Source organism: Vigna unguiculata, chromosome 5 (assembly GCF_037176805.1).
Source record: "Vigna unguiculata cultivar grain cowpea cultivar isolate G323 ecotype 2 chromosome 5, ASM3717680v1, whole genome shotgun sequence".
Classification (NCBI taxonomy): domain Eukaryota; kingdom Viridiplantae; phylum Streptophyta; class Magnoliopsida; order Fabales; family Fabaceae; genus Vigna; species Vigna unguiculata.
This window is the reverse complement of record NC_140796.1, coordinates 7,712,365-7,782,962: the sequence shown is the minus strand read 5'-3', so window position 1 is coordinate 7,782,962 and position 70,598 is coordinate 7,712,365. Positions and strand designations below refer to the sequence as shown.

Genomic DNA, 70,598 nt, shown 5'->3' with positions numbered 1-70,598 from the left:
ACCATATATATGACACTCAAATGAATAGTTTTTAAGTAAAAGTAAAATAAATAAGTTATATATTAAACATGTTTTTAACCAAGATATATCTTTAATGGACCATGAAAATTAATCAAGCAATGTAGGTAGGAGACATATATTTATTAAGGAATTACTCCTCCCCCAATTTTTTCCCAGAAATGTCAACCAAGCAAAAATAATACTAAATTAAATTATATAAAAGACCGAATTGTTTAATAAACTAAACTAAATATTTGGATTGATTTATTTTTAAAAAATAAAATGATCTCTAAATAAAATTGAATTATTATATATTGTAAGATTGAAAGTTACTACCCGGTGAACGGAAATTGAGATTGTGATCAATATAGCAATGATTAGGTGTATTTACTAACCCCGTTCGAACGGGGACTAAAATCACAATATTACAAAAAAAATACGCAATACTGTCCCACTGCATTCGATTCCCCAACAGCCCCTAATTTTTTTTGCGGCCAGAATGAGAGCAGCAGGAACTAACAACTAACACCTACAGTAGACTAGGCTGAGTGAACAGCATGGAGTCGGAACTGGAGTGGAACGATGAAGTGCGCGAAGGGGTTCTGAAGAGGCTAAAGCTGTGGCAGCAATGCAGCAACAAAGCCGCAGGGGCACGAGTAACGGAGCTGGTGGAACACTTGAACACACTGGGCATTGCGCTTCCCAGTCCCGAGCTAGGGGAACTATTAGTCTCACAGATATGCTTCGACAACAACCACCCTTGGATGTGGAAGTTCACGCACCACGCCCTCTCCTCGCGCCTCCTCTTCCCCCTTCAAATACTCTCTCTTCTCGCTTCCAACGCCATACCTCACCGCCACTCTCACCCTCACTCTTTCGCTCTCTTCCTCCCTCTCCTCTCGCAACACGCGTTCTCCTTTCACCCTACGCCGTCTCTCTCCTGCAACCGCAAGTAACAAACCCTAATCGCTCTCTCGCTCTCTCGCTCTCTCGCTCTCTCGCTCTCTCGCTCTCTCGCTCTCGTTACTTAATCTATTGGTTTCACTTAGTTGCGTAATCGCGTTTCTGTTTGTGCAGGATCGTGAGTTCTGTGGACTCCGCGCTTCGGATTTCGGAAACCTACAAGGTGCGCGATCTGGAGATAGGGCACGTGTTCGTGCTGTTCTTTTTCGAGATTGTGATTTCGCTGCTCGATTGTATGCTGATCGATTGGGGATTTCAAGTGACGTTTAGTGAGAAGTCGAGTTTGGTTGCTGCAGGTAAGGGTGAGGATTGTATGGACATTGATCGTAATGTGACGCAGAGTTTTGAGAAGAGTGAGTACCGTGAACAGATAAGGAAGCGGAATTCATTCACCGCCTTAGAGGTATTGGATCGACTAACCGAAAGCAGAAAGGCTACTATTCTGCTGCAGTCTGTTCTCTTGAACATGTATTGTCTCCTACTTTGTATATGATTTCTGTCTTGACTGTTTTGTCCGTAATTGTTGTGGTGATTTGTATGAAACATGTTTGCCGTTGAACCAATTCACATGCTCAAATGATATGCTATATTAGTGAGCTTCAAGCAACTTATGACTTCGAGTTTTGTCACTGCCTGATAAAACAACGTGGACAGTAAAAATTGTTCTCTCTTCATCATATTGCTAGTGTAAGATATCTCTGGTTTGATGTGTATATTATATGTCATAATATGGTTTGGTTGTGCTATTTTCACTTTAGTGGCAATAAATAAATAAAGATGAGAAATCATTTATGGAAGTGGTTTCCTAGTCTTGTGAGTTGTGAATGCTTGAAGTTACTCAAATGAGTGCAAATTCCATCTGCAAGAAAAGATGGAAAGAAACACTAGTTTATATGGTAGATTATGCCAAAATGAGAATTCATTCTATATTCCTTGTACCTTTTCCTACTTTTTTCTTCCACCAATTGCTATTGCTATTGCTATTAGATACAAATGCAATCCCATTGACAATGGCAAGACAAGGTAGACTTGGATGACTTGGACTATACCTAAATGTTTTCTCATGTACAATCATGCTTTAAAGCCGCAACATCATGTGGGAGCTTTCTTCTTCCATGGAGAATCAAGATGACAATAGCGGTCTAGTAGGCAGTTTTATTGTATTAATATATTTACATGCTGTGTAGGATTTGTGCTGGGAAATTGACTAATATTTTTCCTCATTTTGTTGTTGATTATGTATAATAGGCCCGAAAAATTCAATTGCCTCCAGCAGAGGCTGCAATTTCTTGAATCCCTTGAGTTGGCCTCATCGGAGCTAAAATTAGTAAACCAAGTCCTAACAAAAGTGTCTGCAAACATGCGTGGAGTTTCACATTTTGATTACTGCCCAAGTAAGCATCAGCTGGTTGGGACGCTCATCAATATGGCATCATGTAAGATACCGTTGAGATGCAACTACCGGTTTTGTCAGTCTCCTTGTTGGGTTCCTTTTGACATTTATATGGAGAATGCTATGGATTCTAGACAAATTCCTACAAAATCAGCTATTGATGTGCTTACAGGTAAATTCTCTTGAGTGAGTTTTCATTGGATTTATTATTGCTTAATCTTAACAGGCTTATTTTCAGAAAGTTATGTGGATTCAGTTTCCTAATGTTCATCAACTACTTGCAGAAGGAATCAAGACACTTCAAATACTAAACCAGGCTAGCTGGCAAGAAACTTTTCTAGCACTTTGGCTCTCAGCCCTTCGGCTTGTGCAGCGAGTTGAGACTGGTCCACAGTAATGTTTGTTTTTATTGAAATATTAACCAAATATTTAACTTATCACCCCACCCTCATGGTTGATTGCAGGAACGTGATCCTCCTGAAGGTCCTATTCCCCATCTTGTGGCTCGTCTATGTGTACTTTTATGCATTGTCCCCTTGGCAATTGCAAATGTTCTAAGGGATGCCTCTGAACATAATTTGTCTTCTGTTCAAGTGTCTATGGAATCAGAATATACACATGAAATGAAAAGTGATGATTCCATGAAACTTGAACTGATGTCATCTGTTCAGGTCCTTGGGCACTTTTCTGGCCTCCTATGCCCTCCTACATTAGTTATTGATGCAGCCAATCAGGCAGCTAGAAAAGCTGCAAGCTTCATTTATAATTCTATGAATGGAAAGGGTGAATCTGGCAGTGGAATTCATGCTAATGCCAATACAAAAGCAGGTTAATTATTTGGAACTAGATCTTTTACTTCCATGGTTCCATCTTGCATTATATGCATTCAATTTTCTTCATGTCTATTTTTCTGCTAATATCTATGATACTTCTGAATTATCTTTCAGGTGGGAACTTGAGGCATCTCATAGTGGAGGCTTTGATAGCTAGGAATTTAATGGATACATCAGTATACTTCTGGCCTGGTTATGTCTCTACATCTGTTTTGTCTTTGTCAGATTCATCACCTCTAGAAAAATCTCCGTGGTCAATGTTTATGGAAGGAACACCGTTAAACAATACTCTTATAAATTCTCTATCGGTGACCCCTGCCTCAAGGTTTATTTCTTTTGTCAAATTTGATCTAGTTTTGGTGTTATCTTAACTGCTAATTATTGACCTTCATAATTTTCTTCTGTCCTAGCCTGGCAGAGATAGAGAAGTTATACTATATTGCATTAAATGGATCAGATGTGGAAAGGCCAGCAGCTGCAAAGATTCTATGTGGTGCATCCCTTGGTCACGGATGGTATATTCAGGTGAAAAATCCTATTCCTACTAGAGGTATTGTAAATTGCTAGTCCTCCTGTAACAAAGTTGCTGAAAAGTGCTTCAGGCTATTCCTCGGATGTATATTTCTTAAATCATGTAGTCTCACTCCCTCTTTGCCCCTAAAGTTTATCAATCTTGTTATGGATAATGTTAAAATTGTATACTTAGGTTTGTAGATTTATTTTAATATGATTATTAGAATTGAGAATGAACCGTGCATACCTCTACCCTAAAGATTAGCTCAAGGTAGGAGGACTAGACTAGTAATTTTAAAGGGTGTTTTAGCTATATACTTGGTCAATGTAGGAAATACTAATCTTGTCTTAGTCTAGCTTTTATGCATACTAGAATGATGGACTAGTTTGGAATCTGCTGGATCTATTGGCGTGGAGTTGAGGCAAACAATTATTGTTTTAATGTAAATACGTAGTTCATTGGTTTTCAACCATATTTTGAATTATCAGACCTCATTTGTTTTTCACTCATTATTCTGTACCTTACTGCATGGTTATCAAAATCACGAGTCAGCTCATTAACTCTCATGAGCGTACACTCTTGTATTCACAAAAGAGGCTAACTCGTTTGCCAACTCATTTTTGAGTAAAGGTGTGAAACTTTTGTCAAATTGCAAGTTCCATTTATGTTGAAAATGTTCCAATCCCACATGAGAGGAGCAGACCATCACCCCTTGCTCTTGAAGAACCTATCGAACCACGCTGCGATCAGTAGTGGAGATCCTGTGAAATTGCACTCCAAAAGTGGATTTTGTGACCACTCCAGCCTTTTCATGTTGAAACCAAAAGATGCTTAAAACAATTGTGTTCTGGTAGGGAATGTTTCACCTGCCGCCCCAGTCAACACGGAGGTGATGTGTCAGGTCATGGGTAGGGTCATGGGTGATTTTCCTCTCTTTTTTATTAGTTGGGCCTCAAGTTATATCTTATTTGAGTCCAGAATTTCTAATTGGCTTTTGTTAATTAAGAACTGTTATTTATTATAAAATTATATAATGATGAAATTGAAGAAGAATAAAAAAATACAAGTGTTAAACGTGTAAAAAAATAAAGAATAGCATATACTAATAATAATTTTAAACTAAATAATGCATAGTTTATGATATAAAAAATAAAATATAATAAACTGGACAATACACTGGTTTTGTTCCTTCAATTTTTGAATGTAATGTATTTATTGTACCAGGATATTATAGTTTACTATTTTTCTTTATTGAAATTAAAATGTTTAAATATTATATTGTTTATTAATACTCTAATATGTTTTTATTAAGTAAACTCTAACGAGTTTATGGAGCCTGCATAAGTTTATGTATACTCGATTTTGACAACCATATCTTATTGCATGCTTGGTTTATTCAAATTTTGTAGATCCCATTTGATGGCATGGCACATTGACTAGCTGGGACCATTAATTGAAAATTTCATTTTATTCATTAGTTTAACTCACTATTTTGGTTTGACTTTTAACAGTTAATGGACCTGGATTTGAGTTTGACCGATTTGAACCTGCTTTTGTTTCTCCTGTTCTCTAAACTGGAAAAAAATGTTATGCTTTTGTTCTTTGCTGTGTCGACTGACGACAAAACCTCGCATTAACACTGCCCTTTTCAGATATTAGTTTTTTCCTTTGGTTGTAGCCTATGATTAATTTATGGTATTGCATTCTTGAATGTTGTATCCCTCATTATTTATTGTTTCTGATATCAACCATTGTCTCCTCGGCAGGAACATGTGATCCACTATGTGGTTAAGCTTCTTGCTTCTCCGTTACCTACAAGTCATGCTGGATCTCGAAGCCTTTTGGTCGATAGTATGCCCATGCTATGTGCTGTTCTCCGTGGTGCTTCCTCTGTTGATACTGTTCATATACTTTCTTTACATGGTGTAGTAAGTGATTCAGCTCTATAATTTATTTGATGGCTATAAGAATATGATAACTCTTAGATTCTTTCTAAAAAAGTTATAAGGATGGAAAAGTATTTTTGCGTTAACTTGTCAGTTGACAGATTTTATCAGTCCCTGCTTTGTTCTTGGAATTGACCTCCAATTCAACCTTGGAATCAGAATTGGACTATCAAATTCTAAATTTCATGTTTCATATTCCTTTTAGAATGGAAAATTTTATTATTTATAAAAATTCCAATTTCCATGGTTGCAAAAACAGTTTACTAAATCCATTCCAATTCTTTATTTGGGTGGTAAAATGTGCAATTCACAGCTACTGTTGAAGTGACATGTGCCTATGCCCCCCTTCTCCAATTCTTTTTATGATAATGAAGTGAACATTAATTTTGTGTTCTTCCACAACTGAAATTAGGTAGAAAAGATAGTTATCGAGAGATCAGACAGCATTGAAAACATGTAGGATGAATGCTGTGTTATTGGTGTCCTGCACCTCAATTTATGTGGCAATTAGTCAGTCGTTCCACTTTAGAATTGCATCCTTTCAATATTCCTTGTGTTAGGATGGCCCTGTGTTTTTGTTAGAATAGGTTAAGGTAGCTATATTCAAAAGTTGTTACCTAAAACTCTCAAAAGTAGGCTAAGTAAAAGACATTGTATCACACAGATCTGTTGTATATAAATATGACCACCTAAAGGAGACCTTTATAAGCTCTGAAAATATATTTTCTCTATTTTTTTTTATTTACTCAGTGCTTTAATAACTTCTTTTTTTCCGTTAAAAAAAGTAACAGAAAAGTTTATATAAGTGCATTTAAACGAGCTGAAGCACCCTTAGATAGTTAGTCTATTTCAAGAACTATTTCTTATAGCAATTTGTATGCAAACTTTTTATATTTTCTTTACCATTCATACTCTAATGTCAAGTATTTTTATCGTATATTCTTTGTGCAGGTCCCAACAGTTGCCGCTGCTTTATTGCCTCTCTGTGAGGCGTTTGGCTCAATCAAACCGACTTCAAATAGCACCGGCGATGAGTCTTCAACAACATACATGGCCTTTTCGTTAGCGTTTCTTTTCCTTATTCGATTATGGAAATTCTGTAGACCCCCTCTTGACCTGTGCATCACTGAATTAGGAGTTGCAGTTGGAGGTTTGGAGTATATCTTATCATTGCACAATCATCGTGTTATGTATTCCCAAGATAAGCGGAAAAGCAATCCAAATCTCCCCGAGTCTGCATCTGTTAAACCTGTGTACATTGATTCGTTTCCAAAATTGCGGGCCTTGTATTGTCAATACAAATCATGTGTTGCTTCAGCCCTTTCTGGTATTTCCACTGGAAATTCCATTCATCAAACTGCTAATATGATTTTAAGCATGATATATCAGAAAATAAGCAAGGTTGGAATTTCATCAAGCAATTCTTCGTCACCTACTAGTAGTAATGCATGTAGCTCTCTCATAAATTCTGGTGATGATGCTTTTCAAAGACCTATGCTTCCTGCATGGGAAGTGCTGGAAGCTCTTCCTTTTGTCCTTGAATCAATTTTAACTGCTTGCGCTCATGGGAGGATTTCATCACGAGAATTGACAACAGGTTGGCTAGATGCTATCTTTATTTCTCTATCAATCAAGTTTATTGTATCCATCAATTTGGTCCCACCTTTCTTGTGTCTTTTCTAATAGTTGATTAATTAAATCATGAAAATTTTGCTTTAATGACATAGAGTTGTTTACTAATTCCTGATTATTTTCATCAAGAAATAATTGTTTTGATTTTAATATTGCAATACTTACGGGGAAGAGATCACATCAAACTAGGGCAATTGGGGAGCACTGATTCTTAATCAACTACATATGCAATTAACAAGTATTTAATTAGAAAATCTTTGTTGTTGAGTCTTAAGAAAATTCTTTTTGGACAGAAGTACATGTATTTCTGGTGTTACATTCATGTAATCACACTTGTGTCATTCACTTGCAGGTCTGAGAGACCTTGTTGATTTTCTTCCAGCATCGCTTGCTGCCATTATTGATTACTTTTCTTCAGAAGTTACTCGTGGTGTATGGAAACAAGTTCCCATGAATGGAACAGACTGGCCAAGTCCAGCAGCACTTCTTCCATCAATTGAATTGGAAATAAAAGATATATTAACTCATGTTGGCGTTGAGGTTCCTATCTGTTCTTCTGGTATTTCTTTGGTCCATTAATCTTATTTACATGTTTGATACATTATATGGTCCAACGAAAAATAAAGTATGATACATTATAGATGGAAGTCACTCAAGATACGTGAACTGCTCCAGCATTTTATATGTTAAGTAGTTGCAGTGACTCATTGACCAGAATAATTCATGTGTTTTTGATCTTCACAACTTAAAGAGCGGCTTGATATTATTCTCAGCAGATTACGAGAAATATGAATCCACTGTCTTGCTTATCAGCAACAAATTGAATTCTCTTTCTATCAATAAGCTATTTCTATTTATACGAGTGATATATTTTACATTTGTTATTCACCCAATGTAAATCTAGATAATGTTGAAATGATGTAGCATCATTTTCCACTATAGCAAGAAGCGCCTATCCCCTATGTCAAGGACTGTACACATCCATGTTGGCCTGTTTCATTTGTCACCACCCAATTCAACATGATACAAGTTATGATCACTTCCCTGAGCTGTTCAAATCAATGCTGAAATTTGCTATTTTTAATTATTGAACATAATCGAGTTGAGTTCCTAAATGCCTAACTAAAGATGTTTTTTTTAAAAAAGAAGCACATTCATCACATTGTAGGACAATGCTGTTAAGGTCATTGAATGCTTTCAAGTCCTTGTACATCACGGTAGTTTTGTTATACAGTGTCATTTATTAATGAATACAGCCATTTTTCAGTGGTAAACCTCTCAATTTTATCGAATAGGCCATAAATACATGGAAAGGGTTAATGTTTTTTTATATTTATTTATTGACTTTGCTTAGACTGGTGAATATTTTAATTAGCTGCTTCTTCTCTTGACTGGAGAGCTCTTTAGATTTGAATTGTTTGACAAGACTGGAGTGCATCTTTAAATGTTGTCGTAACTTTTGTTTATTACATGAAGGATTTAGGGTAATTCTCTTGAGAAACACTTGACATGATGCAAACTGCTAAGTGAGAACACATTTCATCCATATATGTGGCAAGAGACGGTGGTGTAATTTGGGGGATGAATTTATCCTTAACATTACTGACATAAATCTGCAAACTTAATTGTTTTCTAATATTTTCTTTTAATTAATAGGGATTCATAAGCTTAAACAATATGATGATATTATTTTATTTGTATTGCTTATGAGTTACGCCTTTGTTGTGTGGCAGGAGGTTCACCGGTAACGCTGCCTCTACCAATGGCAGCTTTGGTCAGTTTATCCATTACTTTTAAACTTGACAAGAGCCTGGAGTACATGCATGCTATTACTGGAGCAGCTTTGGAAAATTGTGCATCTGGTTGCCCTTGGCCTAGCATGCCTATAATTGGCTCTCTGTGGGCCCAAAAAGTTCGCCGCTGGCACCACTTCATTGTTGTATCAGGTTCCCGATCTGTGTTTAGACAGAACAATGAGTCCGTTGCTCAGCTGTTGAGAAGTTGTTTCACCTCATTCCTTGGAACATTGTCTGTTTCAACCTCAAAGCTGAGTGATGAATGTGGTGTGAATGGCCTGTTGGGTAACACTATTACTACCCCTGGTGCTTATCCGTATGTTGCTCCTGGATTCCTTTTTCTTCGATCTTGTCGAAATATACACAATGTACAGTATGTAAACGATATAATTGTAGGTCTTGTGACAGAGTACTCTAATGAACTAGCTGGCAGACGGTCGGATGCTGGTTCGCGTCACATAAAATCCAACCAATCATCACTATCCCTGGCCGCCCAAAGTGCAAAAGAGGTGGCAACACTTGGTGCAAGTCTTCTATGTGCCGCAGGTGGTATGCTACTGGTCCAGGAATTGTACAAGGAAACGATTCCTACCTGGCTGCTCTCATCAAGAGATGTGAAGAAAAACAACGATAGTGTTGCGTCGTATATACTAGAGGGTTATGCTATGGCATATCTGTTGATATTGTCAGGGTCAATTATATGGGGTGTTGGGTCCAAACTACCACCAGGGACTTTCTCCAGAAGGAGTCGTACCATTGAGGTCCATTTGGACTTCTTAGCCGAAGTCATGGATAAGAAAATTTCACTCAGTTGCAATCCTATTACATGGAAAACGTACGTCTGTTGTTTCGTAGGATTAATGGTTAGTCTTGCACCTGTATGGATTCAAGAAGTGAGAGTGGATACTTTGAGGAAATTGGCGTGTGGATTAAGTAGATGGGACGAACGTGAACTTGCACTCTCTCTACTACATAGAGGGGGCATGGCAGCTATGGGAGCTCTTGCTGAACTTGCCACTGTGATTGAGTGTGAACGTATGTTGAACTCCTCATAATTTGTATTAAGACGTAACAATATAATATCGAAATTGCTGGAGAGAAAATAGCAAGTCTAGTCGTGTATTCTTGAAGCGAGATAGGACTTGCTACTTTATCCCAATACCGCTAGTGTGGACTGTGAAGTCCCAATCTTAGTGCTCCACAACTCTAGTATCTCATGATATTTTTTGTAGAAAAAGTAATTATTGCTGAAAAATTTATACTTCTGTTCTCGTCTGATATTTATATTTAGATGTTATGTATCTCATCAGCATAATATTCGTGTTCAAAGTTAAATATTCACATTATAATACAATGATACAGTAATGATTAGCTAGTTTTCTTTTATTTTCTGCAAAACAAATTTTCAGAAAATGAAGTATTATCATTATTAAATACTATTGAATTTACTGAGGAAGATATAAAACTATAATAAGAAATTTTTGCATTAATTACAATGAGAGTTAAATCTTATTAAATAAGAATAAATTAAAGAGAAAGTTGTGAAAATTTGTTCAAATTGACAAGATCTTTATGTCTATTAAGTTGATTTGTATAATAATTTACTTTTGTTTTTTGTTTTTTTATGAAGAAAACTATTTACTTTGATTTGTAGGATTTACTAAACTAACGTAGATGCATTTTACAGGATGGGGGCTGGATATAAGAAAAAGAAAAATCTCACTCAAAAAATTAGGGTTTTTGTTGAGTTTCTTTAAACTTTTTAACTAGCCTGATTAAAATTGTTTAAATTGAGTTAAAGTTGAACTTTTGTCATTTTTCGACTAAATTTAAATTGAACTAACCCGATCAACAATGATATATATATATATTTAAAATATTTATATTGTATACATATGTGTGTTAAATAATACATTTAAACAAATTAAATCAAAAACTTAAATTATAAAAAGAAAAGAAATTGGTGCAAAGGTGGGAAGAGTTAAGGTATGCTTAGACAAGAAGGTTAAGACAAGGAAAAAAAGTATTTATCTAATATATGTTTTTTTTTCTCAATCCTTCTTTTTTATAGAACATATAAAAATAATATATTAAATCTAAAAGTATATTATACCAATAAATAGGTTGAGTTGGATTCAACAAATCGAACATCAAGATTTAATACTCAACCTAATAAATAATGAGTTTTATTACACTGATCTAATTTTGATCTACATACTCAAAGTACTTCACCAAAAACATGTAAACTGAGTTGTATCAATTTGGGTTCATAAACTATATTCATATCAACAACAATTTAACAATAATAAAACAATAACAAAAACATGAAGTTATACTAGATATTTTATATTTAGATTTTTGTAAAAGTCTGTTTAGTTAAAAAAATTATACTTTGTACCATACAAATCTTTAAAATTTTAGTTGGTGGGTCTAAAGTAAATATCAATAGAATTTTTTATAATGTTTTTTGTTATAATATTTTCATAAGATTATCATTATATTACTTTTATGATATCATTTATTATATTATTTTTATAATATGCTAATGTCATATATTTATGTATCTATCTTAATTATGAAGTATCCTTGACCAACAAAAAAGGTCACGATTTTAAGATTATTGAAATAAATTTGTATTTCATTTAAAGGTGTCATCACAAAAATTATTTTAAATAAATAGTTTATTATGTTATATTATATATGCATAATCATATTTATATATATAAACAATGAATGCATTACATTATAGTATAAAAATTGTAATTATTGATTGGAATATTTAAATCAGTAGTATATTACAAATCTAATAGTCTTTTGAAAATATTATAATAAGAAACACTTTACTTTTGTGCTTGTGATGTGAAACTTAAAAATAAAATAAGAGACAAAGAAATTAAACTCAAACTTTTTTTTCAATCAAAAGTGAAAAACAAAAGCTGACCAAATCAAACTTAGTTGCACCATATTAGTCATGCAATGTTTGTTACCCTAACAACCAACGCAACTTGGCAATTAAATTGTAGTAATCATTTTAAGGGTGTTTTCACTTACATCACTCTATCAACCATTTTGTATAACTTTGAATCAAATCTAATGATTACTTTTTTAGATTTAATCTCACTATTTGTAGGTTGGAGTTACCATCATAGCTTTATACCTCTATTATGGTTTCAATCACTCAATAGTTACAATAATTTTAGAGTTCTTCTTTTTTGTTTTGAATAGTTTTTTTTTTTTTTATAAAAATCTAATATATGAAACTATATTTTGCTTACTATTTCTCTTATGTTTTTTTATAAGTTTTTTATTTTTGAATATAAATATTGAATAATTTTATTCTTAATGTATTTGAGAGAATTTTATATATATATATATATATATATATATATATATATATATATATATATATATATATATATATAAAGGTTTTTCTTTATAGTTTGAAAAATAATATTTCTTTCACCAAAATAAATATATTTTTAATTTTACAAAAGATAGTATGATTAGCTATAGTTTAACACACTGTAAATTTGACCAATGAATATATATTTTTATAGAATATGAAAGTTTAAATATGTGTTAGTTTAAATTAGATAGATAAAATATTAATCACCTTTCCCAAAGTTAAATTTAAATAAGTTTTTTTATCTGTAAAAGCTAATAAAATAGAATATAATTAAGTCTAACTGTAAAAACATATAAAGTTTAATACATTTCATAAAAAAAAGTAATTTTTAGGTAAAAAGTATGGTTTACATATCATAAGAAAATTTTGTGCTTATTGAAAATTTTCAATGAAAATAGTTTTGGTTTGCTTTCAAAATGATTAAAATGTTAAATAACTTATAAAAGTTATTTTGAATGACATAAACTCAAAACTAGTGTGATATTAATTTATAGAATGTAACATTACTAAAATATGCTTTTGAATCAACACTGACACATATGGCACATTACAAAAATAAATTTACTCCAATGATTTTAGCTAGATCACATTGAGCTTTCCTAATTTATTTTTCTGTTAATATGAGTGAAAACTTGGAGCAAAAGTTTTATTTAAAAGAGATTCACCACACAGAAGAAAATCAACAAAGTTTACACTTTAGTTAATGTGGTAATGATACATTAATATTAATTTATATATTTAAAAATAATAACTAATAATTTAAATTATCTGAACAGGTTCTATAAATAATAATAATCATTATAATTAACAATAAAAGATAATAAATGAATGCTCTTGTACATAGATAAGTAAGTATCTTTAACTAGTAGAAGGGAAAAATATATAAAAGAAAAAAAAATGAAAAATAAAATATCACTAATAATCCTCCAAACAAATCTTGGAAGTGTTAAGTTGAAACATTACTAATGAAACTAAATTAAAAAGAAATATTGGAAATCTTAAGGAGAGAGGAAAAAGAAAAAGAAAATAAATAAAGCTTCGACATGAAAACGGTCAACAAATCCTGTACTCTGACAGTGAAGAAAAGAAAACTAATTTTGAATGTAAGAAAGAAAAATTAGGTTAAAAATTTTGAAATTAGATGGACATGATAATGAAAAAGTAGTGTACCACATTATATTCCACCTAATTAATAATAAATATACAAAATTATGAATATTATATGAATGATTATTATCACTTGTGAGTATTTCATATCATTAGACACACTATATGTCGTCCACTATCATGTGTGTCACTTGTATAATAATAATAATAATAATAATAATAATAATAATAATAATAATAATAATAATAATAATAATAATAATAATAAGATTTAAAATCATTACAAGTTATCATTATTTTGGCTTATAAGTTTGAACATATATTAGATGTGTAAATAATATGGGAGTGAGTTGTATGTGCTGTTAAAATAAAATTATTTCTTGATTTTAGAATCATTAGTTTACATTTTCCATTAATCTCTTGTTTTTTTATGTGAATTTATTGGTTATTTTTTAGATATGGATAAACACATAAACTAAAACATATTCAAATATTGGCTTTAGAAGAATTAAATATGGTACATATGATTAAAATACAAGACAATGATAAAATATCATCTATGTTGTCCCACAAATAGCCTTTTCTTAATCTTGGTAGACCAAAGTTTATAACAAATAAATCATTCTTCACATCCACTATAATAATGCATATCAATTGCTGTCTCTAAAAAGTTCCTAGGCAATCTCTCTCAATAACAAATCCTAAACTTCACTAGAAGTTTCTCAATAACAACATTTTTTCATCAAGTTTCATTTCTATGATAGAAGGTTCTCATCAACATAGCCACTAGAACCTTATATCTATATTTTCAAGTCAATTTAGAAAAGTTATTTTTGTAATATAAAGTTAACATACTCTTAAGAATAATAAGAATGTTAACTTATAATTATCATAAAAGGACAATTCCATTTGATGATTTAGATGTCCTAATAAAGTTAATTAATAATAAAGAGATAAATAAAATTAGATGGTTGTACTTGTAAAGAAGTTATACAAGACTTGCACTTGTTTTAAAAAAATCTGAAAAATGTTTGCTTTTTATTATACAGAGATCTATGATAAAAAGATTACCATTTATAAATATATACACTTATATATATATAATTCTTTACAAATTAATTTTGATAAATAATTTTCAATCGGGATGAACATATCACTAAAAAACATTCATTAGTTTCCTTTTTTTTTTCATGATTTTACTACTAACTCTTTAAATCTCTTATTTTTTATATTGAAGAAAAGAAAGCATCATAACCTTGTTTTTTTTTTTGTCTGTTTTCCTCTCGCATACGCTACCTTGAAATTTTTTTAATAATTTGAGTAGATTTATTCAATGGTTTTAGAGATTGAATTAAATGTATTGAAGGCTTTCTGAATGTATTGGGCTATTGGTATTGATGTGTATTAACTGGTGCAATAACTTTTTTATTGCTATGAAACCTATGATATGATGAAGAAGAGCATAGTTGTTTGGTTGCAATGGTGAGAATGGAAGGGAGAAGGCGTGGAGGTTGCAGTGGTCGACGCATAGTGGCAAGCAAAAGAGGGAATGGCAACGGCAATGGCAGCGGCAATGGCATCAACAGCAACACCATCACCAACAGCATCAGTGTCATCAAGAAGCTTCAAACCCGCGAGATTTGTTCCAAACCTCATCGTGCTTTTGCCTCAGCCACTTCCCCTCACAGATTCCGCACTATGCGTTTGACGCACTACTATGACTCTCATGATCCCTCCAAGTCTCGCTCTTCCCTTTTGCCCTTCTTGTTGAAAAGAACTAAAGTTGTCGAAATTGTTGCTGCCAAAAACCTGATTTTCGCTCTCTACCATTCGGGTCTCTGTGCAGCTTTCAGTAGAGGTCAGCCTTCCCTTACGGCTCTTGATTCTTGATTTCTGGGTTTGAATTCCCATTATCCACTGCCCCGTTTGTTAATCGCTGTCTGGTTTGTGTAAAAATCAGAACTTTTTACAGTTTCATGCATGAATGTAATTGCTCATCGCCCATTTGATAATCAAGGCATATTTGTGTAAAAACCTTATTGTTTGATTCTCTCATGTATGTTAGCTATTACCCATTTACTAGGCATTGTCATGTTTGTGTAAAAACCACAACTTTTGATTCTTCGATGTGTGAATTGGTATTGTCCATTACTCATTTGTTGATCATGAGCAATTTGGTGTGAAAACCTAAACTTTTTATTCTTTGCTGTATGAATTGCCATTGCCCATTATCAAGTTGTTATTCATGGGCACATTTCTGTAGAAATGAAAACCTTTTGATTGGTTGATGCATAAATTTCCATTCGTGAACCATGAGCGCTTTTATGTAAAAACCTGAACTTTTGATTCTTTCATGTATGAATTGCCATTGTCTATTATCCATTGTTAATCAGGGGCGTATTTGTGTTAAGATAAAAAACTTTTTGTGCTTTCATGTACGAAATGCCATTGCCCTTTACCCAGTGTTAATCATGGGAATGTTTGTGTAAAAGCCCCATGTTTTGATTCTTTCATGTATTACTGCCCATTAGGCATTTACTAGTCATTGTCATGGTTGTGTTTTGATCTAAACTTTTGATGGACTCTTTCATATATTAATCCCGTTGCCTATTACTCTTTTGTGAATTGTGAACACTTTTGTGTATAAACCCAAACTTTTAAGTTTTTCATGTATAAATTGCCATTGCCCATTATCTGTTGTTAATCTTTTCATGTATGAGTTTCCATTGCCAATTTGTATGAAAACCATCTTATTGTTTTATATATGAATTGCCATTGCCTATTGCCCACTTGTCAACCATATGTATGCAAACCGTGTTCCTATTTGGGTATGAATTTTCATTACAACTACAACTCCCCCTTATCAGTTATTGTACATGTCTTTTGTGTATGAATTATCATTACAGAGTTACCGCTTCCCATTTATTAGTTATTGCCCTTTGCACATGGACCACTATTTTTTGTGTTAATTGAGACTACCACTTCTCATTAGTTGGTTATTGTCAGATTTTATCGAATCCATAAAACTGGAGTTTTGTGTGTGAATTCCTTGCAGAAACTGATGAGAGGATTTGCTTTTTGAATGTCTGTCCTGATGAAGTCATCCGCAGCCTCTTCTTTAATAAGAACAATGACTCGCTTATTACTGTATCCGTTTATGCTTCTGAGAACTTCAGCTCTTTGAAATGCAGATCCACAAAGATTGAGTGCGTGCATTTTATGATTGTTCTTTCAAATCCTCCTCTTCAACATGTGAAACCAATTTTGCTTATGTGATCTTTTGTTTATGTTCTTAGATACATACGTAGGGGCACCCCGGATGCTGGGTTTCCTCTTTTTCAGTCTGAATCATTGAAATGGCCTGGATTTGTAGAGTTTGATGATGTCAATGGAAAGGTCCTAACATACTCTGCACAGGATAGGTACCTTCCTCATCCTCTTGTCTTTCTGTTCCAGCTCTACTGTTTTGCAAGTGTTTACTCTGCTCATTGGTCATTCTATCTAACACTTTGTTTGAATGGTGTCAGTATTTACAAGGTTTTTGATCTCAAGAACTATACCATGCTATACTCAATTGCAGACAAGCATGTTCAAGAAATCAAGATCAGGTACTTTCTCTTTCTCACGCTAACTTTCTGTTTCATAATTACAGTTTTTGCAAAAGCACTATTTATTTAATAAATCATGTCAAGTCATGAGCATGATCATGTCACAGCCATCGTGATTTTATCCTATTTGTTTGTACTCCTTGCTACATATTTAACATTTTATTGTTCACTGGTAAAAATTATTCAGGTTCTTATTTTGCTGAGGGTTGGGATGGTTATATAGTTGAGAAACCTAGTGATCGAGTCAGTTCAGGTCTTATTAACAAGGTTCGAGAGAAAATTGGGTTTTGCATCAGATGAATAAGTTGAATATCTGCATGTCTCGCATCTACTACATTCGGTCAATAGAGAGCTAGAAGCTTTGTTTCACAATCAAAGAGGTGTGAGGCAAGGAGATATGTAATCTCTTTCTTTGTCTACTTTGGTTTTGGATGTTTCCCTGTCTTATTTCTTGGTCAATTGTGAGCAGCAAGGACTAAAGGAACCATAGTGGTAGAAGGGGTGGTAGTACTGTTTTACTCTGTCATTTGCAGTTTGCTAATGAAATCAAAATGATTTTGATAGTAACATGATTGCTCTCTCTCTATTCCATTGAAGTTCTGGCATGTTGTCGGATTTGTACTGTTAGTGACCTCTTGTTTACTTGTGAGTTCCTTTGAGTGGTACTGTTTTTGTTGGGGACCTAGTTGTTGTGAAGATTTCTAATCACCTAGCCAGTTGGAAAGGAGCCTAAAGTCAAATTTCTGACATTCAGATTAGTCTTTCTGGAGCATTAGTCTCTGCTAATTCTCTTTATTCCATATCATTCTATGTATGAAGTAGTATTCATTGTTTCACCTCTCTTTTCATCGTGACATTTAAGGAAGCCCAGTTCTGGAAAGAATAGGGTCTCCACTGATTGTGGTTCTAAATTCCCAACACCCCAATTGTTTACCACCTATATTCATGCCCAACCTCTAACTTAGTATATACCCTTTGGTTGTCTCTGGTTGAATTCTTGACGTCTCACCTGATAAGAGGATAAAACTATTTGAAGCACCTGAATCTGCTAGCACCATCACCTTTTCTTTGATCACTCATTCCTTGATCATGGATGTCTTTGATGTCATACCAGTAATACTGCTCATGTTCCATTGCATGGAAGCTCCACTGACGAAATTCTTTCCTTTGCTCTCCTAAATTATGCTCTCTTTGTCCTTTCGAAAGATCAACGTGTGTGTAATCCTTTGGTATTTTTTGTAAAAAATAATTTTCATCACAACAGAGACATTATCTCCTCCACACCTTCTCTAAATTTCATCCTTGGTTAACTTCTTGAACCCAGCATTTCTTATATTTCCATCACCAGAGAGATGCTAAGTACTAGCATGCTCTGCTTGCGGACATTGACCATTGTTGCCCAGTGCTTAGATTTGTGTCTTGTGTCTTTTCTCCCAAACCATTGCTCTTGGGTCATGACCTAGTTGCTATTATGTGCTTATCAACTAGAAGCTTACCCAACCCACCTAGTTGATTTCCAATCGAATGGATCCAAGCCAGTCCTGATGACATGACATCACTCCTGAGTTTCCAGAACTGCTTGATTAAGAGACAAAACTCCCTTCAGAACTGCCTGCTGCATTCTCAACATACTTCCATTCTTGTCCCTTTTTCTTCTCTCACACATCAACCCTTACTGATATGACCATCTTTTGGCTTCTTTTCTCTCCTCGGTGCATGGATTGGCTCATCATCAGGAGTTGCTAATGATATTGAAGATTTTGAAAACTTTATTCCACATGATTATACACGTATACTACATTTTAGTCATTGCATTCTTGGAGGACAATTTGATATTCATCTTTTACTTTGGCTTTCACAACTTATCAGCTACCACCTTTACACAATTTTCCTATCCACTTTTTAGTATTCAAGACTCCAGTAGTCCTTTATAATATTTCTATTTCTGTTCTGAACTTCTGAATCGGAGACAATCTTGGGGTCTCCTTGAAAGGGATTTGTTCTCTTAATCATCTTAGGTTGCTTATGTGCAAATCTTTTTTTCAATTACAAGCTCCTTGAATATACATACACATTGATAAACCTGTTTGTAAGTCCATTGCCCCCTCTAAGGTCAACTCTTTTATTCGGACTATGGTGCTACCTTAGAATCCTTTTATACATATTTCATTTTTGAATTCTTTATTTTGTCCTTGAACCTTTTTCTCATACACTAGCTTTACTGATTTTTGTAGAAACACAGTTTACTGACACTTTGGTGTATTTGATTGGAGAGTAATTCTCTCATCTTTAAGTAGATCTACTTGGTGTAAAGTACATGGTCTTTTTGAAAGGAATCTCTTACTCCTTTCCTTTTTTTTTTTTTTTCTTTTTTTATTTATGTATGATCTTTTCCTAATCTTTTAATTTCGATGGATTTCTTCTTCTGTTACTTTTCCTATATACTTACTAGTTATTTTGTTACAGTCCTGGCATCATGTTATTGATTTTCAATAGAACCAGTGGTCATATTCCCCTCAAGATTATATCCATTGAGGATGGCACAGTTCTGAAAGTATTCAACCATCTGCTACATCGAAACAAGAAGGTGGACTTCATAGAGCAATTTAACGAAAAGCTTCTAGTCAAGCAAGAAAATGAGAACCTTCAGATTCTTGATGTGAGCTTCATTTTCCCCCTATCTTTTAATATTTGCGTCTAAAAAGGGATCCACTTACTCCTTGAATAAATATTCTCTAACTGTAATAGCTTTCTATGTGCTTTGAACTTCAATAATCTAACAATTAATGTTGGGAGTTCTCATTTAGTAGATCAAATCTACAAAATTTATATAATTTAAAACTAATTTAAATTAAGCAGATCCCTTTCTTCATGTGTATGTTATTTTCACGTCTGGTTGTGTGATTTTCCTAGGTTCGAAATGCTGAGCTGATGGAGGTAAGCAGAACAGAGTTCATGACTCCATCAGCATTTATCTTTCTGTATGAGAATCAGTTGTTCCTTACTTTCAGAAACCGAACAGTTTCTGTTTGGAATTTCCGAGGGGAGCTTGTCACTTCATTTGAGGATCACCAATTGTGGCATCCAGATTGCAATACCAACAACATATACATAACAAGTGATCAGGATCTCATTATCTCTTACTGCAAGGCAGATTCTGATGATCAATGGATGGAAGGCAATGGTAATTATATTTGAGTTTACTTTTCATAAGCAGCTTTCAATTTGTTTCACTGGTCTTGCATCTTTATAATTTGCTCTTTTGGCACAGCTGGTTCAATTCATGTCAGCAACATCTTGACTGGGAAATGTGTTGCTAAAATCAATACAACAATTAGTTGTGCCAGGGCCGACGAGTGCAGCCGCAGCGGTTGTAGCTGCCGGGAAAGTCTTTATCCATGCCTAATGAGGAATTCAGTTACAGAGGCTTTGGAGGATATCACTGCCCTCTTCTATGATGAAGATAGAAATGAGATTTATACTGGTAACAGACACGGTCTTCTCCATGTATGGTCTAACTGATGAGTTTTCATGTTTCTTCTGGCTTCATGGGCCAAAAAACTCCATCTTTGGGTTTTCCCTTTTGATGATGGAACCATTTCAGCTTTGGATTTCAGAAATACAAGCTACCTCAGCATTGTAACATTAGTTTATGTGAAACTATAATCTAGGACTCTGCATTGTGGATTTCATAGTTTATGCAGAGGTAACCAGTTAAAGTGTTTCAGGTAAACTTGATATGTATGCTTTTCTTAGGCCCTTATATTTTCTGTATAGTACAATCACTACTGAAAATTGAGGCAGATGAGACGTATTACTTGTATTAAGTTTGTTCTGGAATTCATAGGAGAACAATGTGGGATGGAAACAAAAAGGGCATATTTTTATGGAGTTTTCTTTTTTTTACCTCATCCATTGGTGTAAATCTCTGTACAAATCTGTTTTTATTTTTATTTTTGGTTTATTTTGCTTTCTTAGAACGAGTAGAAAATAAGTTCTAGGTATGATCTCATCACTGTCTTGAGCAAATTCAACCACGCTTGTTACTTGATAGGATGGCGTAGGTTTGTTTCATCACATCCTGCTTCTGTTTGTATAACTATTGAATCAAATAGGATCATTATAGCTTAGGTTAATGTCACATGACAACTATACAAGGTTTTTTTCTTATTTACTAATGTAGCATAAATCAAAATATATAATTTGAAAACTGAGGTTTTTACTTTGGTAGTATGTTTTACCTTAATTCTATTTGACTTTAATCCTGACTTCTTTTTTGTTGATGTTAGATTTCCTCTCAATCATTAACTATCAGCTTTGGCATTAAATAGAAAATATTAATTAAGAAAATTGAAGTAAAAAATAAACAAATAAAGATAATTTGCTTATCTTTAGATGCATAATTCAATTAAGTGGTGAATATATATTTCAAATAAATCATTAAATAATTATATTTAATATTTAATGTACTATTAACAGTGATTTTTATTGTTTTATAGTCTATATTTACTTTTTAGCATTATAATTTAAAAAAAAAAAATCTATTTTTTTAGCAGCTAAAAAGATGATAATAATAATAATAATAATAATAATAATAATAATAATAATAATTTTTTCTTTTGGAAGTCATGTAATATTGTTCATAATATACTAAATATATTTGGGTGCTAATATTTATTTGTTTAAAATGATAAATACGTCTATTATGTAATATAAAATAGAAGTAATCTATTTAATTAATTTCTTTAAATATTTTTATTAATAAAAGTGATGATTAGTTAATGCTCAATGTAGTGGTGGAGGGTTTAAGATAGTTAACACGAGATCATTGTTAGAGTCTTATTCCGGTCATTAAATAAAAAATATTTGAATAGACTTAATGGGTGAACGAAAAGATAATTGTTTAACTTCAAAGTTTTAATTGAAGCTTCTGGAAGAAGACTATATACTATATCAACAGTGGCTGGAATCAATCCCTTTTCTATTCTAACTAAAACACAAGTGCCAAGTTAGAACATAAAGTACGAATCTTGTAGAACTTTTCAATCTTTATGAACATTAAATATCATAATTATGTGGTTCAACGCATTACAATAGTCTAAATAAAATTAATGGTATTGGATTCCCTTCATCACCACCATAGGTGTTTAATCAAAGAATAATTTTCTTGTGTGTATAAAAATTCTCTCAAACTCAAAGTATACTCTTTATGATGACGGTTGTAACCAATAAATTCTAAATCGTTGTTAACTAACCTATTTGTAATGGTCAATCTATTATAAGATCCTATTTCAAAATTTTACTAAATCGCAGTAATACTTCTGTAAGTGGTTAATGTTATATATAAAAATGATCCTTAACTAATGGTAATTTTTTGTAAATGTTTCTCAGCGTGTAAATGGCTACCATTACTTGATCAAATCAAATGTTTAATATGGATAAACACAACTATATTGGTATTTATCATATTGCTAATTAAAAGCATTATATAGAGATACGACCAAGCAAAATTCCTGATTCAAATGTAATTCAGCACAATAAGTGTCAAAATGGCAATAATTAGTTGGTACTGTGCTGTCATCTGCAGACTGAAAATGGAAACTCTTGAAAAGAACAAAACCAGCTCACATATGATGTATGTGGAGGGAAGAAAACTTTCAATTATTTGAGCTGTATAATCAACAGCATTCCCTGTATTTTTGCAAAATATACTAACTCTTCCATTGGTTGTTCCTATTTATCTGCTACTTCTATGAGAGTTGTCTCATAGTCGCTGGGAGCCTCAAATCCATGAAGATTCATCACAGTTGCAGCAACGTTGGCCAATCCACCTGATGGAACATCATTGCGGAATCTGGCACCAGGGATCAATCCAGGACCTCCAATAGCAATTGGCACCTTAACCAGCACCAAGAAAAAGTATGAGATTTTGAACCAAAATTATGATTCATTCAAAGAGTTTCATTTCACTTTGTAATTGTATTTGTGGAGATTCCACAAGTTATCCAAAGCTCTTTGAAAGTAGAGAATATTGCAATTCATGTGAACTTGTTATTATCAGTGACTGATATAATTTGTAAAACTTACAGGCTCAAGAGTATGAGAAGTAAGAATCTGGATTTTTCCCTCCTTGCTTAGAAGTGGCTTTCCAGATTTATCCCTCTTCACCATATCCTCTGCATTTCCATGGTCAGCTGTGACAACATAGATTCCACCCACTTGCTCTATTGCATCAAGAATAATCTGTGCATTTACATAAGTAAACAAAAAGCTTAATAAATGACAAAAAAAAAGACAAATTGTGAAAATATGATAGAATAGCAATTGTGAATGCTTGACACAAGAAATGGGTAAAGAAATTATATTTCATATCAAAGGAGATAGGTAGAGGTGATGATCTGAATCCCTTAGTTGACCAAACAATCTTCCAAAATAATTTAATAAAGGAACTTGGATCCTCTAATTTTAGTTCTTAACATAACCTAGTTCTTAATTGCTCATTTAAATCACACAAGATTCATTCCTATATAAGATTAGATTTGCACCAAATCCTTGTAAGAAACACATAAAATCATACCTTCACAGCCTCATCAGCAGCCTTGCAAGCCACAACTGTTGCTTCGATGTCACCGGTATGCCCCACCATGTCACCGTTTGGCAGGTTGACACGTACCTACACAGCAGATAAAATAAAAGAGTAAATAACAGACCATGATTCCCGAAAATCACCTGATAAACCATTTAATTACCTGATCAAATTTCTTGCTAAGAATAGCATCCCTAGCCTTTTCAGCAATTTGCAATGCCTTCATTTTTGGTTGTTCATTGAATGTAATACCAGAGTCACTAGGAATTTCCACATATTCCTCCAAGTCTGCATTAAAATACCCAGACCGGTTTCCATTCCAGAAGAATGTGACGTGACCAAATTTAACAGTCTCACTGTTGACAAAAAAATTGACACTTGTGACTGTGATGGCTATCATGTAACAGGTAAGTACTAGACAATGAAGATCACATAAGGTAAACATTGTAAAGGACTCTCAAATGAGAAACATTTGTTCCCTAGATTGGGTAAACAATATAGTGACTTCTCATGTATGACAGTTCCATCATTCACCATCAAGAACAAAATAAGCAGGTAGAACTATTATGGATTTCCATAAATTACTATATTACGAAAAACCCTATTAATGATTTGAACAGAGAAAATTTACCTGCAAGCAAAAGTCCGAATACCATTTTTCACCAAATATTCACCAGAAGTCCTATCAATCTCGGGCGGAGAAACAAGGTAATGTCTTGGAAGTTTCAGTTCACCATCATATTCAAGCATTCCAGCATACCGGATTTTAGGAACACGAACTCTATCAAATTTGTCAAAATTTTCATATTCAAGAGACTTTGCAATCATGACCATACGATCCGCCCGGAAATTGAATGTAACAACAGCATCACCATCGACTATTGGACCAACAGGTTTCCCATTGTCATCAACAATAACAAAAGGAGGCAGATACTGGTCATTGGCCTTTGGTTCTGCCCTCAGCGTCTTAACAGCTTCAAGAGCACTTTTAAACTTATGAGGGGCTTCACCAAGAACTTGAGCATCCCATCCTCGTTTCACAACATTCCAATCATTCTGCAGTTTTTTTGAAAACAGTGAATCATAAGTAATAGAAATACACAAACAAGAAAAGAAGAAAAAGATCAAGTCATCCATATCTATTTACTGTATAGAACAGTATGAAATTGAAATGCAAGTTAACCATAAAAAGGCACTTTTGTTACTATGAATTTGCAACTAAAAGAAATTAAATAATAAAAGATTTAAAAGCAATTTATTTTGTTTTTCCTTGTCAAATTACAGAGGTAATATGGCACTGCAACAATAAATCTCAATAGACAGAAAAAAATTGGTTGGAGTACAACCCAGTAAAATCAGTGACAGACTTGTTATGAGCAGCATAAGATGATAAAATACAAAGCAAAATTTGAAGTGACCCCATCATGGTCAGAGTACATCTAATGAATAATATAATTGACCAAAACATTATCAAATTTAGCGAGAAGTTAAATGAAGAAACAATCAACATATGCAATCAGGCACCCCAAATTGAAGGCCATTTCTAAGTAATTATACCTCATAGCGGTCCATTGTGACATTCATACGACCTCCACCTGATGCTATCTTAGCATCAATTCCCTTCTCCCGCAATTTTGCAAGATCATTTTCAAGGGTTTCGACAAACCCTATACTTGAGCCATCCAAAACATCACGGCCATCTGTAAGAATATGGACACGGACTCTTTTAACACCTCGCTCACCAACTCCTTTAAGCAACAACTGTATAAAAATAGCGAATTAGAAAGATTGAGTTGTATACACAAAAAACAAAAACAGCTCCAACCCCAAGTACCTGCAACTGATCAAGTCTGGAGTGAACTCCACCGTCACTCAGTAACCCAATGAGATGCAATGTGCCATTTGCAAAACTTTCCTTTATGTAATTGAAACCTTCTCCTTCAAAAATTTTTCCAGAGGCCAGAGCAAGGTCGACAAGCTTGGCACTAAAATGAACAATCACAGATCAAGATGTCTCAATCATCAAACATGCTAGAAATAATTTTGAAGCAAGAAAAAGTGACTCAATAGTATAGCTCGTAGTAAGCAACAAATATAAATTCCAACTCCACTGAAGAAATCATCTGAATTACTAACTAAACATTGTGAACCAAAACTTGATACAAATTCCTTGGGAAAAGCGATACACAACAAGAAAAAACCGCAACCATGTTGTTGATTGTTGTATTACATCCTAAAACAAGAGTATAGAAGTGTCTGGAGCATATTTAACCCTATTGATCACATACATCTATGATCATCTAAGAAACAATGCAGACCAAAGCAATATGTTGTTCAGTCCATGACATAAAAAATGCAGGCACAACTAAACAAATACAAATGTTCACAAGCAGAACAAAGTAAACGTAAATTAGTTTAAAAGAACCCACATGCAGTTCATGATCACATCAATTAGTAGATCTGTCGTAATTTATGACAATAATAATAAAAAAAAAAACTACAGCACGCAACCTCAGTTCAAAACCTTGGTAGTAACAAATACATGGCGCTAAATAGATGAAAAAGAGAGGCTAGTTTCAGTTTACCCCTGAGCAAATATGCGACCAGCTCCAAGGGCATTGTGACCAACTTCACTATTGCCCATGTCATCTTCTGTTGGAAGGCCTACAGCGGTACCGTGAGCCCTAACCAATCTCCATTTTTCAGGGGCACCCTGTAACACGAAAAAACTCCTGATTAATGTCCTCCAACCCAAAAAGAAAGATCTTTTTTCGCCTCCTGACAGGTATCTTTCTTTGGAGGCAACCCTTAAAACTATCATATACTACACAAGAACACCTCATCCAACGTAGATTCGAACCTTGGTTCGTCACTTTGTAAAGGACCAGTCACTATTGCTACACCCAACCCCATCGGTTAAATAATAACAGATCTTTGAAATGTATAATCAAAGATTAGATCCAAAAACGTGCAAAAATTGAACCTTTTTAAGAGAATCCATGCAGGGTGTCTCAGCGGTAGCGATGCAGTTGTACTCGTTGGGGTTGGCCTCTCCCCAACCATCCAACACCACCACAGCCACAGTCTTCCCCTTAGGGAGCTTTGGATGATCCGCCAATTTCCATGAGAAACCTGAGCTACCCATCTGCGCTTCCTCCCTTCTTTTTTCCTATCAGATTCAGATTCAATGGCAAAACCAAATACAAAAATCATTCACATACACAAAGAATCATTCATTACCCATCTGGGTCATGGTTCTTTTTCCTTTTTCGTTTTTCCTATCATATTCAATGGCAAATCTAGATGCACAAAATTCAAATACACTGATAACCATTCATACTATGAAATAAACGTCACAGTACTACGACGTTACACAAACAACGAGTTCATACCTTTTCGTTTCTCGGTGTCAGCCGCAACTAACAACACAAATGTCACAGAGGTAACCTAAAAAGACCGAACTGTGTGCCTGTTTAGTCTGTCATGTGTGGTTTGGTTCGTATTTATAAATAGAAGTTGGTTGGCCAACTGTTAGCATTAGTCTAGTAGAGTCTCTCTTTTTTTTTTTTTCACTTTAATGGAAAAAAAAAAAAGGTAGCACGTGAATCCTGAGAGAAGTTTACGAGTAACCACGAGAAGATGAGAAGAAAAAGGAAATACATAAATAATTTAATTTAAATAGATTAATGAAAAAAGTTATTGTTTTTACAATATTTCGTTCAAAAGTCTTAGTTGGACTTATTTATAATATATTGAAAATAAAAAATATTTATAAGAATATATTAATATTCGATTAGATTCAGATTTTTAAATGATTATTAGGATTTAACGTTACAAATGATTTGCATTTAATTCACTCTTAATATAAAAAAAAAAACTTGGATTTTGTAATCTTTTATTAAATTGAAATAATCTAGTGTGAATTGAGTAAGATATTTAGTGATAAAAAAAAACAATATTTAACTTAACTCGTATAAAATATTCGTATTTTATATTTTATTTATTACGTAATAACGTCATTAACACATTATGTAGATAAGGCTTAATATTAACATCAAAAAGATTTTAATGTCGTATTAAAAAGGAATTAGACTTAATTCGTTCTCAAAAATTCGTTTTAAGAAAAAATAAATGATCTACTTTTATTCTTTTTCAACTTTTATAAAAAAAGAAAAAAAAAGAGGTATTCTGATCAATGTTCTCTTTGACAATATAAAGAAATGTCTTGATAGAATGTTCCGAAAACAGTTAAAGTTATATTTAATTAAATAATATATTGTTTTGCTTTCTTTATTTTTAAATTAGTTTGTAAAATAAATATATAAATATCTAAACAAAAAAAATATATATATATATATAATTGTATTTTTTCAAAAAAAAAATTAATTATATATTGATTGAATTTAAAATATTTATTTTACGTATATGGAATATTCGTGAAGATGTTTGGTATATTCGCGAAACATGAAAATAGCGACGGTATTTTCAATTGCGGATCAGCGTGCCCTATTACTTGATGCTGCCGTGGGTTGGTAAACAGCGTCATTCTCCACGCCTTTTTTTTTCTTTTTGACAACCGCTTATTAACATTAATTTTAAAAAAGTGCTTTTCACCTAATTATATAAAAAATAATAAATAAAATTAATTAATTGTGTACAGTACGATTATTAATGTTTAAATAATGAGATTTCTTTAAAAGCATTCAGTCAAAAAAGAATAGGGTCACTTTGTTTATAAAAATAAAAATATGAGTATAAAGCAAAATATAAATTAATTATATACAGTAATATATACTTCATATTTAAATAATGGGAATATTTACAGAACAGCTTTAACGATTTTGATGGTTTTGTTTGGACTTGTGGTCGCTAACTTGAAAGAACAACTTTTAAGTAACTCAATTTTCTTTCTCCTTTATGGAAAACGTGCCTAGAAATTATTGTCTTATAAACTCGAATTTATTATGTCACATACCACTCTTTTTCACTCCTTTACACAAAAGTTGAACAGGTTTGGAATGCTTAATAAACTGTGATGTTTTTTGTTTTAAGAAATGGACGAAAATTTTGAAGTAGAAATCTATAATATAAAACTTTATGAATAATTTAACTGATGTGATGGGTAAAAGAAATGTTTTAGTAGATAAAACGTATTGATTACTATATTGTCGTTATGTTTAAAATGAATAAAAAATAAAAAATATTAATGATGTTATTAATATAATTATTATTATGGTTATTATTATTATTGTTATTACTAATAAAAGTAATTAATAATATAATTAAATATGTTTTTGTTCTTAATTTCTCGTGAATCTTGAAATTAGTCTATTTTAAAACTTTGGACATATTTAGTCCTCTATCTTTTAAAATACGTGGATTTAGTCCTTTTAATCCAATTTTGTTAGGTTTATTTAATCTTTCGTACACATTTTAGGATTGTATTTGAGTTGTTTATACTGTTTGATACATTTTTGCTTTAATGTTAAATCAAATAATATTACGAAACACGCTTGAAATGTCAAATAAACTTAATAAAATTTGATTAAAATGACTAAATTTACGTATTTCGAAAGATAAAGGACTAAATTGGTCCAAAGTTTCGAAACGAACTAATTCTAAAATTTACTAAAAAGTTAAGAGACAAAAACATATTTAACCCTTAATAATATTACCATTCATATCATTGTTACTATTATTAATAATAATAATATTATTATTATTATCAATCTTACTACTATTCTTTCACAATTATTAAACTTGGTAATTAATATTATAAAATTTTAACATTATAATTAATATTAGTATTATTAAGCATGATTAACTCTTGTTTGTTGTTATGGAAAAGGTAGTTTAGGAGATGGTGCAGTTTTAATTTTAAATGAGGATAGGGTTATTTTGGGGTTTATGTAAATATGAAAGTTATTCTATTTTTTTTATTCATGTTGCACAATAAATTCGCGGTCATCCTTTCGATTTGTAAGTATGATTCATGCATCACATCCATTGCAATTCGTCTATAATAGACATTTCGAAATGATATTATGTCAAAATTGTTAAATAATAATAAATTTTAATAAAAAAAATAATTAATCATAATGACCAATTTAAAATTAATTTATAAATTAAAAAATTATTGGTAACTAAAATAGTTTATAAATTGGTGATCAAAACCTTGATAACTAATATTAATAATTAATTTAGAGACTAATTTACTGTGGTGACCAATTTAGTAATTATTTTAGCTATCAATACTTTTTCGTTTATAAATTGTAATCAAAATTAGTCACTATAGTGATTAATTATTTTTTATCACTAAAATTAGTCATTATTTAAGAGTTTCTTGTAGTATGCCAAGTCCATATCATCCGTTACAATAAAGAAAATAAAAAAAATAAAACAAAAAAGTTGTTTATAGTTGTGAGGTTTTCCAATAGACAAAAGTATGTTCTCCATGAATCGGTCATTACATCAAGCATTATTCCAGATTTTCGAATCATATTAATTGTATTAGAAGAGATGAAATGATCGTAATGGAATTTCTCAAAGCTACTTGGTTCCTTAAAAGCCTTTTTCAAATGCAGGAGTAATTCTAAATAATCGGAGTTCCACCCATTTTCTTGATTCCACTAAGATTCACATTGTTTTGTTGCATTATTTTGTTTTTGAGAGGGATAATGTGATTTAAAAGAGAGGAAGCAGTGGCAACTACAAGGAGAAGTTGTGAGGAGTTTGGGGAGGAGGAGAGAAGAGCACACATGGACACATAATGTTCTTTAAACTCAACATTTGGTAAACTATCAAAGAGTTCATCTTTAAGCGTGTGTTATTTTCCATGAATTTACTATTCAAAAAGAAAAAGAATGGCAAGCGTTGATTTGCAAGATTATTCGTGTTCTTTTCCAAAGATACGGAAGCGATGCAGAGCGATGATTTGAGGGATCAATGGATTGCTCGCATCCCTCTGAGATGAAGATATTAGAGTGATCCAGGGCCATTTTACATAATTACCCTCAATATTTTATTTCAAATAAATTAACCATGGCTTTCCAGGAGTTGTGTAATTCAAACGAAGAGAAGTACAATGCAGATTCAGATTCCTGATGCATGAACAAGATAGATTCCTTACCTGTTTTGACCATTGAGCGTCTTGAATGAAGCATTCGATTATCATTAATAAGTTTGAACACAATTGGTGTATTATATTTGTATGAATTGGGAAGAACTTTGGGACTCTCGCGGACAGTGTGCACTTCAGCTGTAGGAGGTGAGCTTTTTCCCTACCACTCCCATGCATTTTTCCTTTCTTTCTCTTCGTTTGAATACCATTGTCTTGCATCTTTCGTTTCTTTATATTCATTTGAATACTATGATGCACTTGGTACCTTTCCATCACCATTGGTTGTTGAGAAGACGGACGGTGGCCAACACGAGGAGGTTGACGGCTCGTCGGACAGTTCACAGTGCAGTAGTCCAGTGTTGACGTAGTGGTGAATCCATATTTGTTTCTGGAATCAGATCTATTTTTGTGGTTGTTTTCGCAGCTAGAATGGAACCTGTTAACATTTTTCTGGATCTGATTCCAACCCATTGTACCATCCTATTTAACCGGTTCTTTTTTTTTTTGGAATCTATTCCATTTCCCTGATCTGCATTTGTGTGGTAGGAACTCATACGCGTTTTGGTTGGTGAACGACTTCACGACAGCGGGAGGAGGAGCCATCGTTGTTGGAGCAGCAACGAGTTGAAGTGGGTTCCGAAGTTTGGACGTGGTGCAGCGGTGAGTTAAAGTGGGTTTGAAAGTGGTGAATTGCTGCAGCGATGAGTTGAATATTTATGCGTATTGGATTTTTTTTGGTGTCTTGGTGTCCATTCTTGAACGGGTTCGTTGTGGTTAGCTATAAGAAACACATGCTTTTAATATAGATATAAGAATTGGTTTGTGGTTGGTGGTTAGCTATAAGAAACGCATGCTTAATATAGATATAATAAATGGTTCGTTGTGGTTGGTGGTAAGCTATACAAAACTCATGCTTTTAATATATATATATATATATATATATATATATATATATATATATATATATATATATATATATATATATATATATATATATATATATATATATATATATATATAAGAAATGGCTCGCTGTGGTTGGTGGTTAGGTATAAGAAAACATGCTTTTATGCTTTTAATATAGATATAAGAAATTTGTAATAATTATTTAAAGAAAGTTCATAAATATGAATAATTATGCCCCTGTAAAGTAAAAATGAATATTTAAAGAACAATCCTAGAACATAAAAACAAGGAATTAAAAAGTTGAGTATTGAGTTAGCTGATACTTTACAGAAATTATTCATATAATTGAATGAATTGAAATTATATTCATCTTGTATTATGTGTTTATCATTTTTATTTTAATTGACTCTTATGTGTATTTAAATCAGATGGATTCCAAAATACTGGAGTTACTTGAGAAAACAAATGTTCTTGATCGACGAATGCTTGTAGCTATTAACCGCCAACTTGTAGCTATTGAACGACGCAATGCACTACTTAATGACCAATACAACCTAGTTCTTAGAACACCTTCAGCTCAATATAGAGGAGACCAAATTTCTGAGTTACTAAGAACCATGAACATTTCAGATGACAACTTATTAAGAGAGTGCTACGACTTTCTTTGTTCACATCCACTTCATACCAGACGTCTTATGGAGATACCGGTAGAAAATCGTTGGAATAGGTTGCAAACTTATATGAGTAGAGAGGCTTGACTTTGATTGTATCATTCATCATATTGTATGTTGTCATGTGTGTACTTCTTATATATTATGTCATGCTTGGAGTTGACTTTTTATTAATGGTGTTGTTGGAAATGTTTTTCTTTTAAATTAAAATATTAAATTTTCTAAATCAACTATATTTTAATATAATTTTTTTTCAATTAAAAAATATTTAAAATATTTTTATTGATAATAATATATGAGAAACTAATTACAACTAATCTAAATATCATTTTATTATACTTTTTTAACACCAAGGACAATTAGGTCATTCTACATTTTCATCTATTAAATTTATTTATTTTTAGTCACATCGGTCAAATCCTTCATAAACTTTCATAAAAATTATTTTCAAATTCACTCCAATATCACCCTCAAATCCATAAAAAAGAACAACATAAATATCACCTTCTAATTAATCCAAATCAATCATCTCCCTCTCCCTCAAATCATCACCCACAAAAGAACACACCCTAAGAGATGATGAATTATATATGTTTATTGTATGAAATAAAGAATTCCAATTTTCAAGAATTTGTAGTGAATAATCTTTAGAATTTTTTTTTATAAGGTATTCATGTACTATGATATGAGTTAAGATATTCTTGGAATGTCACAAAAAGTGTATATATTAATGTGATTGTAAGCAAATTCAACTTTAAAAATGATAAACTAAAAGTTATACTCATTATAAAATTAACTTAAGCATAACATACCATTTGTCACTATAAAAATATATAATAGATAATGGAAAAGTGAAGTTAAAACCAAAAGTTTAATACAATACGAGAACACACTTAGTTATAATTTGATAGGTATGATATTTAAGTGCCAAATAATATAATATGATTCAACAAAATAGATATAGATAACATTCAACATAAAATTATCGAGGATAAAATTTACTTATAGACATCTCATTGATTGAGCCTGATATGAAATTGTTAGCAAATTGTCTCAAGCTTGGGTTCTGTGAATTAGTTGGATTCGTTCTTCGATCCAAAGAAAATGTTGGTTCTAGGGGAGAAGGCAATTCAACTAAGTGACCATTAAGATATGAGACAATTGTCAACATTGTAGGTCTAGCATCTGGATTTTCTTGAACACATAATAAACCAATCTTAACACATCTAATGACTTCAATATTAGAATGATTTCCTTTTAACTTTGGATCTAATGTACTCAATGGTGTTTCATCCCTCCAGTGCTCCCAAACCTGTAACAACCAGTAAGCTTAGCCAAATCATTACACCTTTTAAATTGTTAACTAATCACATTTATTCAACAAGCATAAATGATAATAAAATAAAAATATGGAAAAAAGGATATTATACTCACAAAATTTAAAAGATAATTAACAATACGATGTGGTTCATATGAACCCATGTTCTTTTTCCCACTAATAATTTCGAGAATCATAACTCCAAAACTGTAAACATCTGATTTCTCAGAAAATTGTCCAAACATAGCATACTCTGGAGACATATAACCACTGCAAAATTAGAAAAAATGACAAATAATCATAAACATGTTGTTAAGGGATGATAAATGTAAGAATGGATATTCAAAACTTACTATGTTCCAATAATTCTCTTTGTACTTCCTTCTTGTTGGTCTTTTTCAACAATTCTAGCAAGTCCAAAATCTGAAATTTTTGGATCCATATTTTCATCTAATAATACATTACTAGGTTTAAGATCACGATGTATTACTTTAAGTCGAGAATGGTCGTGTAAATATAGAATTCCTTTAGCAATCCCTTCTATGATTTTGTAACGCTCAGACCAAGTCAAACAATCTTCTTGTTTAGTATCTACAAGAATATTCGTTATCTGAGAAAATTAAGTGATATATCTTGAGGGTTTAAAACATAATCAAATCCTTGAATGTTTAAAACACAATATATTAAATATCTTAAATATGTAATACATACATGTTAAACTTAAAAGAAACCAAGGATGGATGAAAAGAATCAAACCAAATAAGAAGTAGTCCAAACTCTTGTTTGGTACGTATTCATAGATAAGTATTTTCTCTTCCTCATCAAGACAAAATCCCTTGAAAGCTACTAAATTTCTATGTTGGAGTTTGGCTATCAACATAACTTCATTTTTGAACTCCTCTAAACCTTGTTTAGAGTTTCTTGAAAGTCTTTTTACGGCTATAGATGTTCCATCAATAAGAATACCCTAAAAAAATAGATAATTATTAAAGTTAAAAGTAAGAGCATATAATAAACAAGAATAACAATTTTTGTTACCTTGTAAACTTCTCCAAATCCTCCTTTGCCTATCTTATTGTCATCTGCAAAGTTGTTTGTTGCTACTTCAATTATTGCCAAACTGAATTGCAATGACTCTATAGTAGAACTTCCAAGTCCAACTAAAAAGAACTTCAATCATTAATCCAAGTTTGGAACTTCATTAAGTCTTCTAAATGAAAAGTAGGTATTAGAGTTTATTTTTCTTTACCATACTTACGATTTTCTATAAGTATAATGTTATTACTCTTTCTTGTTTTTCTTCGCATCAAAATATAACAACAAATGCCAAAAAGTAGTCCCACCAAAGCAATAGCGAAAATAAGAATCAAGATAATAGTTCGTGATAGACCTTTTCCTGTATTAAAAAAATATTAACATGATATTAGGTCATGATATATTGATAGCAAGCAAAAAAATGAATTGTTAAAAACCCTATCCATTTTTTAAACAAATTGTTCATAATTTTTGTTATTCCAAAAACCCTAATAATTCAAAAAAAAAATCCTATAATACACATTATTCACAAAACAACACCTCATTGACTCGTCTTGCATAACGTTTGGCACGCGGATCTAGATCTACAGACTAGATCGTGATCCACATAAGAATTTTAATAACTTTATTCTTATTTAATTAAATTAGTAGAAATAATAATTTCTATAAGTCTATTTCTTAAAATAAGTAATATTCATAATTTTATAATTTATAAAATTTTTATGTACAAGCCTACTAAAAATAGAAATGGTTTTGAACTGCACTAAAATAAGAAAGAAATACGAACGAGAAAACTATTTTTGGATGAAATGAACACGAATATGACTGAGGTCATTTTGGATGGACTGGAGAAAAAAATGTGAATGAGCAAGTTGCTTAAAAAAAAATACACACGACCGTGTTGTGGTGGTGCGGCTAAATTTTAGAAATTTAAATCAATGCGGAGTGTGGTGGCCAATGCGGACCAACCCGTCCTTGACCCACGCAAATGTGAGTTATGCGAAACGGGCTTAAGCTCGTTAAATACTTAATCCGTCCTACATTTTTTTCTTGTGAACTGATCCACATGACTCGTCCACAGTTTTGTCTCTACATCCAAGGACCCTTATTTATATATATATATATATATATATATATATATATATATATATATATATATAATATTTTTGCTGATAAAAAAATGCGAGGAAACAAAGACAAAAAAGGCTTCGGGTTAACCCTTCATAATTTCAAAGATATGGGACCTTCCTATGTAAGTCAATAAAAAGGGAAATGTTTTGAAGATTTTATTCCTCAATTAATTTATTCTTTTATGAAAAATGTGTTTTTACCCAAAGTTTATTGGTTGTTTGAAATTTACTGTATTAGTAGGGTTTTTATTTTTTGATCGTTTTTGTATATATGTGTCAGGATAATTCAATTATCTCATTTTGTTTTTACTAATTAAAATACAATTAAGTCTAAAGAAAATTATAATACTTTTATATCAAAATGAAAAAAAAAACAACGAAAATGATTGGAATTATTTTACCAATTTCTTTGAACAATTATTTGCACATTCAATTGTTTTTTTAGACATCTATAGAACAAAATAAAATAGCACAAAATTTATTTCAAATGTTGGACTTCACCACCTTTGCTCAGGGATCTTTTCCAAGTCTTATTTTTTCGACCAGCTGCAGCAGATCAAAACTTAAAAACAATACCTTTGCAGTCCATGTAATGAATATTCACCCGATTCACAAATGATACCTTGATTTTTTATTTTTTTTTCTTATAAATTTTGACAAAATTTTCTTTTCAAACTATATCAAATTTTTCTCTTTTTTTTTTTTCACGTCAAACTTTTTTTCATTTAATAAGAAGTTGGCACGTTTACATTATTAAAAGTTTATGAAAAATAATTTTCCAATTCATAACATGCTTTCTTGAAAAGTGATTTAAACTAATTAGGGAAATATGAGGTGCAAATTGATGAGAGGTGATGAGTTTTGTTTTTTCTCTTTTGCATGGAGCATGGCGAATGATATGTAAAAACCTATGAAGCTAAGTGCGATTTTTCACGTATCTGAAGAAGTCTTTGTTCAAAAGTAAAGAAAAGAAATTACCTCTATCCTCTTTCTAGTGCTATATTTCAACACCACGACCACAAGAAGATGAAGATGAAGAAGAAAAACCTGATGATGGAGCGAGTCTTTGTGGTGGATTATCAGTGATGAGGCCATAGAAAAGGTACATCTCGTACCAAATGTTACAACTCGGAAACACAACTCTCCCTCCTTGTTTTCCATCACAGCACGTTGGAAGATCTTTTATTGCTTCTGCAAGACAAGTTCTGCAGTTCTGCGGAGACAAATCTTGCGTGCACTGAGCGAGAGTATAAACAGTCTGAGAATGAGACAAGTTTGTTTCCTTTGTCGAGAACCTCGCATCCGAAACCGCTGCTGCTTCTGCAGTTCGGTTCATTGCGTCGCGCAAGAAGATCATGAAGCTGATTGTGGAGTTGGTGGTGACATCGCTAGGGCTGACAAGAAAAATTCCTGGAGACGTGGCCACGACGGAGAAGAAAGGCACATTGGAATACCGAAGCTTGCATTCAGCGTACCACATCACAGCCTCTACGGAGTTCTTACATTCTGGGTCTGTAGATAACTTCTCGGTTGCGTTGGCCACGCATTCTTTGCACAGGCGTAAGGGTATGTCACCCCTACACATGAACAAACCATACACCGTGTTGTTTCTGCTGAGGATGGTGGTGTTGTAGAATAACGTTGCAGATGCGTTGGAAGTGAAGGAAGAGAGAAGGGTTATCAAGTTGTTTTGATATGCGCTGGTAGAAGATGTTCTGTTTGGACTACAGTTTTGGTACTCAAAGTAAACCCTGTCCTCGTTCTGTGCTTTCGTGGTTGGGAAGTTCAACAAGGTAATAACAAAGGTACAACTAAAGATAAGAAAGACGAGGTTGTTGGAAGCCATGGTTCTGTTCGTGTTCAGGGATGGGTGGTTTCTGATATTAAGTGCTCAGGTTTTCTTCTCTTTTGTAATGGAAAATAGGTGAAGTTGAAACTTCGGAAATAGTGCAAGGGATTCGTTAGAAGTAGATTATAAGAACCCCATAAATTAGTTTCTAAAATAAGTATTTCACCCATTTATATATATATATATATATATATATATATATATATATATATATATATATATATTGTGAATTAATATTATCTCTAATTGATGTAGGACTTCCAATACACTCCTCACACCGAGGTATATTCATTTCGTGCGTGGTACTAAAAATTAGTGAGTGATCCGTTAATGGTCCGATAACGGGTGAAATATAATGTTCAAAAAAGTTCGCTAGGATATGTTCTAATTTGACTTTGATACCATATTAAAAGTGGAATTTAATTTTAACTCATTAGACTTATTTTTAGTTGATGTATAACTTCCGGGATTGGTATCTGTATGCATTAGCAAGTCAATGAACTGGTATAGTCAAAGTCAACCACTCATCCCGTTTGTGATCATCTGAAATTGTTACAATTTTTTGAACATCATGCGTTGAAAATGTCTCCATGGAAAATGTCAAAGCATGTATGAAAAATATAAGTGTTCATTTCACGTTGTACGTGGGATGAAAAGTAATGTGTTGGGACGATGATGTTTTGTATTTTAGAACGATGAGGATATATAACAATTATTTAACTAATTAACTATCAAATCGATCTCTAACTAACGAAACTTATGTGTCTCTACCGGTTTCCCACAAACAGGAACATATCTACTTAGAACTTTCAGTTTAGATAACAGTACAAACAATGTCTTTCACACCAATATTTGGTAGCAGTCTTCAAATAATAACATGTTACATTTAAACAATATAACATAAAAACAAATAAACTATACAAAGAAATATATATTAGAAATTATTAAATTTAAATTAATATACACACCAGTATTTAATTGTAATAAAATAATTATAAAAATACCAGCAATGTCTTTCTTTTCATTTTTATATATAAAAGTGAAAAGATATATATATATATATATATATATATATATATATATATATATATATATATATATATATATATATATAAAAGAATAAAAACAGGTAGACTTAGGTTGTCACAATGTAAAAATCAATATTTAAGTTTGAATAGTTAATAAAATTTAAAAAAAAAACACAGACACGTAGTATTCTTTTGATGGAAAGTGATAACTATGTCAAAGTATATGTGACATAATAATATGACAAAAGAAAAGCGCATCGTCATCTATAAGTTTACATAATATTAGTATGAAAAAATATATTTCGACAATGGGAAGAACTTGACAATTAATGAAAGATAATTATTTTTAATAGTAAAAATTTATGACAATGGAGTATAACATAGGGAAAGTATTACAATAAATTGTGTAATTAAAAAATTAAAAATGCAAAATAGTTTTTTACATCAATATATTACTATTATAGATTTTGATATATTATGATTTTCAATTTGAAAAGAATAGCGTATTGAATACAATTAAAATGTTTGTCTAAATTTCACATTTGATAAAAATAACAAATGTAAACATCATATAAAAAAACTCATAAATTTAATATTTTAAAATGTTGGACTAAAAATGATATTAATAATTTATATGTAGATTAACTCATGTCATTTATATATAATATCTTCCTAATAAGCTTCATCGAAAAAAAAATAATAAAATACCCATCAATAATTTCATATTTAGAATATAAAAATTTCAATTGGAATTAGTCATCAGTTATAAATGTAGGGTTTTAGTCTTGATCTTTGCATTAAGAATTGATTGTTTGAAATGATTGATATTTATGATGTATTGAAGTTTTAAAATTTAACAACTAAAATGAAAAGTGTGTTGTTGAGAAGTGACGCATTTTGGATCCTAGTTGAAGTCATTTACCAACAGAATTTAAAATCCAATAGTTTTATTGGAGAATTCATCAATCTGCTGGAAAAATTGTAGTGGAGTCAAATATATTGACATCATTCGAAGGTGCAATGAACCAAATAATGTAATGTCTTGTGTTGGAAATATTGAAGATGAGTAGAATGTCAACGGAGGGCTCATTATCTCATCTTTATTTTTAATTTTTTTTTCATTCATCTTTGTTTTTTTGTTTTTTAAATATAATCTTTTGTTTCGTTTTCATTTGATAATAGATGGTACTTACTTACACCCATATCCATTCATTTTGTATTTCAAATAGTAATTACAATTTTTTAAGAAATAAAAATTATAATAAATAAAATAACATTATCAAATATTTAATATTAAATTAGTATACATTTTTTTCAATATCAAATATAAAAATATATAATTATATAAACATCTGAAATAATATTTAGAAAAATCAAATAATAATGTTAAAAAAAATTAAATAAATGTCTAAAAAATAAATTATAAAATTAAGGATTTAAAAACTTAATATAAAATGTTTAAATTAAATTTTTTGATAATTTAAAACAAGAATTATATTTCTATGTCAATTTAAAAAGTAAATTATTGTCTATACTCTGTCTATAAATTTTTATCAAAATCGAATTCAAACAATGTTAAAAAAACAAATGATTTGATTTTTTAAATTAGTAATTTATATATATATATATATATATATATATACTTTTTTATTTTAATGTAATTGTTAATAAAAATTATTTTTAAATTACAATGAAAATTTAGATTAAATCATCGACGTGACATTACTTTTTTCTAGAAGTGAATAAGTAAATTGTAATAGTTTTATCAGTTTTTTTAAAGTACGAATTTCAGAATATGATACTAATTAAACATGAAAAAGTTAACGCTAGTTTAAAATAATGATAATCTTAATTTATTAATCTTATAACGTTTTTTTATTATGTTTTGTAACAAAATTTATAGAAAAAAAATTATATTTAACAATTCAGTTAATGAATTTTCCTCAATTCCAAATTCACTTGAACTTGGATGGAACTAAAATTTCACCTGGATTAACAATTATGAAATATGGATGTTTAATATGTCTAGAATTGAAGGATGGCAAAACAGGGTTAAAATTGTAACCTGTCCCGCTAAAATAAATTAATATTTTTTATGCTAAACAGTTGACAAAGTAATGTTTTAAATTTCAGTGATTAAACTTTTAATTAAGTTATTTAAAATGTAATTTATATGCGGAATTGTCTTCTAAATTTATATTATGATTCAACAATCCGAGATGTAACCTTCCAAAAGAACAAAAGCACTACATCTGATGATCTAATTCAAGGAATATAGACAAATGAACTCTTAATGTATGTATTAGATGATTTAATCACATGTTAACGAAGATAGACAAATAAACTATTAGTACATATTAGACTCTCAATGTATTTAATGATCTAAACATATCTCAAATTTGTATGTAAAAAATCTTAGTTTGAGCATTATACCATTACTTGCAACTTAATTATCTCACTTTATATATTATATTCTTTCCTTTGATTTTATTATCTCTGTATACTTACCTCTAACTTTCCATATGATTAAATCGTTCCTACTCTTATTAACATGTCCATTACTATCTTCTAACTCAATATCCACCAAATAAGGGTTAATATATAATACCTTAATCAATGAGAAAACTCTAAACGAAAAAGTCTGAGTGGAACTTGAAAACCATTTTATAATAGAAAAGTAAGAATCATGAATCAGCATATTATTAAAGTGTAGCAATAAATTCGTAAATATTTGTTAAAGGCTTCTCAAGGTTTCACGAGCGGAACTCATCTATCAAGAAGAACACAGACATTCCTAATACGAAAATTCAAAGTATCTTTTTTATTAAAATAAGAATTCTCTATCCTAAAAGAATCATCATCACAGAAATATAAAAAAGATGTTTGGGGCATAAACAGACAAAAGTGTCGAACGTGTTCATACATAAGATAGTAACAATTGTTGTCTACACAGAACCAGACTCTCAACATCGCAACTTGCAACCACCAACGCACATCGCATTCATCTATATTTACAAACTACATAACAAACCAAAGCAAAACACTGACTATGGATTTCAAATATTCTAAAACCACTGCAGAAGTTCAGGGTAGCACAGCAAGTTCCACCTTGTCAAAGGAAAAGAAACTGACCCTTCCCTCAGTGACCAGGCAGATTTTCAAAGGAATGCCACCACATTGTTTCTGAAGGGCTTCAATCTCTGTTCTAGATGGTGGATGACCCCTAGCAGAAGATACATGTTGTACGTGATTAAATAGACTTCCATCAACAGGTAATAAACAGAGATGTCTTTACTAGTAAGTACTAATTTACAATGTTAAGATGTTTGACCTGAACTGCAACTTGGGTATAGAACCAGATGAGAAGCCAAGCTCCTCTTCATCACTTGGATTTTGCAAATAGACCTCATCATCACTATCTTCACTTGAAGAACATCCCCATGTCTTGTTTTCCATAGATCAAAAGCTGTAATTTAAAACACCAACCAATTGATCAGTTGTTAGGATTGTTGGCTGCAATGTTGTTAAACTTCAGATTCTATCTAGGATCGGGAGGGCTGAAAATTAATAACTCAGGATTATAACTTGAATCATAAGATCCTACTACTAAGATGCAAATACATCACAGGCGTATAAAAAATTAGATAAAGAAAAAAATCTCTAAATCACATCATTAAACAATAATCACATGGCACAAAAATAGATAAACAAAGAAGCACCCAGTTATGCAAAGCAAGTTGCCTGCGCCCTTGAAATATTTGTTATAATCCTTCAATGAATGAAAAACACCAGATCCACTACACTAAGTAAAATGAAGTATTCAACTATAAATAAACACAAAAATCTACTTGTATTCAGCGTAAAGACCAACCATTAATGAAAATGCAATGATGGGGATAATATGTTGGCAGTGGTAATAAGAAAGAACTCACTTCTTAGATTGAGAAGTACTGGAGAAAAAATGGAATAAAGCTGATATAGTTAAAAAGGAAGAGGTGTGAGAAGTATAAAAGCTTAGCTCCTGAAAATAAGAACTCCCAAACAAAAATATAAATCTCAACATTAAACAAAAAGAAGACCCAAAGCTTGATGCAGTTACCCCAACCCCATCTATGTTTTTATAGACATGAGAACTCAACATCAGGAACAAATGCTAGAAGTGTTCATACTTAAAACTTCACCGTCATTAGTACCCTTCAATTTTCTCAACATGGGTTTCTGCATGGTTGCTTAAATTTTGATTTTCCATCAACTATAGATTGATGGAACAAATACACTATGAAAAATTGAATTAACATTAAAACATTAGCATATCAATTGTTATTAAAAAAAAAAAAAAAAAAGAGGTGCACCCAAGGCACCAAAGGCACCATAACAAGCTAGGTTTAGAAGTTCTTAATTTTATCAATAAGGTGCTAAAGGCAGACATCGCCTAAACCAGAAAGGTGCACCCAAGCCACCAAAGGAATCAACAAACTAAATGGCACTGTCTCAACCTACACAGAGTACCCTTCAAGCATCTCAGCTCAACAGCTTTACACATATATGTACCAACTCCAAATCACAAGGAACATGTTTTAGCTATTTTAAACAAACTACAAAACCATTCATAACTGCAAGGAGAAAGAAAGGAAACTCCAAACAAGATAAACATTCCACTAAGTGATTTCTTAACAAACTACATGAATAGTTTTTATGGATAATGATTTATCTACCGAGTTCATTGACACCCAACACACCACACCCATTATTTTCACTTCTTTTCTGTTTCTTTGCAATTACAAAAAAAAAAAAAAAAAACCTACCATATTACCCTTGGGTTTTAGATGTCAAAGATTATTTTTCTTATCTACTATAATAGGATATACTTAGGCAGGATTATCTTCAACAGTTACAAATACATTCACCTAAATTTTCAGAGATTTGGCAACAGCGACGACAAGCTCATTGTTTGATAGTGATGGCCTTTCAGAAGCGTTTTCAGAGAACGAATGCTTTTGGGGGAGTTGGGAATTCATCGCAGCGATATGGATTAAGTATTGTTTTAGTCTCGGAACTTTTACTCAAAATTGAAATTCGTTTTGGTCAAAATTTTGATAAATTTTGGTTTTTAAACTTTAAAAATGAGCTAAAATGTTAACTTTTTTTGAGGTTTTGAACGCATTTCTGAATAAATATTGAGCTAAAAATGTGTCAAACTACATAAACAACTCCGATATTAATAAAATTGGGTTAAAAGGATTATATTCATTCCTTTTTAAAATTTAAGAACCAAAATTTATCAAAGTTTTGACCAAGGACGAATTTCAATTTTAAGTCAAAGTTCAAGGACTAAAAACTTATTTAATCCTAATAATATTGATTAGGGATTTGGTTTTTCGCAAGCACGACCATTTTCAGATGGATCGGGGATTTCGTTTTCGCGGGAGACATTTTGTTGGCACAACTTGTTGCTTTTTTAAAATCAAAATTCGTTCTTATATTAAAAAATGTTTTGAAAATAATAATTAAGCATAGCGTCTGTCAACAATTAAATGTTTTAATATATTTTATTATTACTATTAAAATTTAGGGTAAATTGTGAAACTATTTATTTTAAGTTTGCTAATATTTCATAATTTAAAATAAACTTAACTGTATTATTATTTAATAAAAATCAATTTTACTTATATTTTTTATTATTTATAAAATATTGGTTAATATTACTAATTCTAATAATCAATAAATGAAAAGTTTAATTATGTTGTTAGAGGAAAAAAAGTCTGTAACATTTTTTAATTTAATATATAAAATGGGCTTCTTTTTTTTTATCGGCATCTAAAATGAGCTTAGTGACTAAAAAATCTCTTTCTATTTTTTTACAATAAAAAAACAAATAAATAAGTTTATAATTTGTTTAAACTATTAGATGATGAAAAATAGAATATAATATTAGATAATAACAAATAAAATTTTAAGTTCTTTTGTAAAACCCTATAAAACCCTAGAAAATAGTGTTTTAGAATTGATAGTGGCCTAAAAATAGTGGAATTCGAATATTTTAATATTAATTATTTTTAATATAAATAGTTTTGTTATAAACGAATTTCATTATTTTAAAACATACAATTTCTCTAGAAATCACTACTCTAAAGTTCTCTGACTTCTGTCTAGAAGTTCTCACCTCCGGTTCATTTGTTTGAAGATCGGAGACCGCTAGGGTGATCCTCTTGGCGAGCTCTTCCTTTCTATCTGATCAATTTCTTCAATTGTGTAAGTTGAACTTCTACTCGTTTTCTTGTGGGTCTTCTATGTTCTGGCTTGCATGCAACGATACGTTGGTTGCATGTGACCATGCTTTGGTTGCATGTGACGTTTTAATCATCAATATGAGTCTTTGTTGGTCAGTGATCATAATAGTAGGTCTTGATCGTTTTTGTGTTGTTCCTAGGTATAGATAGAACGTCTTGTGAAGCTAAAGGTGTTTTGGTGTTCCTTGAGTCTGTTGATGTTGTGTTTGGGCCCGTTGAACCACCTTGTCAAGTATGAGAAGCTAGTATTGTTTTACTTTGTGGTGTTTTTCTAAATTAATGATGTACATAAAACTAAATATAACACATTGATGAATTTAATAGAAATTTATTGATTGTATCATGATAATGTGAGTATATTTTTTTTTTTACAAACATAAGTAGAAAACATTGAAATACTATGAAATGGGTTTTGAGTATCTTCACGGTGATGTTAATATGAGATTGTTTATGATGATGATAAGCCTATTTCGTAGGATACTTAAATTGACATATGATTATAGACATTAATTTTAGAAAGTCCGTGTGGACTATTTCATTATTCTTGCAAGGAGAGTTGTGACATGACAATCAAAGATGCAAAGATGTGTAATTTTGTATGTAAGGAGATGTTATAGGCGAAGAAATATTTGCACAAGTACCTACTATTTATAGTGAATCAAAGTGTTATTTAAAAATTGTCTTCACAATAATTCAACTTTCTATTCATAATCTAAGTATACTAATGTGAAGTACCATTGGGCAGTAAATTTTTATTTTGTTATGTTGTTAGAGTTAGCAATATTCATGTTAATGATAATGGAGTTCATAAGATAACTTAGGCATTATCAAGAACAAATCACATATGAGAAATTTGTTTGGGATTTTAAACTTCTCTAATATGTGAAAAATAGGTAGTAAAGTTGACTTGTCTCATTTATTTAAGTGGATATTGATCAAATTAGAGTTATTTAGAAGGAAGGACAATTAATTCACAAGAAACTCCAAACCTTGGGCATTATAAGGAATCAAAAAGTATGTTACAATTTAGGATATACTTCGATTATCATTGTATTTTCATTTCAATTTGCTAGGATGATATTGCACATTCACATTATGATCACTTTATTTTAAGTGAGGATCACAATATATATATTAATGAGTAATAATATTATATATGAGGATCATAATTATTTTAAGTGAGGATCACAATATCTATTAATAAGTAGTAATATTATATATGAGGATCATAATGTTTTATCCTTGTTTTGTAGTCTAAATTAAATTTATTTTTTTAACAAATTATTCACCAAATTTTACAAGTGGTATAACGAGTTTTATTACTTTAATAATAAAATATAAAATCAGCACAAGGCATGTCACATGCCAACTTAAACCAATCCAATAAAGAAAGTTATAATCTATAAAGGAATAAATTTGAAGTCTCTTGACAAAAAAACCTTACTTAATCAAAGAAGATGTACATCCTAAAATCAACCTTCACAATTTCAACTCTAACATAGTTTCAAGTGATATTGTATTGTACATTAAAACACAAAATATAATAATGAATAAAAAAATCAATTATCGAGGATAAAATTCACTTTTAGACATGTCATTGATAGAAGATGGTATGGAGTTGACATCTTGGCTTGAACTTGATTCATGTGCAATAATTGGATTCATTCTATGGTTTAAGAAAAATATTGGCTCTTCTGGAGATGGTAGCTCAATTGAGTGGCTAGTAAGATATGAAACAATTGTTACCATTGTAGGTCTAACATCTGGATTTTCTTGAACACATAATAAACCAATTTGAATGCATCTCGTGACTTCAACATTAGAATAATTTTCTTCTAATTTTGGGTCCAATGTGTTCAATGTTGTTCCATCCCTCCAATGTCTCCAAACCTATAACAATTTTTCAAATTTGTTTGTGTCATTACACTTTCATACTTATAAATTAATTTTTGTACATTACTTATGAGTAGTGAGTAAATAAAATAAATAGAAAGATTTTAGCACTCACAAATTTTAGAAGACCATCAGCAACACAATGTGATTCATGTGAACTTATATTCTTTTTGCCACTAATAATCTCAAGAATCATAACACCAAAACTATAAACATCAGATTTTTCAGAGAATTGTCCAAACATAGCATATTCTGGAGACATATACCCACTGCAAAATCAACAAAAAGTTACAAATAATGTTAAAAGTATTATGCAAAGGATAAAGAAAGAGTATTAAAAACTTACTATGTTCCAATGATTCTATTTGTACTTCCATCCTCTTGATCTATTTCAACAATTCTAGCAAGTCCAAAATCTGAAATTTTAGGGTTCATATTTTCGTCTAGTAGTACATTACTAGGTTTAAGATCACGATGTATAACTTTAAGTCGAGAATGTTCATGTAAATATAAAATTCCTCGAGCAATGCCACCTATGATCTTGTGACGCTCAGTCCACCTCAATACTTTTTCTAGTTTAGTATCTACAAAAAATAAACATTATAAATGTAAGTGATACAATAGCAAATACATAAGTTGTTAATGTTAACTTTTAAAAAATAAAATAAGGTAAGAAACATCTTACCAAATAAAAAGTAGTCTAGACTCTTGTTGGGCACATATTCGTATATAAGTATTTTTTCTTGTTCATTGAGACAAAATCCTATAAATGCCACTAGATTTCTATGTTGAAGTTTGGCTATTAATAGAACTTCATTTTTGAACTCTTCTATGCCTTGCTTAGAATTTCTTGAGAGTCTCTTCACAGCAATTGATCGCCCATCAAAGAGAGTGCCCTAAAAATATTAATATAAGTATTTATTATAAAGAATAGAAATATATAAGAAATAAAATTTAACATATTTCTTATACCTTATAGACTTCACCAAATCCACCTTTGCCAATTTTGTTCTCTTGCGAAAAATTACTTGTTGCTGCTTCAATTATTGACATGTTGAATTGCAATGACTTTATAGCGGAACTTTCTTGTCCAACTAAATAAAAATATTTCAATTGTTAAACTATGTTTCTAAACATTTTTATTCTTATAGAAAAGTAAATTGTTTCCATACTCACAATTTTCTTGAAGAATAGCTCTATTATTTTTTCTGCTTTTCCTTCGTATCAAATAATAACAAAAGGCAAAAAATATCCCAGATACAACTATGCTGAAAGTAATGATCAAGATAATTGTTGTTGTCTGACTTCCTCCTACATTACAAGAGTAACACATGTCAAAATAACTTGTGGTGAATTGATAAAACAAGGCTCACTTCTTTGTAAGTAAAAACATTCACTACTAAAAAAATTCATATTTCCTGCCAATTTTGTTTTGGAATATTTTTTTGTAGGAAATACTTATAAACTTTGTTATGAAAAAACAATTTACGGTAAATTGCTGCCAATTCTTTTGCAAAATATTTTGTATAAAACACTTTTTGTAACAAATTTTATAGGAAATACTCACGAATTTTATAATTTTGTAGGAAATAATTATCTACGAAAAAATTATCTGCCAATCTAGATCCTTAAAAGAAATAGCATGAAAAATTCTTTTTTTGCAAATTTTTTTAACAAATTTACAAGCAAATTCTCATATGTAATATGAAAATTTTTAGTAGTGATTATTGGTGAAGAAAACCAACCTTGATTTGAACCATAAGGTATAGTAACAAGATATATTAAAGACATTGATAAATTCGATACAAAAGCTGCACAACCCATATGCACCAAAATGCTAAGGTAAAAAAATAAAATAAAATGGTATCCCAATTGCTAAGAAATTAAAGTACTGTAGAAAACATGTTAATACTGATGATGGTATGTCTTCATGAGGTATTGTTCTTCCAAATTAAATAACTTCGGTTGAAATGTGACTTTCGTAATTTGTCAAGCTTTCTCTAATTTCTAACTTGTTCCTCTATGGGCTCATAATCTAAGACGTGTATATATAGAAACCACTCGTCCTTTTCAGTCTTTTAGGAAAATGATGTTTTGGCAGTCATTTAACCACTTGACAATGTGCTTTTAAGAGTAATGTGGTCAGTAGAAAAAAAGTAAACTTCTGTAATTATGAAAGAAGAGAAAAAAAAAATACTACAATAATGTAAAGGTCCTGTGAGATTGGGTTTGAATTTTGGTTATAAATACATCCAAACCAAGCATGAACAATATTGCAGTTTTGTTTAAAAGAAAAAAAAAAAATTTTGAACCAAACCAAACCAATTTGTTGTAAGTTATTTATGTCGGTTTTTTATCAAATTTTGACCATTCTAGATATCCCTAAAAGAGTAGTTATCAAGTGATTCTATATGCGAAGTTCTTAAACAACATAGATTATGAGTCATGAACAACAAGAGATCAAAATATCACTTTTTTTTTCTTCTTATATTTGATTTTTCTACCTGTATAAATTTGTTTGATTTTCGGTATACGATTGTGCTTCCTATAATTAGCATGCGAATCATGGTGAAGTTTTAGAGATGTGAATGAAAATAGAAAACCTGATGAGGTAGGAGGAGTAGATGGAGTGGTTGGCGTGAGATTGTAAAACTGGAACAATTCAAAGCGAAGAACACAGCTAGGATAGAGAACTCGTCCACCCAAGCTTCCCAAACTGCTCCATGGAATTGCCGTTCCAATCACATCACTCAGGCACCCACTGCAACCACTGCTTGATAGATCCGACGAGCATTGACCAAGAATATACACTCTTTGCTCATCGTTCAATCTCAGAGATTCATCTGTCAAGAATTTGTTATCAGTGTCCCCTGTCATGTTGGCCACCCTAGCTAACTGGTTCGATAACTCAGAAGCAACAGAGGACTGTATCGGACTGCTGTTGCTGATATTCAGATTCCTAAATCTCGGACTTGTTTCGTAGCTGGAGAAGAAATTTCTGTCGGAATAGCGAAGCCAGCAGTGATTGTACCATATTACAGCCTCCGCAGAAGCCAAACCACACTCCGAGGTTATTCTGTCGGTTGCGTTTCGGATGCATTGCTGACAGAGGCGAGCAGGAATGTCGATACGGCACCTGAAGAGGCCGTACGCTGTTCCCTCTTGCGTCTGGAATCCATATCTAGAGGTGGCGTTGGAAGACAAGCCAGAGAGGAGGGTTCTGAGGTTTGATTCCAAAGCAGCGTTAGTTTTGTCGTTTGAGCAGTTGTGAGAAATATAACCGGGATCTTCTGAATATTCAGAATCTGTGTTTGCATAATTTGTTTCTGGGACGAGTCCTTTCGGTCCCTCATCGGTGACGCGGTAGAAAGGGAACAATTCATACCTGATGTTACAACTGGGATACAGAACTCTTCCTCCTTGCTTTCCATCACAGCAAGATGGAATATCTGACATTGCTGAATCAAGACAGTTTGAGCATTGTTGGGGTGAAAGGTCTTGCGTGCACTGAGTTAGACAGTAAAGAGTCCGAAATTCCGTCAAGTTTTGTTGCTTTGCGGAATACCTGTTACTAGAATTGGCTGCTTCGCGTGTAGTTTCTCTCATGGTCTTCTCCAACAAACTCATGAAGTTTGAGGAGTTGGAGGAGATATTGGCCGAGTTCCAAATCCAATATGCGGGAGATGTGTTCACAGTGGAGAAGAAAGAGCTGTTGGAATACCGAACCATGCAGTCTTCGTACCAAATCACACTCGATTTGGACGAGGAACAGTTTGTGTCTGAGGACAGAGTGTGGGTTGCGTTTGCGACACAATCTTTGCAGGCGTCAGAAAGAACATCACCTCTGCACATGAAAAGACCATAAACTGTATCAGAGGAGTTTGTGGGAGGGACTGTGTTGTTATAGAATCCGTTGGCATTGGCTGTAGCGTTGGAAGATAAGGAAGAGAGGAGGGTCTTGAGGTTCGTCTGATACGGGCTGTTGTCACTGCTTCTTTCTTCACTACACGACCGGGTAAGATAACCAGCACCCGTTGCTTTACGAGTTGCGAAATGGAAGAAGGTAATAAAAAGGAGGATGAGCTTGAAGGGATTCCAAGCCATGCTTCTGTTCATCTTCAACAACACTCTCATATGCTGGTTGGATTGATTTTTGTTGTCGTGTTCGTGTGTAGTAATGGAAAATAAGATACAACCTTAATGATCAGGCACCTGTTATTTTTAAGAAAATTGTTTGAAAAGTCATCTTCCACCAAAAGTGCTGAGTTAAATAACATAATAAATAATCAAACCCTTTCTTGCATGACTTTTCTATCTATATACATGTTTTTCAACTTTTAACCAATAAAATAATGTGGGGTAGGTGCATTTCTTGCATAACATTTTGGACTGTATAATATTATTTTTGTTAAAATAGTTAGGGTAAAGTTGAAACCTATATATGTTTTTGCCATCACCATCTCGTATTTGACTTGGCACATGATGAAATGATGGAAAGGGTGAAGCAAGTGAAACGAAGAGAGGAGTCAAAACTCGTGTCTCTCTCTTCGACAAAGAAAGTCGGAAGGTTGCGAAAAGACCACTTCTCTGTGTTAACTTGTATGACAATTTCATTTCTATTTATTTATTCAATTCCTTTTTAACGTCTTTCTAGTTGGTCTACTCTCCCATTTCAAGGAGCATTTTACAGATCTAAATTTAACTTAATTAATTTTATTTATTACTTTAATTAATTATTTGTATATTTAGAAATATAATATTAATCACAAATTATTGCATTACAAAAAATTAATTATATTAAAACATGATTATATTACATCATAATATTTTATATTATTAATTTTATAGTTTTATTTTTGTCTTTTATTTTTTCAAGCTATTCCGCGAATGAAAACACAAATTCTAATTCTAAAACTTCTCTATTGTAGTGAGTTCATTAATTTGTAGACATTTGTATACCTCGACCAATACTTTGTTGTTGCTTATGCACATGAATTAGGTCTACAATGATAGTTGGTAGATGAGAATGGTAACACTACTACATTGACATATAACATGAATTTAGATCAAACAAAAATCACTTAAGGTTGAAGTAATATGAAGAATTTATATGACATCATAAGTGACTTGCATATTTAATTTTTCAATTTAGGCAATTCTTCTTCTAAGATAATGGTCTTTAGAGGTAGTTGCACACCACAAAGTTTGAGGTCTTTATACATCAATTCTTGGAAGCTATAGCACCACATTAAACCTATAAATATAGGGCATGACCATTGTTATTTTCATGTTGATTTTGGATGTTATCTTATATGTTAGTTTTGTAATATAATTTAGAGAGAGATACACTTATATTAGTATAGTTCGTAGTAAATATCTTGTAAGACAATGAAAGGAAGGATGCTTATCCATGTTCATCTTGTATTCATCATCGTGAGCACCTAATTCCCCATAGTTGGGATTAAATATAATTTCTAAACTCTCTCTGTATTGCACTTGATTATATATCTATTGTGTTCTTATTTTACGTGTTGGTTACATGGTTTGTATTTCACTTCGTGGTGATTTGACCAATCATCGCACCTCATCAACACTAGATGTGGAGACATTTGGTCTGATGTTTTGATGGAATCAAGTATCTTGACCCTTGACATATACCAGACATGAATATGTAGGCTTAGTTGGTTTAAAGAGTCTTGTTCTCCAAGCAAGGGTTCCTCCACCTGGATTGGGAAATCCTACGTCTGGCATCCTTTGGGTTTAACGCACAAACATGTGATTAGTTCTACAAGTAAGCGTACTTTCATAACAGGAAGATAAAGAACACAATATATAGATAATTATAGGACAATACAATTGAAGTTAATAGGCCAAGTTTAATCTCAGCGTCCTAATCAACATCACATCTCTAATATATTTATTTGGTTTATCCTTATCAATATAAAAACCAGAACTCATATATTGTTCCATTGTCAAACCTCCTCCCTGTGAATGCAACCTTGTTACACTACAACTGACCCAGTATACTTGCTTAAAAAATTGGACCTTTCATGGGAGCGGACCATTAACAGAAACTACTAAATTTTTTGCCGATTTTCATTTTATTTTTTCGCAGGATTTTCATGCAAATATTATTGGAAAATTATTTATTATTCAAATTTTTTTTCCATACAAAGTTTTAATTCACAACAAACTTATATTATTTTATAAATTTTTCTATAAATTTATATTTATTGAAAAGTTATCATAATTATAATATCAACAATATTTTAATACACTACTGGAAAAATAAATATTTTAAACATGTAAAGGATTTTAACAATATTAATAATTTTAAATATTTATTTAATCAAAATTGATAATCTTTATTTTTGTTTTATTTGAATATTTCTATTACAATGACCATAAACTACAAATATTATTAATCATATTATTATCAATTTTATAAAAATATAATATCATATTTTTATGAGATAACTTTATACCATATTTAAATAAATAAAAAAAAGGTACGTATACGTTATCACTAAAAAATATATATTTCTTACTAACTTTTTTTTGAAAGTTTTTACTAAAAAAATAGTTACAAATTTTTCAATAAACAATAAATATAATATTACTTATATTATTTTTCTAAAAACATAAATAAAAAAAATCGTGCGTATGCACGAATCACATACTAGTATTATAAGAAAAGATAAAACAATTATATCTTTAAGAAATATAATTTAAATTATCTTTAGATTTTATAATTTTTCATATCGTATTAGATCCATGAAGATAGAAGTTGTTATTCAATCTATAGCTACAAATAGAAAGGTAGTCCAGATATTATACAAGCGGATCACAGCTTTTGTAATCCAAATTAAATTTATTTTCATTATCAAATTATTCACCGAATTTTTTATGTAGTATATTAAAATGTGAAACAAAGATATATTATCTTTTATAAGCTCTATGAATTTTATTACTTTAACAATAAAACATAAAATTAGCATAAGACATGTCACATGTCAACATAAACCAATCTAATAAAGAGATTTATAACCAATAAACACATAAAGTTGAAGTCTCTTGACCAAAAAGCCTTACACAATCTAAGAAAACATATATCACAAAACAAACTTCACAATTTCTCATTTGACATAGTTTAAAGTAATACTTTACACTACATTAAAACATAAAATAAATAATGATATACAAAAGTAAATTATCGAGGATAAAATTCACTTATAGATATGTCATTGATAGAGGATGGTATGGAGTTGATATCTTGGCCTGAACTTGACTCATGTGCAACAATTGGATTCATTATATGGTTCAAGAAAAATGTTGGTTCTTGTGGGGAAGGCAACTCAATAGTGTGACTACTAAGATATGAAGCAATTGTTACCATTGTAGGTCTCGAGTCCGAGTTTTCTTGAACACATAATAGACCAATTTGAATGCATCTCATGACTTCAACATTAGAATAATTTTCTTTTAATTTTGGGTCCAATATGTTCAGTGTTGCTTCATCCCTCCAATTTCTCCAAACCTATAGAAAATTTGTAAACTTGTTTGCATCATTACTCTTTCATACTTTTGGTAATTGATTTCTTTATGCATTATCAATGGATAAGTATTGAGTAAAATAACAAGATGCCAGCACTCACAAAATTTAGAAGACCATCAGCAACACGATGTGATTCATATGAACCTATATTCTTTTTTCCAGTAATAATCTCGAGAATCATAACACCAAAACTGTAAACATCAGATTTCTCAGAAAATTGTCCAAAGAGAGCATACTCTGGAGACATATACCCACTGCAAAATCAACGAAGAAGTTACAAAATAATCTTGAAAATACTATGCAAAAGATTAGAAGAGTTGGGAAGAGTATTAAAAAGCTTACTATGTTCCAATAATTCTATTGGTACTTTCCTCCTCTTGATCTATTTCAACAATTCTAGCAAGTCCAAAATCTGAAATGTTAGGGTTCATATTTTCATCTAGTAGTACATTACTAGGTTTAAGATCACGATGTATAACTTTAAGTCGTGAATGTTCGTGTAAATATAGAATTCCTCGAGCAATTCCACCTATGATATTGTGACGCTCACTCCAGCTCAAAACTTTTTCTTGTTTAGTATCTACAAAATAATCATTATATATTTAAGTGATAATGTTTTAGTAAATTACTCAAATTGGTTTAATATAAGATACATTAAATATCATAAATACATAATTAACTAATATTAAATTAAAAAAAAGGTCAAAAGTATCTTACCAAATAAAAAGTAGTCGAGACTCTTGTTTGGCACATATTCATAGATAAGTATTTTTTCTTGTTCATCGAGATAAAATCCTATGAATGCTACTAGATTCCTATGTTGAAGTTTGGCTATTAATAGAACTTCATTTTTGAACTCTTCTATGCCTTGCTTAGAATTTCTTGAAAGTCTTTTTACAGCAATTGATCGTCCATCATAAAGAATGCCCTAAAATATTAATAAGTATTCATTAAAAAAATTAAAAACATATAAGAAATAAAATTTAACATATTTTGTATACCTTGTAAACTTCACCAAATCCACCTTTGCCAATTTTGTTCTCGTACGAGAAATTATTTGTTGCTGTTTCAATTGTTGGCAGATTGAATTGCAATGACTCTATAGTGGAACTTTCTTGTCCAACTAAATAAAAAGTATTTCACTTGTTAAATTATGTTTCTAAACTTTTTTTTATTGGAAATACAGCAAAACAAGTTTCCATACTCACAATTTTCTTGAAGAATAGTTCTACTATTTTTTCTGGGTTTCCTTCGTATCAAATAGTAACAAAGGGTGAAAAATACCCCTGATACAACTATGCTGGAAGTAATAATCAAGATAATCGTTTTTGAGTGCATTTGCCCTGTATTACAAAAATAACATATGTCAATAAAAAAAGCTATTTTTGTATAAACTAAAAAAATTAGAACTGAAGAAAACTAACCTCGATTTAAACAAGTTACGTTAAAGTCATAGATAATTTGATACAAAATTGATAATATTGTAGAACAAAACTTACACAACGCATATACTCCAAAATACTAAGGTCACAAATAAAAATGTCATCACATACTGCTAAAAAATTAAAGTACCGGAGAAAATTTGTTAATGTTTATGAGGTTAAATTCTCATAAGGTCTTGTCCTTCCTTATGATAGAAAGTTTTCATAATATTGTGTTGAGTTAGTAGCTTTGTTAGTGGTTCAGACAACTTTGACTGGAATATGACTCATTTCTAGTTTGACAAGTTTTCTCGAATTTCCAACTTGTTCCTTGACCACCTACAGTAAACTTGTATCAGATGCATCAAGTTGTATAGGATTAATCCAATATTTGTTGGATTTTCGTTATATCGCTGATCTTCATTTTATTAGCATGGTGAAGTTTTAGAGACGTGAACAAAATAGAAAAACCTGGTGGGGATGGTGGAGGAGGAGGTGTGAGATTGTAGAACTGGAACAATTCAAAGCGAAGAATACAGCTAGGATACAGAACTCGTCCACCCACGCTTCCCAAACTGCTCCATGGAATTGCCGTTCCAATCACATCATTGAGGCACCCACTGCAACCATCGGTTGATAGATCCGTTGAGCACTGACCAAGAATATACACTCTTTGCTCATCGTTCAATCTCAGAGATTCATCTGTTAGGAATTTGTTATCAGTGTTCCCTGTCATGTTGGCCACCTTAGCTAACTGGTTCGATAACTCAGAAGCAACAGAGGACTGTATCGGACTGCTGTTGCTGATATTAAGATTCCCAAATCTCGGACTTGTTTCGTAGCTGGAGAAGAAATTTCTTGCGGAATAGCGAAGCCAGCAGTGATTGTACCATATTACAGCCTCCGCAGAAGCCAAACCACACTCCGAGGTTATTCTGTCGGTTGCGTTTTGGATGCATTGTTGACAGAGGCGAGCAGGAATGTCGATACGGCACCTGAAGAGGCCGTACGCTGTTCCCTCTTGCGTCTGGAATCCATATCTAGAGGTGGCCTTGGAAGAGAAAGCAGAGAGGAGGGTTCTGAGGTTTGATTGGAAAGCAATGCCAGCTTTGTTGTTTGAGCAATTGTGAGAAATATAAGCAGGATTTTCTGAATATTCAGAATCTCTCTGTGCATATTTTGTTTCTGGGACGAGTCCTTTTGGTCCCTCATCGGTGGCACGGTAGAAAGGGTACAATTCATACCTGATGTTACAACTGGGATACACAACTCTTCCTCCTTGCTTTCCATCGCAGCAAGATGGAATATCTGATATTGCCGATTCAAGACAGTCTGAGCATTGTTGGGGTGAAAGGTCTTGTGTGCACTGAGTTAGACAGTAAAGAGTATTAAATTCCGATAAGCTTTCTTTCTTTGTGGAATACCTGTTACTTGAATTGGCTGCTTCATGAGCAGTTTCTCTCATGGTGTTGGCTAACAAATAGTTGAAGCTTAATGGGTTGGAGGAGATATTGGCCTGGTTCCATCTGTAATATCTGGGATATGTGTCCACAGTGGAGAAGAAAGAGTTGTTGGAAAACCGAACCATGCACTCATCGTACCAAATCACACCCGATTTGGACAAGGAACAGTTTGTGTCTGAAGACAGAGTGTGGGTTGCGTTTGCAACGCAATCTCTGCACTCGTCAAAAAGAACATCACCTCTGCACATGAAAAGACCATAAACTGTGTCGGAGGAGTTTGTGCCGAGGATTGTGTTGTTGTAGAATCCGTTGGCGTTGGGTGTGGCATTGGAAGATAAGGAAGAGAGGAGGGTCTTGAGCTTGGTCTGATAGGGGCTGTTGTCACTGCTTCTTTCGTGACTACAAGATCGGTGAAGAAAAACAAGATCAGCAGTTGCGAAATGGAAGAAGGTAATAGAAAGAAAAAGAAAGATGAGCATGAAGGGATTCCAGGTCATGCTTCTGTTCATCTTCCAACACCCTGTCATACGGTGGGTAGATTTTTGTTGTTCATAGTTTTTTATTGTGCGTAGTAATGGAAAATAAGATCCAACCTTAATAATCATACGACTCATATTTTAAAGAAAATTGTTTGAAAAGTATGAAATTCATCTTTCACTAGACATGTGATAAGTTAAATAAACCATTGGCACGTGACTTTTGTCTATGTTTTCGAACTTTTAACCAATAAAATATCTATTTAATTTTTTAATATTTTTTTTCATTTAGATACCTTTCCTTCTATGAAAATGATGTTCCGACAATTATTTGACCACTTGACAACTTGATAATCTGCTTTTTAAAAGTAATGTGATTATTAAAAAAATATATTTATGTATTATGAAAAAAGAAAGAAACAAAAATAGTAAAATAATGTAAAGGTGTTCATGATGAGATATGTGTTAAGATGATAAAAATAATATATTTTAAAAAATCTCACATCAAGATAAGTCAGATAGTGGATGTTGAGAAATATTCAATGAATTCTAAGTTGATAGTTATTTTGTCTCACTCAAAGATACTTTAAGTTTATAATCGATTTTTTTATGTTACTGTGATATAGTGTTGTGAGGTTTGGTTGAATTTTTGTTTCGAGGAATATGAGTATATCTAAGGTCAAACTCATGAAAGGGTAGTCCATATATTGTATAAATTTTCACATAATGTTATTATCTGATTGTCATTTGATAATAATTGTGAGTTTTTTTCAATTTAGAGGTGTCGATTAATAAGGTAATTCTTAAGTATAAATATGTAATATTTTTAATTGATGATGTATATTAAATCCAGAAGTTGGTCTAAGAGTTATAAGGTTGGTTAATTAAAATTAGAAGAGATAAAACAGGATGTGAGTTCAACTCGCTCATTGATAATTTAGAAAAATAAAATTTAATAAAATATATGTAGTTTTGTTTGATTTAAACTGATTTTTGTGATTTTTAATTTATAGTTTTTTTTTCATTTCACCGAAGATTTACTCTCTCTTATCATTTTCTTAAATTATATATAATAAAAGAATATATTACTCAAAATTTGATAAATATGTTAAATAATAAATAAATAAATTATAAAATTAAATATTTAATATTATCAAAAGTTAAAATTATATATTTTTATAGTCTAACCCCACAATATTAATAAAAAAAAGTAAGAACAACATATCCTTTACATTAATTTACTATTTTGTTTCTTCCTTTTTATCATAATTAGAGAATTTTACCCTTTTTTTAATGACGACATTTCTTTTAAAAGCATACTGTGAAGTGGTTAAGGGTGTGTTCTTATGAGTGAAAAGATTTGAGAGAGAGGATTAATTTAAGTGAATTTGAGAGTGAAGTTTATGTTGTTTTTGTTAAAAGATTTGGAGATAATGGTAGAATGGATTTGAGAATAAATTTTGTGAAAGTTTGTGTGGAATTTGAGTGGTGTAACTAATAAATTTAATTTATGAAAAAATTATATTACCAAATTGTCCTTGGTGTTAAATGTAGTATAAAATAATAATTAAATAAGTTGTAATTAATTTTGAATTTTTTTTCTTCATAAATAAAAATATTAAGAATATTTATCAATTGAAAAAAAATAATAATAATATATTTTAATTGAAAAATAAAATATTTAAATTTTGTTCATTAAAGCAAAAACGGATGTAGATAAAATATTCAAGCACATTATAACCAAATACATCACAAATGTAATCGGGTAAGTGGAAAAAAATTACGGAAGTTGGAATCGGATATAATCACAGATGTATTTGGATAAATGGAGAAAAAATGTATGAAGTGTATCAAGTTGGAATCGGATACAAATTTAGTGTATGTATTCCATTACTTCTTCATAATAGACATGTATCTCCATGAAGGATAATCAATGGTGGAATAGTATGAGATTTTCTAATATAATAAGGGGGACAGAGTGGTAAAATAATAATTTTCTCTCCCAAATCTCCTCGAAACAGCAAGACCCAAAATAAACATGCAATATAATATAATTAATAAATATTATATATTTTCAATTTTTATCTACTAATAATATTAAAAAAAAAACTGGAAAGATTACAAGTGAAAAATAAAATAAAAAATTAAGATAAAATATTATAAACACCAAGAACAGAAACATTACAACGCTGCTGCAGACATTCTTCATTATGTAAAGTAAATTAATATAAAAAAAAAAAATTGATTATGCATAAAAATACAATTGAATCTAATTTTGTGTGTATATAATTAATTATACATTTATATGTAATTTAATAGTTTTTAAAATAATTAATTATATTGTTAAAAATACTTTTATTATTCTTATATATTATATTTGTTTTAAAAGAATATCAAAATATTTTATTTATTGTGCTGAATTTTTTGTCAATAATTTTTTTTATTTCAAAAACATATAGTTTTAGTTCAATAAATTTATTGTCTTTTAGATATTTTTTATCCGAACATTTCTCTTACGTTTATTTTCGGGTGCAATGTAATCTTTAACGAATTTTGTAATAAAAAATTAATAACTATCATTTTCTTCAATCAAACTCGAGTATGAAATAATATCATATTGATTTATTCCACCAATTAAATGTTATTATGAGTTCGTAAGCTCCTTTTTCAGCTTCTAAAGGTCTGGGCCTGGTCTTTTCGTAGGTCTAGGACCAGCCCTCCAGAGGACCCAATACCCCTTCCAGCTAACTCAGTATTCATTTGTCACCTTTTTAGAAACAGCTCCCTTCCCTCTCTCTATAGTCTTCTGCTAGGGGCTCTGCTAGGGCACGACCTTCTTCCATCTCCAAGCTAACAAAACCCATCTTGTACCTCCTAGTAAGTTGAACTTTAGAGCTTTCTGGTCTATTTCTTCCCTTTTTCACTGTTTGAGCATGTTGGTCGGGTTAGGGTTTAGTCTCATACCCTAGTTTATCTTCGTTCTATGTTTAAGCTCACTACTCTCACCCTTGGAGTTGTGGTACTCCTTAGTTGTGGGTCTGTTGCGTTTTGTTAGCATCTAAGCAAGGTAAGGGAAGTTAGGTTTTAAGTTTAAAGTTGTTATTTCATGTTTATGTTCTGCTATATGTTGTGGGCGCTTGAATGGTGTTTTAAATCGTGTGCAAATGGTTGGCTTACATTCTAGATGTTGCTCTGTGTTGTTTTCTGCCTTGGATGCGTGGAACAGTGGGGGGAACTAATATTCTCGCCCAAGTGAGCTTGTCTCGCCTAGACGAGAATATCAGAGGCTCGTCTAAGGTTCTGCCTCGAGCGCTCGCCTAGGCGGCTCATTCGCGTTTTGAGCAACACCCTGTCTCGCTCAGGCGAGAAGGGCTCAGGCGAGAAGGTCTCGCCTAAGCGAGAATTCGTGAAAATCTCCCAAGGGCCATTGTTGCAGTCTCGCCTAAGCGAGAGCCTGCAGCTTAAGCGAGGCAACTTCCCTCGCCTAAGCAAGGGCTCCTAGCTTGAGCGAGGCTAGTGCAGTGGTGCGTTCTGACACTGTTTTCTTAAATGGTTGGATGATTTGTAGCATGTTTTGTTTGTTTTACTCCTCCCAAACATGATGTACGTGAATATACTTGGTTGTTAGAATCCTATGAATGAAGTTTGCATGCTTGGTATGAGATTGATCACGGAATTGTGGGTTGGTGGTGTTTTAACATGAGAGTTTGATGATGAAATAAAAGTGATGGAACTAGTATGAGAAACATGATTTTGGTTGTGAGATAGGCATAATTCCATGAGTCTCGTGGGGAGATCTCATGGTGGTGTGTAGTGTATATATTAAGATAAGGATTCAAGTAAGGACCGCATCCCGAAACTCTAAAGGGTCAGTGAGTCTCATGTAGAGCAAACTGATCCAAGTGGTGAGAGTAGCGAGAGGCCCTAGTCTGTGGCAGGATAATGACCTTAGACGCTTGAAGGCTAACCTTGTGTGTGGTAGGGTGAAACCCATTGGCAATGGCTCTGTAGAGCAGTAGAGACCACCACAAGTGCAACTGTCCAGTGAATCCGATTTTAATATATTTATCCGGATATTGAGTCTTAGTGTCTTATATGTTTGCTATAATATGATTATGTGTGCCTACTGTGTTTGCATGTTTGGATTGTTCTAAGTATTCATCTACTATGATATGTTAAATTTAACTTGCACTAGCTTACCCTTCCATTTTGTGTATGTTCTTGTCTTGTTTTCTCTTTTGCGATGATCACCTGGTTGGTGGGAGCAGATGGAGGGAATGTTGAAGGTAGACGTGACGGTGGCAGCGGTGCAGTTTAGATGGCTCATTGTGTGTGGATCTTAGGAGTAGTTTTAAGGCTATAATGCCTTGGAAATCCCCTGCTGTATGAACAACTTCTTTTGCAAAACAGTTAATTTTTAGATTCATGTCTAGTTTATGGCACTATGTTTTGTATGCCCTAGTATTTCCAGTAACCTTCTTGGATGACTGTAATAATGAATCTTTATGTGTCATGTTCCTCTGATTACTCGTTGATTACTATAATTATGCGATGACTAAATTTAGTAGATTTAATCTATTTAAATGGGATGTCACAGAGTCACTCGTTTAGATTATCTATTGGTTTTTTTTCTGTTATTCCTATATTGTGCCTTCAAAATACATGAATGATCATTAATTTTAAAATATATTAAAATTATCTTTAAAGTATCAAAACAATGTGTTTTTAATATTTAGCATAAAACAACATAAAAAAACTCAGCATTGAAATCGAACTCGTTTTTCACATACCCAGTAACAACTTTTCTTTTACAAAACAACAACTCTATCCAATTAGACAAGCTTACAACTAAGCTAGACACGTTGGGTGATGCAATTGAAATGAAAATGCCTTAATAGGTGATGACATAGGTGTTATAAATGGGAAGAAAAATTAGCTGGTCATGCTTTAGTCATCATTGTATTTTGGTTCAAATTTCTTAGGATGACGCAAGCATTTATATTAAGAAAATCATATTTTGACTTCCATAATTTGATTTTTATATTGTACTTCTTGATATGATTTAGTGTAAAACATTGATTAATGTATATTTTTTTTCTTTGAAGGATCAATGTCCAAAATTAAACAACGCTAAAAAGTAAAAAATGAGAATCAAATTATAAGAGTCAAAATATCATTGTCCTTTACATAATTATCACTTTCTTTTAAACAACTCTAGTAGTTCAAAAGTATAATTAGACTTTGATTATGTCCACTAGTTCATAAATCAAAATGTTTTTGTTTTTGTTTTGCAATAAAATTTATTTTATTTTCTGTCAAATTATTCACTAATTTTTAACGTAATATCTTCAAATTTGAAAAAAAAAAAATTTCCTATAGCTTTTCTACATTTGTACTCTTTTTAAGCACGAGTTTTATCACTTAAATAATAAAACATGTCATATGTCAACATAAAGTAAACTAATAAAGAAAGTTACAATCACTAAAGGCATAAAATTAAAGTATTACAAATTAAGTGGAAATTTTTTACCCTATCTAAGAAAATAAACATCGTGAAACAAATTTCATAGTTTGAATTGTATGACATATATTAAAATATATTAAAATAAATAAGTAGTATATATAAAAAAAGTAAACTATCTAGGATAAAATTCACTTATGGATATGTTGTTGGTAGAAGATGGTATGGAACTGCTGCCATCTTGGCCCGAACTCGATTCAAGGACAACAATTGAATTTATTCTATGGTTCAATAAAAATGTTGGTTCTTGTGGAGATGGCAACTCAATTGTGTGACTACTAAGATATGAAACAATTTCTACCATTGTAGGTCTAACGTCTGGATCTTCTTGAACACACAATAAACCAATTTGAATGCATCTCATGACTTCAATGTTAGAATAATTTTCTTTTAATTTTGGGTCCAATGTGTTCAATGTTGTTTCATCCCTCCAATGTCTCCAAACCTATAACAAATTTTTAAACTTGTATGTGTCATTACACTTTTGTAATTTTAATAGTTATTTTCTTTATACATTACCCATGAATAATGATTAAGTAAGATAAATAACAAAATTTTAGCACTCACAAAATTTAGAAGGCCATCAGCAACACGATGTGATTCATATGAACCTATATTCTTTTTCCCACTGATAATCTCGAGAGTCATAACACCAAAACTGTAAACATCAGATTTCTCAGAAAATTGTCCAAACATAGCATACTCTGGAGACATATAGCCACTGCATATTCAACAAAAAGTTTAAAAAATCATCTTAAAAATATTATGCAAAGGATGAGAAGTGTGGGACACAGTATTTAAAACTTACTGTGTTCCAATAATTCTATTTGTACTTTCCTCTTCTTGATCTATTTCAACAATTCTAGCAAGTCCAAAATCCGAAATTTTGGGATTCATATTTTCATCTAGTAGTATGTTACTAGGTTTAAGATCACGATGTATAACTTTAAGTCGGGAATGTTCGTGTAAATATACAATTCCTCGAGCAATTCCACCTATGATTTTGTGACGCTCACTCCAGCTTAAAACTTTTTCTTGTTTAGTATCTACAAAAAATAATCATTATATGTGTAAGTAATACATGATTTTGGTAAATTTCTTGAATTGGTTCAAGATACAATATATTAAATATCATAAAACAAAATTAATTAATGCTAAATTAAGAAAAAATAAAGTAGGTATAAAGCATCTTACCAAATAAGAAGTAGTCTAGACTCTTGTTTGGTACATATTCATAGATAAGTATTTTTTCTTGTTCATCAAGACAAAATCCTATGAAAGCCACTAAATTTCTATGTTGAAGTTTGGCTATCAATAGAACCTCATTTTTAAACTCTTGTATGCCTTGTCTAGAATTTTTTGAAAGTCTCTTCACAGCGATGGATCGTCCATCATAAAGAATTCCCTAAAGTATAAATAAGTATTTATTAAAAATGTAGAAACTTATAAGAAATAAAATTTAACAAGCTTTCTACCTTGTAAACTTCTCCAAATCCACCTTTTCCGATTTTGTTGTCATGTGAGAAGTTATTTGTTGCCGCTTCGATTATTGGCATATTGAATTGCAAAGATTCTATAGTTGAACTTTGTTGTCCAACTAAATAAAAATATATTTCAATTTTTAAACTATGTTTTAAAACTATTTTATTGAAAAGATAGTAAAAAAAAATCATACTCACAATTTTCTTGAAGAATAGTTCTATTATCTTTTCTGTTCTTTCTTCGTATAAAATAATAACAAAAGGTGAAAAGTATTCCTGATACTACTATGCTGGAAGTAATGATCAAGATAATTGTTCTTGACCGACTTTCACCTACATTATAGAAACACATGTCAATAAGTCATAGTAACTTGATAAAAAAAAAAAACTAGTTGCATAAACTAAAAAAAAAATATTGGTGAAGAAAATCAACCTTGATTCGAACCACACTATATGCTAAGAACATAGATAATTTGATGCAAGATTTATAATATTGTAGAACAAAAGCCACAAAACTCGTATTCCAAAGTGCATAATCGATTACAAAAGGATATGCTGTGCTCCTGATATTTTTTCGAATTTTTTAGATCGTATTATTTGACATGAATCTAGTTTGGCCTCATGTTTTTGTATCTTTTATTTACATATATGATAACTTATAATTGTTGAGATTGTAAAGTCAATCTATTTCCAATTCCAAATTTTCATAATGACATATAAAACGTGTGTTTGTATACAAAAAAATACCCTGCTAATTTTATAATTTTCTGCTATATTATTTACTCTTAGCATAAGAAGCTTTTCTGTTAGGAAGGAAAATCATGATTTTAAGAAGAACTTGTTCATTAGAAAAGATAAACTTTTATCATTTTACAAGGAAAAGGAGTAAAATAAGGGTGTTAAGCGACGAGATAAATTTGTTGGATTATGGATATATATCATTGTCCTTCCTATTATTAGCATGGGAATCATTGTGAAGTTTTAGAGACGTGAACAAAAATAGAAAAACCTGGTGGGGATGGTGGAGGAGGAGGCTTGAGATCGTAGAACTGGAACAATTCAAAGCGAAGAATACAGCTAGGATACAGAACTCGTCCACCCAAGCTTCCCAAACTGCTCCATGGAATTGCCGTTCCAATCACATCATTGAGGCACCCACTGCAACCATCGGTTGATAGACCCGATGAGCACTGACCAAGAATATACACTCTTTGCTCATCGTTCAATCTCAGAGATTCATCTGTTAGGAATTTGTTATCAGTGTTCCCTGTCATGTTGGCCACCTTAGCTAACTGGTTCGATAACTCAGAAGCAACAGAGGACTGTATCGGACTGCTGTTGCTGATATTAAGATTCCTAAATCTCGGACTTGTTTCGTAGCTGGAGAAGAAATTTCTGTCGGAATAGCGAAGCCAGCAGTGATTGTACCATATTACAGCCTCCGCAGAAGCCAAACCACACTCCGAGGTTATTCTGTCGGTTGCGTTTCGGATGCATTGCTGACAGAGGCGAGCAGGAATGTCGATACGGCACCTGAAGAGGCCGTACGCTGTTCCCTCTTGCGTCTGGAATCCATATCTAGAGGTGGCGTTGGAAGACAAGCCAGAGAGGAGGGTTCTGAGATTTGATTCCAAAGCAGCGTCAGTTTTGTCGTTTGAGCAGTTGTGAGAAATATAGCCAGGATCTTCTGAATACTCAGAATCTGTGTTTCCATATTTTGTTTCTGGGACGAGTCCTTTCGGTCCCTCATCGGTGACGCGGTAGAAAGGGTACAATTCATACCTGATGTTACAACTGGGATACAGAACTCTTCCTCCTTGCTTTCCATCACAGCAAGATGGAATATCTGATATTGCTGAATCAAGACAGTCTGAGCATTGTTGGGGTGAAAGGTCTTGAGTGCACTGAGTTAGACAGTAAAGAGTCTGAAATTCCGGTAAGTTTTGTTGCTTCGCGGAATACCTTTCATTAGAATTGGCTGCTTCACGAGCAGTTTCTCGTATGGTGTCGGCTAACAAAGTGTTGAAGCTTGATAGGTTTGAGGAGATATTGGCGACGTTCCACATCCAATATGCGGGAGATGTGTCCACAGTGGAGAAGAAAGAGCGGTTGGAATACCGAACCATGCAGTCTCCGTACCAAATCACACCCGATTTGGACAAGGAACAGTTTGTGTCTGAGGACAGAGTGTGGGTTGCGTTTGCGACACAATCTTTGCAGGCGTCAGAAAGAACATCACCCCTGCACATGAAAAGACCATATACTGTATCAGAGGAGCTTGTGGGAAGGATTGTGTTTTTGTAGAATCCGTTGGCATTGGCTGTAGCGTTGGAAGATAAGGAAGAGAGGAGGGTGTTGAGGTTCGTCTGATACGGGCTGTTGTCACTGCTTCTTTCTTGATCACTGCAAACGCGGCCAATATAATCAACGTCGGCGCCCTTTGCTTTACCAGTTACGAAATGGAAGATGGTAACACAAAGGAGGATGAGCTTGAAGGGATTCCAGCTCATGCTTCTGTTCATCTTCCACCACGCTCTCAATTGCTGGTTGGATGGATTTTTGTTGTTCCTAGTTTTCTTGGAAAATAAGATACAACCTTAATAATGGGACAGTGATATTTTGAAGAAAATTGTTTGAAAAGTATGACACCCATCCTCCTCCACACAAATGTGACAAGTTAAATCGACCACTGTTATATATTTTTTCTTTCAATCTAATTTTCATCCAATATAATAAAGAAAAGTGAGAGATAACTGCATTAAATTAAACTTAAAATTATGTGATTTTTAAGTCATGTTAACCTCACTTACTTTAATTAAAATTCAAAAAGTACTATAACAAATCGAAAGTTGTATTAAACTGGCCGGATATTTATACATAATATACTCCACGACTTTAATTAAAATTAAAATGAAATTACGCCAAACTAAAATCGTATCAAATTTATATAATTTCAGATTTTATTATAACATGTCAAAGTCATAAATCCTACCAAATTAATACAATTTCAATTAAAATTAAAAGAAAAAATCTGCAACAAACTAAAATTGTGCCAGTTATCACAATTTTAAAATTATACCATCTTAACGGTTTAAGATGTTTTTGCCATAATATATATCCATCTTTAATTGCCCTGCATTCCATTTTATGTATAAATTTAATGGGAAATGATAGTTTTACAAAATTTCATTTTTTGGTAAAAAAAAAAAAATCAAACTTTATTATTTTACTACTTTATTTATGTAACTTTCATTAAAAAAAGTAAAAAATCATTTTATTTAATAACTTTGTCAATTTTATTAATAAAATATTTGTCAAAAAATCAAATTTAAAATTGAATGAAAAAAATTATGCTGATTGTTCACGAATAACTCCCATTTAATACTTATTTTTCTCAATAAAATATTATATTATAATAAAATATTAATTTATTTGAGTGTCAAATTACATTTCCAAACTTAATCCTCATCAAGATTCCACCTATCCAAAACCAAACACGGACTGAGAACATAAATACAAAGGACCTTGCACAATTTCTGATAAAATAAATATTGTTTTTTTCAATTGAGTTAAGTTTAATTTTAGTGATTTAAATTTTAAATTGATTTTTCTACTTCATTTCCACTACTTAAATAGTACACACTAAATTGTTTGAAAAAAAAAAGTGTAACAGATATGTAGATGTACTTATGATGAAAATATAAGAAATGTGTTATTTCATCAACATGTAATCATTAGTTATTATTTGTATAAACAAAACTTTCGACGTAATTTAAATAAAAAAAATAAAACAAATATTTTTAAATTATAGAGACTTAAAATGTCAAAATCAATTTCAAATTAATAAAAAAATAATTTTAAAGCTAAAAGAATTAAAATCTAATGCCAGACTCCATTTTTGTGTGTTTTTATCGGTTAATATTACATACACCTTAATGGCCTTAGCAACTTTTTGTCCGAAAATAAAATTGAATTTTAAATATCGATTCAGTATTAATAAATGTCAGTATTATTATATTTTTAAAGTTATTTTATGGTTTTATCATTCTTTCTGTTAATTTCTTATATGAATTAAATTTAGTTCTCATTTATATACTTGTTGCCCATGAATTTTTCCTCGAAATTGCTATCAAAACTAACATTACAAATGCATTAAATACAGGGAAATATCCACGAATGATTGACTCACCTACTTCAATGACTTTGTTTGCATTTATTTTTCACTGCCGTGTTCAACTCAAAATGTAATGCTTCTCATGCCAAGAAGAAAGAAAGTTCAAACTCCTGTATTTCCCACCAGAAGCTTCCAGGTGCCGGTAAAAGTAGTAATTTTAATTATTAAAATTAATATTAGAGATATTATATTGATAATATTACTTCAATATTTTTTATATTTTATTTGTGCATGTACAATCATTATTATTTTTTATTTTTTATATTATTTATTCTATTTAATAATGATTTTATTACAAAAATTATAATTGTACTATATTGTGTTTGTATAAACACAACATCTACAATACCGATGTATAGAATTGTAGGACAATATTCTTTCATTTCAGTAACCCCATAATATTTAGAAATAAAGTTAAAATAAAATATATAAATTTCATTTTTTTAAAGAATTTAGTTAAGTTAACTATGAAATAAAAATTTGTAATTTGTAATTTTACTTTTTATGTCAATTATGCTACAACCATCATAAAAAGTTTCATATTCCATTTTCAAATTTTCTACGAAACCCTAATTTCATTATTATTTTTTTCTACAACATATTAGGAACATATGAATGCATATCTTACAGAGCTTCATGCTAGACATATTTGCAATTGGAAAATAAATGCACTAATAGAAAAACTGTCTTCCTTTGTTGAATAAGATAAAGACGAGTGTTGGCAATCGAAAGAAAAAATAATATCTTTTACGATGACATTCTATTACGCATTTACGTTATGATCACCTGCTTTTAAACAAATCTAGTAGATCAAAAGTACAATTAGCCTTTGATTCTATCCATTACTTCATCAATCAGAATGTTTTGTTTTTGTTTTGCAGTCCAAATTCAATTTATTTTGTATCAAATTAGTCACCAATTTTTAACGTGATATTTTAAAAATTGAAACAAAAATAAACTACTTGTTATAAGTTTTCTATATTTATATTCTTTTTAAATACTGCGAGTTTTATCACTTAAATAATAAAGGTTAAAATTATTTTTTTGTCCCTTTATTTGTCATGAAATTTCAGTTTGGTCTTCAAGTTTTTCGTTGTCTCAATTTAATCATCATTTTTTTAAAAATGACTCAATTTGATATTCACCGTTAACTTTGACCAGACGGTGTTAAAATCAACGTCACGTGTCAATTTTTAGTTTTTTATGATTTTTTTATATTTTTTTAATATATTTTTTAAATTTTAAATTTTTTTTGACACGTGTCACTTCATAGTTGTATCATGTGTCAAAGTGACTCAATTTGGTCCCTATATTTATTTTTAGTTTCAATTTAGTCCCATTTTTGTAAAAATGAAGTAATATTGTCCTTCTTTAAATTGACACTAAATTTACTTTTTTATAAATTTTATGGTGATATTCTTACTAAAATTAACGTTTTTATTAAATATTTCTATAGATATTTTAAATTAATTTTAAATTCTAC

The 70,598-nt window shown here is 31.5% G+C and overlaps 8 protein-coding genes across 10 annotated transcripts; 2 read left to right on the top strand and 6 right to left on the bottom strand.

Annotated features, from left to right (window-relative positions):
* Positions 1-430: 430 nt before the first annotated feature.
* LOC114186074 (mediator of RNA polymerase II transcription subunit 33A-like) lies at positions 431-10,355 on the top strand. Of its 2 annotated transcripts, XM_028074087.2 has the most exons (12): positions 437-952; positions 1,078-1,126; positions 1,260-1,431; positions 2,212-2,528; positions 2,641-2,732; positions 2,821-3,184; positions 3,304-3,514; positions 3,600-3,714; positions 5,470-5,631; positions 6,601-7,246; positions 7,634-7,840; positions 9,015-10,355. In XM_028074087.2, the coding sequence occupies exons 1-12, from the start codon at positions 629-631 to the stop codon at positions 10,130-10,132; spliced, it is 3,777 nt and encodes a 1,258-aa protein (XP_027929888.1). In that variant the 5' UTR covers positions 437-628; the 3' UTR covers positions 10,133-10,355. The 2 variants fall into 2 exon arrangements, with proteins under 2 accessions (XP_027929887.1, XP_027929888.1); XM_028074086.2 differs by having other exon boundaries at positions 431-952; positions 1,078-1,431.
* A 4,559-nt stretch (positions 10,356-14,914) lies between these two features.
* Positions 14,915-21,109, top strand: LOC114186331 (uncharacterized). Its single transcript, XM_028074396.2, has 7 exons — positions 14,915-15,448; positions 16,646-16,796; positions 16,887-17,012; positions 17,118-17,198; positions 19,665-19,857; positions 20,112-20,382; positions 20,470-21,109. Exons 1-7 carry the CDS (start codon positions 15,070-15,072, stop codon positions 20,718-20,720), a joined length of 1,452 nt encoding a protein of 483 aa, XP_027930197.1. The 5' UTR covers positions 14,915-15,069; the 3' UTR covers positions 20,721-21,109.
* A 1,584-nt stretch (positions 21,110-22,693) lies between these two features.
* Positions 22,694-27,337, bottom strand: IPGAM2 (Phosphoglycerate mutase, 2,3-bisphosphoglycerate-independent). The gene is made up of 10 exons (XM_028072516.2): positions 27,177-27,337; positions 26,768-26,953; positions 26,370-26,497; positions 25,619-25,769; positions 25,342-25,545; positions 24,416-24,840; positions 23,948-24,140; positions 23,776-23,871; positions 23,286-23,441; positions 22,694-23,096 (listed from the first exon to the last, which is right to left on the bottom strand). The coding sequence occupies exons 2-10, from the start codon at positions 26,927-26,929 to the stop codon at positions 22,932-22,934; spliced, it is 1,680 nt and encodes a 559-aa protein (XP_027928317.1). The 5' UTR covers positions 26,930-26,953; positions 27,177-27,337; the 3' UTR covers positions 22,694-22,931.
* Positions 27,338-33,443: 6,106 nt separating this feature from the next.
* On the bottom strand, positions 33,444-37,913 carry LOC114183114 (cysteine-rich receptor-like protein kinase 25). Its single transcript, XM_028069997.2, has 7 exons — positions 37,012-37,913; positions 35,058-35,195; positions 34,838-34,959; positions 34,556-34,766; positions 34,153-34,390; positions 33,916-34,069; positions 33,444-33,793 (listed from the first exon to the last, which is right to left on the bottom strand). The coding sequence occupies exons 1-7, from the start codon at positions 37,808-37,810 to the stop codon at positions 33,464-33,466; spliced, it is 1,992 nt and encodes a 663-aa protein (XP_027925798.1). The 5' UTR covers positions 37,811-37,913; the 3' UTR covers positions 33,444-33,463.
* Positions 37,914-41,880: 3,967 nt separating this feature from the next.
* LOC146886025 (uncharacterized) lies at positions 41,881-42,297 on the bottom strand. Its single transcript, XM_085672928.1, has 2 exons — positions 42,155-42,297; positions 41,881-42,100 (listed from the first exon to the last, which is right to left on the bottom strand). Exons 1-2 carry the CDS (start codon positions 42,295-42,297, stop codon positions 41,926-41,928), a joined length of 318 nt encoding a protein of 105 aa, XP_085529054.1. The 3' UTR covers positions 41,881-41,925.
* Positions 42,298-46,515: 4,218 nt separating this feature from the next.
* Positions 46,516-51,232, bottom strand: LOC114183113 (cysteine-rich receptor-like protein kinase 8). The gene is made up of 7 exons (XM_085672927.1): positions 49,628-51,232; positions 48,201-48,335; positions 47,997-48,118; positions 47,710-47,920; positions 47,371-47,608; positions 47,140-47,293; positions 46,516-47,021 (listed from the first exon to the last, which is right to left on the bottom strand). The coding sequence occupies exons 1-7, from the start codon at positions 51,156-51,158 to the stop codon at positions 46,695-46,697; spliced, it is 2,718 nt and encodes a 905-aa protein (XP_085529053.1). The 5' UTR covers positions 51,159-51,232; the 3' UTR covers positions 46,516-46,694.
* A 2,902-nt stretch (positions 51,233-54,134) lies between these two features.
* LOC114183112 (cysteine-rich receptor-like protein kinase 8) lies at positions 54,135-58,091 on the bottom strand. The gene is made up of 7 exons (XM_028069995.2): positions 56,472-58,091; positions 55,788-55,922; positions 55,581-55,702; positions 55,297-55,507; positions 54,922-55,159; positions 54,680-54,833; positions 54,135-54,561 (listed from the first exon to the last, which is right to left on the bottom strand). Exons 1-7 carry the CDS (start codon positions 58,075-58,077, stop codon positions 54,235-54,237), a joined length of 2,793 nt encoding a protein of 930 aa, XP_027925796.2. The 5' UTR covers positions 58,078-58,091; the 3' UTR covers positions 54,135-54,234.
* Positions 58,092-63,449: 5,358 nt separating this feature from the next.
* On the bottom strand, positions 63,450-67,525 carry LOC114184020 (cysteine-rich receptor-like protein kinase 19). 2 transcript variants are annotated; one of them, XM_028071246.2, is made up of 7 exons: positions 65,951-67,523; positions 65,140-65,274; positions 64,936-65,057; positions 64,655-64,865; positions 64,269-64,506; positions 64,028-64,181; positions 63,450-63,905 (listed from the first exon to the last, which is right to left on the bottom strand). In XM_028071246.2, the coding sequence occupies exons 1-7, from the start codon at positions 67,461-67,463 to the stop codon at positions 63,576-63,578; spliced, it is 2,703 nt and encodes a 900-aa protein (XP_027927047.2). In that variant the 5' UTR covers positions 67,464-67,523; the 3' UTR covers positions 63,450-63,575. The 2 variants fall into 2 exon arrangements, with proteins under 2 accessions (XP_027927047.2, XP_027927048.2); XM_028071247.2 differs by lacking the exons at positions 64,655-64,865; positions 64,936-65,057; positions 65,140-65,274 and having other exon boundaries at positions 65,951-67,525.
* Between the last annotated feature and the right edge of the window lie 3,073 nt (positions 67,526-70,598).

Bases quoted from the DNA above. Each gene is read 5' to 3' on its own strand.
- LOC114186074 (XM_028074086.2), top strand. From the start codon at position 558: ATGGAGTCGGAACTGGAGTGGAACGATGAAGTGCGCGAAGGGGTTCTG. The intron at 953-1,077 runs GTAACAAACCCT...CTGTTTGTGCAG, and splicing joins TCTCTCTCCTGCAACCGCAA to GATCGTGAGTTCTGTGGACT. The intron at 7,841-9,014 runs GTATTTCTTTGG...GTTGTGTGGCAG, and splicing joins GGTTCCTATCTGTTCTTCTG to GAGGTTCACCGGTAACGCTG.
- LOC114186331 (XM_028074396.2), top strand. From the start codon at position 15,070: ATGGTGAGAATGGAAGGGAGAAGGCGTGGAGGTTGCAGTGGTCGACGC. The intron at 19,858-20,111 runs GTGAGCTTCATT...TGATTTTCCTAG, and splicing joins AGAACCTTCAGATTCTTGAT to GTTCGAAATGCTGAGCTGAT. The intron at 20,383-20,469 runs GTAATTATATTT...CTTTTGGCACAG, and splicing joins TCAATGGATGGAAGGCAATG to CTGGTTCAATTCATGTCAGC.
- IPGAM2 (XM_028072516.2), bottom strand. From the start codon at position 26,929: ATGGGTAGCTCAGGTTTCTCATGGAAATTGGCGGATCATCCAAAGCTC. The intron at 26,498-26,767 runs GTTCAATTTTTG...TTCGTGTTACAG, and splicing joins GCATGGATTCTCTTAAAAAG to GGTGCCCCTGAAAAATGGAG. The intron at 24,141-24,415 runs GTAAATTTTCTC...TTTTGTCAACAG, and splicing joins ATTCGGACTTTTGCTTGCAG to TGAGACTGTTAAATTTGGTC.
- LOC114183114 (XM_028069997.2), bottom strand. From the start codon at position 37,810: ATGGCTTCCAACAACCTCGTCTTTCTTATCTTTAGTTGTACCTTTGTT. The intron at 34,391-34,555 runs GTTTGATTCTTT...ATATTCTTGTAG, and splicing joins TTTGGACTACTTCTTATTTG to ATACTAAACAAGAAGATTGT. The intron at 33,794-33,915 runs GTGAGTATAATA...TGGTTGTTACAG, and splicing joins TTAATTATCTTTTAAATTTT to GTTTGGGAGCACTGGAGGGA.
- LOC146886025 (XM_085672928.1), bottom strand. From the start codon at position 42,297: ATGGAAAACAAGACATGGGGATGTTCTTCAAGTGAAGATAGTGATGAT. The intron at 42,101-42,154 runs GTAAATTAGTAC...TGTTGATGGAAG, and splicing joins AGGTCAAACATCTTAACATT to TCTATTTAATCACGTACAAC.
- LOC114183113 (XM_085672927.1), bottom strand. From the start codon at position 51,158: ATGAGAGTGTTGTTGAAGATGAACAGAAGCATGGCTTGGAATCCCTTC. The intron at 48,336-49,627 runs GTTTTCTATTTT...CTTGTAATGTAG, and splicing joins TACTCCTCCTACCTCATCAG to GAGGAAGTCAGACAACAACA. The intron at 47,609-47,709 runs GTAAGATGTTTC...TATTTTTTGTAG, and splicing joins TCTAGACTACTTTTTATTTG to ATACTAAACTAGAAAAAGTA.
- LOC114183112 (XM_028069995.2), bottom strand. From the start codon at position 58,077: ATGAGTCGTATGATTATTAAGGTTGGATCTTATTTTCCATTACTACGC. The intron at 55,923-56,471 runs GTTTTTCTATTT...TTTGTAATACAG, and splicing joins TCCTCCACCATCCCCACCAG to GGCAAATGCACTCAAAAACG. The intron at 54,562-54,679 runs GTGAGTGCTGGC...AATTTTCTATAG, and splicing joins CTGATGGTCTTCTAAATTTT to GTTTGGAGAAATTGGAGGGA.
- LOC114184020 (XM_028071246.2), bottom strand. From the start codon at position 67,463: ATGAACAGAAGCATGAGCTGGAATCCCTTCAAGCTCATCCTCCTTTGT. The intron at 65,275-65,950 runs GTTTTTCTATTT...TCTATAATGTAG, and splicing joins TCCTCCACCATCCCCACCAG to GTGAAAGTCGGTCAAGAACA. The intron at 64,182-64,268 runs GTAAGTTTTAAA...TTGAATATGCAG, and splicing joins AATAGAATTATTGGAACACA to TGGCTATATGTCTCCAGAGT.